At 50.5% G+C, this 70,023-nt stretch overlaps 2 protein-coding genes across 6 annotated transcripts; both read right to left on the reverse strand.

The window, feature by feature from the left end:
- Window positions 1–862: 862 nt before the first annotated feature.
- Window positions 863–20,668, reverse strand: NYNRIN (NYN domain and retroviral integrase containing). Its single transcript, XM_032856249.1, has 8 exons — window positions 20,343–20,668; window positions 10,432–11,099; window positions 8,778–10,310; window positions 7,766–7,896; window positions 7,578–7,674; window positions 5,747–5,848; window positions 5,419–5,520; window positions 863–4,305 (listed from the first exon to the last, which is right to left on the reverse strand). Exons 1-8 carry the CDS (start codon window positions 20,538–20,540, stop codon window positions 1,455–1,457), a joined length of 5,682 nt encoding a protein of 1,893 aa, XP_032712140.1. The 5' UTR covers window positions 20,541–20,668; the 3' UTR covers window positions 863–1,454.
- Window positions 20,669–40,931: 20,263 nt separating this feature from the next.
- On the reverse strand, window positions 40,932–50,857 carry NFATC4 (nuclear factor of activated T cells 4). 5 transcript variants are annotated; one of them, XM_032856251.1, is made up of 11 exons: window positions 50,732–50,857; window positions 49,986–50,114; window positions 47,770–48,865; window positions 46,048–46,210; window positions 45,268–45,467; window positions 44,779–44,951; window positions 44,195–44,335; window positions 43,133–43,188; window positions 42,729–42,855; window positions 41,955–42,533; window positions 40,932–41,230 (listed from the first exon to the last, which is right to left on the reverse strand). In XM_032856251.1, the coding sequence occupies exons 2-11, from the start codon at window positions 50,083–50,085 to the stop codon at window positions 41,163–41,165; spliced, it is 2,703 nt and encodes a 900-aa protein (XP_032712142.1). In that variant the 5' UTR covers window positions 50,086–50,114; window positions 50,732–50,857; the 3' UTR covers window positions 40,932–41,162. The 5 variants fall into 5 exon arrangements, with proteins under 5 accessions (XP_032712142.1, XP_032712144.1, XP_032712141.1 ...); XM_032856254.1 differs by lacking the exon at window positions 50,732–50,857 and adding an exon at window positions 41,385–41,464 and having other exon boundaries at window positions 41,164–41,230; window positions 42,273–42,533; window positions 49,986–50,367; XM_032856253.1 differs by lacking the exon at window positions 50,732–50,857 and having other exon boundaries at window positions 42,273–42,533; window positions 49,986–50,367.
- Window positions 50,858–70,023: the final 19,166 nt, after the last annotated feature.

The following is a 70,023-nucleotide window of genomic DNA, read 5'->3' on the forward strand; positions in this document are numbered from 1 at the left end:
AAGCAGTTTGTCTATAAGAGCTGAGAGATGGGGACTTAGAGAGGATTCTGAGGGATTCCCTCCCTTGAACCTGCCGCCACCACTCTGTTTAAAGCGAACTGAGAGTTGGGAAGCAACTCAGCCACCAACTAGCTGTGTGACTTTGGGCACACGGCTTCCCCCTTTGGGCCTCTTGGTAAAACCAGCAGATTGGACACGACAGTAGGCAATGTCTAGCTCTAGCAGTGCCAAGTGCTTTGGCAATCTGGGCCGGGCCAGGAGACTGGCTCCACTTTGGAGAAATAGAACGACTCAAAGGCCCCGCCAGAGTGACACGGTGCTGGCCTTCACCTGGAACTACTCTGTTGGTGGAACTGGCAGCCACTCAGAGGGGTCAGTGTTAAGCATACACACCTAGGAGAAATTCACTCTCCCTACAAGATATTTCTGCAGAGTGGCTCGGAGGGAGCTGAGGTTTGCTGTACACATAAGGCAGGTGCCGGGGACAGGTGATCCAACCAAAGCAGCCACACACGGTGCAGGGTCTGGGGGACACATGGCACAGTAGACATGGGAGGAGAGGGCTGTGGGCTTTGGGGTGTGGTTGGGAGGGAGAGCCATGCCAGCACGTCACCATGTGCCAGACTGCTCATTTCAGATGCCCTGCCCCCCTTGAAACAGAGGCCTGGGCCCCTAGGTCTAGCTGAAGTAGCTTGTCAGATAGAGATGCCACAGCTGGCATCGAGATCCTTGACTTCTGTATGTTGACACCATTGAAGCAGGGAATGGGGACGTGTCTCCATTGGCTGGAGCCAACTGAGGTAGGCTGACTGTCTCCCCTTAACATTCCCCTGTGACAAGTGGGATGCTCTATGTGGCCAGCCATACTCCTACCCCGGCTCCGAGCCCCGGGCTCAGGACGGCCAGCCCCTCCTTGACAGCTGGGCAGACCTAGCCTGGCCTGAGGAAGGTGGCCATGTGACTGGGAATGGGCTGTGACAACCTCATGGATTTGTGTCAGCTGTGATAACTCGAAGGGCAAAGGGTCCCCAAATGAACAGTTCAGGGGAAGTCCACATTACAGGAGGGAATGTAGTTCCGATTCTGAGGCCCAGAATCACACCAGAAGTAAAACTCTGGGGGGCATGTATATATACATGCCCGCGTGTGACAGGATGATGGAAATACTCAGGGAAAGACATTGAGCCTGGCCTACCCTTCCCCCAGGGTGAAATCGCCAGAGGCCCATATCTCACAGCCTTTGACACATTCTCCCAATACCCCAAACTGGGGATGTTTCCATAGGGACACCTGTCCCCAGTTCAAGGCAATTCAGCAAAGCTTTGTGAATTAACTTCTCCATAAAAGGCACAACCGAGGCCCCCAGGGGGCTGTGAGACCACTCCCCGGGGCTGGGGGAGGCCTAGCAGCAAAAGCCCAGGACCTTGGAGTGGGGGGCTCTCCCACCACCCCGGTCATTGCTCCAAGACCTTGAAGGATAGGGGTGTGCCGCTCTTGGCAAAGGCCTTCATCAGACTGCTAGGATAGATGCAGCCAAGCTTCTCTGGAGTTGGGAAGCCCCAGACCCTGTAGAGGGACAGGCTCAGGCGATCCCCAATATAGAAGGGGCCCACCCATTTGGCACTGCTGCCATTCCTGGGGAGGGACAGCAAAAGGACTTGGTCACCCACATTCCACTCCTTCTCCTGACTCTCCCGCTTGAAACGCCTGTTCTCTGCCTTTTCACTAGCCTTGTCAGCCACCCGCCAGTGCAGCTCCAGCAGCTCCCCAATGAGCTGCAGCAGGAAGACATCCATCTTGAGGCCTTCAATATTGGCACTGCTCATCTCCCACCACAGGGGCTTGCTGAGCCTCACTTCGTCTCCCGTCAGGATCTGGACAGGCGTGGCCTGGGTGGAGGAGGCCCTGAAGGCCAGGTGTAGCAAGGGCAGGGAGGCTGCCCACTTCTTGCCATGCAGGAAGATGAACTCCTTGAGGGCCCTCTTGAATTCCCAGTAGGCGTCGGAGCTGGTCAGGCAGGGGAACTGGAGGTCCCGGCTAAGGGAGGCTGCCTGGGCTCCCAGCGCCAGCCCACAGCTCACCAGGACGTGTCGAGCGAACTGGGGGCCCTGGGCAGCCTCCAGCTTCACAGGGACGCCCCACCTGGCAAACACATGCTGCAGCAGCACCTGGGCCACCGCTGTGTGTGTGTAGGGCTTCAGCGGGAAGGCCTCCACCCACCTGGTGTTGGGGTCGGCCACGATCAGCACATGCTTGTGGCCCTCCTCACTGATGGTGATGGGGCCCACCACCTCGATCTGCAAGGTGGACCAGGGGGCAGTGGACCTGAGAGGCCACGGGGACTCAATGACCTTCAAGTCACTGCCGGTGAGGTTCCGTGGGATACAGAACAGGCAGCTCCGGCAGTAGTCCCTCACATGCTCCTGCATCCCGGGCCACCACCCCAGCAACCGCAACTTCTTGTGGGTCTCCTCGGGCCGCTGGTGGCCACCCAGGGGCAGGTCATGCACAGAGAAAATCAGGTCCCTCCGGAGTTGCCTCGGGACCACCCAGACTCTGGGCCTCTTATCCCCCTTGAACATGAGCAGGCCGCTCTCCTGGTCGAGGCTGAGGGAGTTAAAGACAGAACTGAAGGGGGAGGAGCCGGGCAGTTTCTGCCCGACCCGGAGTTTGGCAATGACCTCAGCCAAGGTGCTGTCACTCTGCTGCAATGCAAGCAAGTCAGGCCTCTTGCCCATGGTGTGGGGGGACAGGACGGGGACCGGCACGTCCTTGGGCGGGTCCCACCACTGCCCACCCCCCTGTGCGCCCTGTTTGGCCAGGGTGTCCACTGTCACGGCAAACAGGGAGCCCCTGTAGGAGGTTCGGTAGATAAATGGGAGGGAGGAGAGGCCAGAGGTGAGCGAGATGATGTATGAGAGCAGGCTTGGGTGAGGTAGCGGGGCCCCGTCTGAGGAGAGGAAGCCTCGAGCCCTCCACAGGGGCAGGAGCTCCCAGAGGAGGCTGAAAATCCAGTTGCAGTGCGTGAGGAAAACCACGGGGAGGCGGGACTGGCCGAAGCGCTCCAGGCCACAGGCCACGGCTGCCAGGTGGGCATAGGTTGGTGTGTAAGGGGAGCAAGAGAAGGAAAGGGAGACTGGGGCGCTGGTGGGAGACAGGACGTAGAGACCAAAGCCGGCACACCACTCGTCCTCACGGTAAAAGCAATAGCCCGACATGTGGATGCAGACGAAAGTAGACAGGTCGGAAAAAGGAGGCAGGACCTGGAAAAAGCGAGGCATCGAGGATGCGGGCGTCAGCAGCCGGTTTTCTCCCAGCAGGCCTTGGAGAAGGGTCAATTCCAGGGCCCTCTTGCCTTTGTCCTGTACCAGGAGGGACCATCGGATCAACCACGCTTTGGAAACCCTGCGGCCCTCCCGTGCCTCGGGGCCCACGGTGGTCCGGGAGGCGTAGGAAAGGTCCAGGACCACTGGGGTGTCTCCAATGCAGCGGGAAAAATGTTTGAGGGCCCAGGCAACAGCATAGGGGCTGTCTCCCCCTGACTGGGGGCCCTCACTCTCCTCGTCAGGGAGGAGAGGTTTTGAGGTATAGGCTATGGGGTGCTTCCTCCCTGAGTGCTCCTGATAGACGACGGCCGTCAGGGCCACCTGGCTCACTGTCACCTCCAGACGGAAGGGCAGCTGGGCATTGGGGGCCGTCAGACAGAGGGCAGACACCAGGGCTCGCTTCAGAGCCAGGAAGGCCTTCTCGTGCTCCCAGTCCCACTGCCAGTCTGGCTTCTGCTTGAGGAGGCTGTGCAGGGGACCCACGAGAGCTTCATAGTCGGGGATGACATCACGGTGGGAGTCCATGAACCCCATGAAGAAGGACAGGGCAGTGAAGTTGCTAGGGATGGTCAGCTGAGCCAGCTGGGCCAGGACCTGCTGGCAGGGCGCCTTCCCGTCCCAGGGGATGCCCAGGTAAGGAGAAGCTGGCGCAGGCAGAAGATCAACGTCTAGCGCCCCGTCTGGGGGGTCGTGGAGGCTGAGGCACCGGAGGATTTCCTCAGAAAGAGAAGAGCACTCAGCCCTGAACACTGAAGCCAGGGAGGAGTCTGGGGCGTCTTCTTCAGGCAGCTCCTGCGCCCCCTGCCCCTCCCTCTGCTCCTCGTCTTGCCCCTCCTCCTTCTCCTCCTGGACGTCCTCTATATTCGGCAGACTCTCGGGAGGTGCAAGGTCGACACCATTGCTAGGCTCAGAGGTGCTGGCCGAGCTGGGAGGAAGGGTCTTCCACACCTTCAAGAAGTTGCCCACATCAGTGTCCAGCCTACACCAGAAGAGCAGAGCGGAGGCACTAAAGGGCCTTGTGGAGGACAGAGGGGCCCCGCAGCGGAAAACCACATCTGCAGAGCCTTGCCTCATGGCCAAGTGTCCCTGAGGCCAGGCCAAGTGCCAGCCAGGGACATGGCAGAGCCTCTGTCAGGACCCCACCCACCGCCACCCCCTCCACCTCCAGTGTGGGCTGGGCCTCCATGTCAGAGATGCAGTTGCCCCCTGAAGCCTCATCCAACCAAATCCTCATTAACCAAGCAACGTTTTCAACCAGATCTAAGCTGATGACTTGGTAAGAGTGAGGCGACTGGCACTTCCAACTGGCCCCAAGGACGAGCAAGCCAGGGGAAGATCAAGAGAGGGAACGGGGCCCGATGAGGGATCGGGAGGGGACAGCAGACAAACGCAGGGAGATGAAACTGAGCTCGCGTGCCCTGGGAACAATCACTGTCCATAAGGTCCTGACCAGAGTTCCCTGTGGAGCCCCGGCAACTGGGAGGTGGGCAGTAAGGTAGCTCAGAGGGAGCGGATACCAGGGCATCTGAGTTACTGCAAACCTGGCCCGGGATGACGGTCATCTATGTCTAACCCCAGCTGTGAGAATCAAAGACAATACATAGGGGGGAAAATCCACCAGAATGGACTCTAGCACAGCTGGCCTCGTTCACCAGGAAACAAGAATGAGGCTGTCCATGGCAGCACCAGTGTGATAGCATAACATGGAAAATGTCAAATGAGCCTCAAGGAAAGATTCGCTACATCTGCTGGGTACTTGTGGAATGGAATGCCACACAGCCATTAAAATGAATCACGTGAATTCACGTGGCGTGGATCTGGGGAAAAAAACAATAAGACGTTGAGTACAAATGCCAGCTGTGGCAGGGTGCGTGCAGTATGAAAGCACGTGGGCAAAACTGGAAAACTGAAAACCACTCTACGGTTGGTTTATGGAGGCATCAATGCGGGAGAAGCGTGAAGACCTGAAAAATCTAACTACTCTGCTCATCGTTAAGCACTAGACAAACGTTGGCTAACACTGAGGCGTTTCTGGTCGGTCCCGGGGTGGGGGAGGTAGGGGCTGGGAAGCAGCAGAGGCCCAGCCCATTACCTGTTTGGCTTCTTCAGAAACTCGTCCAGGGTGGGACCATCACGGCCCAGGGGGTCATCTGGCACCATGAAGAGATTCCCCGCAAAGGTAAATGGTAGCAGGCTGGACCCGGAAGAGAGGAGACGCGGTCATAGGGGAGGCCTTGACCCACCCATAGCCCCATTGCCCTCCCGGGTGTCCGTACAGGGGTTGAGACCCCCATCTCCTCTCACAGGCAGGTGCTGGTGGGCACAGCGCCAAGGCCCCTCTCCCGGGCCCAGCACCCACTGCCACGGGCTGCCTGACATCCCCAGGCAAGGAATGGCTCCACCCCGGGGAATGACCTCACCGATCTTTGACCATCAGTTTCTTGGAATTATTCATCAGGATGTGGAGCTGCTCATTGGTAACGATGATGCCGTCTGTCTCCTCTGCCAGCTTCACCATGAACCTGCAGGGAGAGGGGCTGCTGCTCACCACCCGGAAAACCTCCCTTGCCAGGCCTTCTGGGAAAATGAACTCACAGTGCACGTGGAGGTGTGCTGACCAAAGAGGTTGCCCTGGTGGTCGGGGAGCCAGGGCTCGGGAGCCCATGCCCTTGTCTATGCGGCCATCCGGGGTCACCACTAGCCCCTGAGAGGGGGAGGTTGGATGCACACCCCAACCATATAGGGGTCTGTGCTTGTATGTACAGACCCCTACTGAAGAGACACACATTCACAAACACATGCACAGACACGCACACGGGAACCCGCACACTCACCCGCATTCACACATGCGTTTTTTACCGCTACCGTTTCCACATAGACAAAATGGACGAAAAATACCTACCCTGTATGGCTGTGAGGATTAAACTAAGTGAGACAGGACACTGAAGTGCCTGCCTCAGTGCCTCCCACACAGCATGCACACAAATATTCCTTTATTCCTCTTCACCAGTGCACAACATTCCCATACGTGCCAAGATAGACATACATACGTCTCTATGTACGTATACACGCTACATATACACACCTGTGTGTATGTATGTATATACATATAACCATATATAAAAACACATACCTGAATAAACAAATCCACTTTTCCAAGGATCACCTCTCCTTGAAAGAGGGCTGTGACCAGGAAAGAAAGCAAAGGCCACCTACTTCTCGGCATTCCCCGGAAGTGGCCATTCTGGTGGCCGCAAGCATGCTATTCCACAAGTGCCCAGCAGAGGGGCCTCTGCGGAAAAAGCCACCTTCCCTCAAAGCCAGCCCGGAAATTGGAGGCACTTCAAGAGCTTACCAAAGGGCCTAGCCCTTGAAGGAGGGATGCCTGGGCTATCATGCCCAGCCCTTCCCAGGCTGGGTAGAGGCCAGGTCTTGGGAAAAGTGGGCAGAAGCCGAACTTCTCAGTGCCCAGCACAGGAGGTGCCTAAGGGCAGCCAAGACCTGCGTGTGCCCGGCATCGGCTCCAGCCTAGGACCAGTGACCAGGGCAGGACAGTCCCTACCCCGACAGAGGCAGCATCACAACCCTCCCCCGCACCACCCCGCACCCCCGCCCGGTGCATACTGGTCCTTCAGCCACGCTGGGGACTAGGTGTTTAGGACTGACAAGTAGGGAGGCCCTAGGGCTTTATCGAGGAGACAGGGCCAGTCAAACCCCATTTTCAGAGCCCAGCCAGGGCTCCAAGCACATACAGTCACACACATGCCTCCTCCAGGTGCCAGGGCTGGAGGGAGGAAAAGACTAAGGCAGTGCCTTGAGACATGAACTTTAGCCCAAACTGGGGCCCTGAATCAGTCACTTGGGGAAGCAGCTCACTGGAAACACCGGAAGTCCCCTGGGCTAATCCTACCCAAAGTGGTGGGTCTCAACTGATAGGTCACAGAAGAAGAAAGCCTGTTGACTAAGGGAATGCAGCTGCAGAGTCCCAAAATCGGACTCACCCTTGGCCTTGGGGAGGGCCAATCTTGGAGCCCTCTCCTCATGGTGTCCCTCCCTCTGCCTCCAGAGGGCCCCACACCCCAGGCCATCCTCTCCAACGTGCCCCTTGTGCCCCTCGGAAATGCCGGCCTCCATCTCCCCAGAGCAGGGGAGGCAGGACCCCGCCTGACACAACTGCCCAGCTCCCCCCCACCGCCATGCCCCCAGCCCGCCCCCTGAGCCCTACAGAAGGCAGGCCTGGGACTGGCACACCTGTAGTCGTAGGTGGTGATCTTCTTGCCGTTCTCAAGCTGGGAGGGGGTGATTGAAAGCATCTTGAGGGAGTGCAGCTTCGTCAGGAAGTGGCTCTCTGGAGGCGAAAGGCAAAAGACAGAGATGCTCAGAGGACAGGCCACCAGGCAGAGGCCATGGTCGAGACGGAGAGGCAGCGGGCAGCTCACCTCTCACCCTCCGGTTCTTCTTCAACTGCCAGGTGGGTACGAACACAGTGACCTCTCGGTGGCCCCGGTTCCAGAAATACTGCACCGCCATGGCAATGCCACGGCAGGAGAAGAAATGCTGGAGGCCATGCCTGGAGGGGCGGGAGGGCGGGCAGGAGGTGAACAAGTTCCTCCTGAGGAACATGGCCCTGCCCCTCCGCCCTCCCTCAGAGCCAGGCAATGCCACGCACCCGCATCTGTGCCAGCAATGCCCTTGTCCCATTCCTCCATCACCGAACATTCTGGAAAGACCCACTCTGTAAGTGTGTGTTCGCATGCTTGGTTGGGGGGTACGTTGCGCACCTGTGTATGTGTGTGCGTGCACGCGCGTGCACATGTGCATGCGCATGAATAGGGCCCTCCAGGGCAAGAGGAAAAAGAAGGCAACCTCTACACCCAAAGAACTCAATTCAGGGCTAGAAGCAAATGAGCAGCCATTGCCACTAAGTGTCTGCTGGGAGCACGATCAGCACAGTAACTCCCATCCTCTGTTGGGAACGACCACAGGTCTCCGACACACCTGGGCGAACACGTGTACAGCAGTAAGTGCTGGGCAGGCAGGATGGTCTCTAAGGGTTGGTTAGCGGAGGCAGGAAAGGCCACATAAAGGACACCTGGGCTGGGCCGCCAGGCTCCGGCTCAACACTGACCGCTGGCCTGGGGTTGACAAACACCGTACCACGTGGGGCAGGCTGCAGTGGGAGCACAGGCCTTGGCAAGGGACAGATGGGAAGCCAAGGCCAGCCAGGCCCCCTACTAGGCTCTGGAGTCTGGGGCAAGATTCGTCACCTCTTTGGGCCTGGCTCTGCTTCCATCAAAGAGGAAGAAGAGAAATCTCCCTTCGCGGGGCTGTCTTAACCTTTCCGTGCACACTGTCGTTTCCCCATTTGAACCCTGTAGCCCCACCCGCAGAGGTCAAGAGGGGATGCCAAACTCTGTCCCCCTGGGCCACCCCATGCCCATGGGTACTCACACCATGGCCACACTGCTCCCATCGATGACCACTCGCCGCAGGCCCTGGTTCCCGGGTTCCCCCGACAGGTTCAGCTCAAAAGGTGTGTTCAGGGCCTCGTGGTACCTCTGGAAGCTGGTCACCGTGCTGTTTGCCTGCGGGTGGCGAGGTGGCTGCCTCGGGGCCCCCTCCCGCGCCCCCAGGAGCCCCCCCGTCTGAGCTTGGTGCTTACGACCGGGAGCCGAGGTGCTGCCAGACTGGGGGCCCTGCCTTTCGGCCTCCCCCTGGCCCTTTGGGAAGGAGGCGTCACCCCTTGACGAAGACTGACCCTCGCTCGGGAGTTTGGCTGCACCCGAGACCGGCCCCGGATCTGCGAGTGTCTTCTGAGCCACAGGAGTTTTAGGAGCTCTGGAGGCTTTGGAGCCAGCAGACCCTATTTTGGCTACAGGCCCAGTTTGGGCTTTGGGAGTTTTGGGCCCTGCAGGTGACGATTTCGCTGAAGGCGTTTTCTGAGCTGCGGGAGCTTTTGGATTTGCAGGTGCCCCTGGAGCTGCTGATGCCGGCGGAGCCACGGCTGTCTTCTGAGCCGAGGGCACCCCTGGAGCTGCTGGCTTCGTGGGGGCCGAAGGCACTTCAAGAGCTGCAGGTTCCGCAGGGACTGCCAGCGTCGTCTGGGCTGTAGGCACTTTGGGGACTGCAGGCAGCCCCTGATCCGCAGGTGGGGTTTGAGCTGTGGCCACTGCTGCAGCCATGGGCACTTCAAGAGTTTCAGGCACTGTTTGAGCATCAGGTACTGATGGCACGGTCGGCCCCCCTTGAGCCACGGGCCCCCCCTGAGCTGTAGACACTCCTTGCCCTGGCAGCAGCGCCGGAAAGGGCCCCTCTTCTGGCCCCTTACTGTCCCACTGCCCACTTCCTTGATCCCCCGGCTCACTTCCAGTTTGCAGCGGCGGTACAGAGGTCAAGGGGGGCCCTATCTGGGGAAGTCCAGGGCTAGTCTTGTCCTTTACACCTGAGCCCCCTGAGACCACCAATAAACTCATGACTTTCGGGGGGGTCTCCGGCCTCGGGCAGTTCTGTAGGGCTGCCTCTCCTCCTGGTCCCGCGTCTGGTCTGCACTCGGGGCTTTCCATGCTGGGCAAAGGAACCAGCTCCTTCTGCTTCCACTCGAGATTCAAGGGCAAAGGATTCTGCCCTGGTAGCTTGAACTGAATGGGGCCCAGGGGCCTCTGCCAGAAGGGGAAACTGAAGCATGCCTGGGACAGGAGCCAGGCCAGGTGGAGGGAGTGCAGCTCATTGATCCTCCAGAAGGTGGCGGCGATAGCCCCTGGCCACAAGGGCCCAAAGGCTGGCCCCGGGGTCCAGGCCTTCCAGGGCGGGCACACGCCCAGGGCTGACACCGGAGGCTGGAAGGGGAGTTTGTCTTCCACTCTGTGGCCTGGCTTCTGCTGGGACAGTGCCTGTGCATGGGACGCAGAGTCCTGGCTGCTGGTGGCTCGCGCTGGCCCTTCCTCTCGACCACTGTCTGCACCACTGTGGCTGTTGGAATCGACCCTGGAAAAAGCCCAGGTTTATTGGAAGGGTGGTTAGACCATGAAAGTCCCCCACAACTTCCTTGGGGTGGGGGAGCAGGGAGAGGATCAGAGAAGCAGAGAGCTTCTTCAGCAGAACTTACCGTACCAGCTGGTTCGCCGTTTCCTGTTGTGTGTTCTGGCCTGGGGCACCCAAGACCAGGGCCCTGGTGGCTCCCAGGCTGGTTAACCTCTTGGAATGTTCTAGACTCCTGTTCTGGAGGGTCCCCACCTCCAGGAAGGGCCCAGGACCGTCTCCCACAGACACCATGGCCGGGCCTTCCTTCTGCTGGTGGGGAGGGCAGATCAGGACCTCGGGGTCAGAGCGTGACTCGGAAGTGCCGATGCGGCCGAGCCACTCGATGATGTCCTCCTTGCCCGCAGCGTCCCGCACCAGGCTCAGCAGCAGCTCTTGGACCGCTGGGGGCAGCTGCAGCAGATCCCCTGCATACTGGTCACCGCGGATCCAGACCAGGGCCCCAAAGGCCCTGGTCACCTCGGCCTCCCAGATCCCCCGGGGGGTGAGCAGAGCGGCAGGGCCCCAGCGCAGCCGCCCCACCAGCTCCTCCAGCCAGTTCTGGGTCATGATGAAAGACTCAGTCAGCCCCCCCACCATCAGGGAGCCAGGGGGGCCAGGCACCAGGTAGGCCAGAGTGCTCCAGCAGAGACAGTCGAGAAAGAGGCCCTGGGCCCCAAGGAAGGCGCAGTGCAGGGCCTGCGGGTAGCGAACCTCCTTCCACAGCTCCGGGCTGCACAGGCCCTTCAGATACTCCTGAAGCCACAGTGGAGAGAGGAAGCACAAAGGAAGTCATCCTTTTATGGGCTTGCACTCACTGGCTTGCACTCTCCCCTGCAAGGCCTGCCCCTCCCCAGGGACTTGTCCTACCATAATCCAATGCTGCCCCCATGGCCAGCCCCTCTCTCCTGGTCCTGCCCCCTCACACACTCATTTCTTCCCAGGGAACTCTCTGAAGAGATGAGGGAGGCACCCAGGGGAAGGGGAAAGCACCTAGGCTTGGAGTCGGGGCCCTTGCTCTAGTTCCATCTCGGCTGCACCAGGTGAGGCAGGCTAACTATGGAACTTTACCTATTTCCTGAGACCTCTGTCCTGTAAGATGGCAGGTTAAGTGAGATACCCCAGTCCTACCCTGCAATTCTAGAAAGAGGAGCCAGCTAGAAGGGGAATTGTACACTACTGAGTATCCTCCCCTTGCCAGGAACCTATGTGACCTGGGGCAAGTGATCTACCCTCCCTGTGCCTGCGATTTCTCATCTGTAAAATGGGGATAACAGTCCCCCCTCATTAGGCTAACATGAAGCTTCGATGCCTTAATACAAAGGAAGTGCTTAACCTAGAGTCTGGCTCAACCTATTCCCATTCTGCATGCTCAGAAGGGACACCTCGCTTGCCCGATGACACACAGCTACAGGCTGACGGGCCAGGAGCACAATCCACATCTGTCTGACTCTTAAACCAGGGCTCTTTCTACCTCCTCAGACTACACAGTAACCACAGGGTAATCCTGTGGGATTCTGGCTTAATCCCCCTACAGAAGGTCTCTAGCACAACCCATATCTATAACCATGGTAACTCTGTTGCCCAGAGGGAAGAGGAGAAGGAGGTAAGTCACTGGGCCAGCATCTAGGGGAGCCCCACAGATATGCATGATGGCTGAACCAGAACGAAGGCCTCTGGCTCTCTGGGCAGACCATCTCCTCATGTTTACAGGCCTCACACACTCAGGCTTCAGCAGCCGCTGGGAGGGGACAGGTTGGAGCTCTCCCCTGCACGACTAAGCTATACCAGCATGGCCCCATGAGTTCCAAGGGAGCATGGACATTCCCACTTCATCAGCCAACCTATGTCGATTACACTCGCCCTCATATCCCTCCTGTCCCTCCACATCCCCATCTCCCTGACTGTCATCCCTCTTCCTCTTTTCCCCTAACAGTTCCATTAGGGAGCAAAGGCTCCATTTTAGATCTCCAGCAGCTGTTCTGAAGACCACTCCAGCCCCTTGCTCAGAACCGTGCTTACCTCTTCCACCTGCGCTGGGCCACAGGCCTCCAACCCCTTCCCCAAAGGGCCTAAAATACACCTAGGCACTTAGGCCCAGGTCTAACCCCTTCGAGATCAGTCCAAAACCAGCTCAAAACCTGATAGACATCCCCAGCCATCCCCTCCCACCCAGAACCTCAGCCGGTCCCACTGCCCAGCAGGGTGAATCTGACCAGGAGCAGGATAACTGTCACAGACCTTAACCAATCCCCACCCCAGCACCCTACATTCCAATTACTTGAAAAACAATATGTAAAAATGAAGAAACATGCTAGAGAAGAAGACTGTGGGTGGTTTCTTCTCTTTGTGCAAAGAGCTTAAAATAGTTATTGTTCCATTAACTGTTCAATATTTTTTAAAAGATAGATTAAAAACTAAGACCATTTCCAAATAATAAATGTGAACTAATATTCACTGAATACTTACTGTGTATCAGGCTTATATACACATGATCTCATTTATTCCTCTCTCAGCCCTAGAAGGAAATGGCTACCATCCCCATTTTAGATGAGCAAAGAAGGGCACAAGTCCAAGGTTACACAGATAGTGGGCTGGGATACTCAGGCACTCTGACTCCAAAGTCTGGGGCCTTAGCCACGGGGCTGTCTATACCATTCAGCAAAAAAAGGTAAAGAAACAACAGAGTTGTAAGTTCGAGCCCCATGTTGGGTATAGAGATTACTTAAAAATAAAATAAATAATAAATAAAATGTAAAAGTAAAAACAAATAAATAAAAAGGCAGACTGAGGCAAAGTTGTTTGAGGAGTAGTTAGAGCCGGGAGATCAACCAGCCCCTCACACGAAGGCTGGGCAAGTACCTCCACACACTGGGAGGTTTGCTCTCTAGACAAACTAGCAGGCGAGAAACAAGGTCCCGGGATTAGAGGTTCATCACCATACTTGAGGGTATGCCAGCAGCCAGACCGTGACCCTCCAGAACAGAGAACAGAGAAATACATTCTGAAAATCAGGCCAGCCAGAGAGACCTGAAGATCACCAAACAGGCTCCCTGATAGACAGCGCCCTCAGGTCTCTGCACAAACAAGTTCAAAACCAACAAGAGTCAGCCTCGTGCAAGGATTACCATGACACATGGGAAAAGCTTCTAATGTGAAATAAACACACAGGGGCGCCTGGGTGGCCCAGTCCATTAAGCATCCGACTCTTGATCTCAGCTCAGGTCTTGATCTCAGGGTCAAAAAAAAGGAAAGATGGAAGGAAAAAAAAAAAAAAAGAGAGAGAAGAAAACATACAGAAGGGGGCAGGGGAAATTTTGAAGGAAGAGAAACAAGGCAGAGAGAAGAAAACTTCAAAACATTTACTATCATTGCTCTCAGGGAGATAATATACAACACTGGCACATTAAACAAGAATAGGATACTATTTTTTTTTCAAGATTTATTTTTTTGAGAGAGAGTGTGTGTGCAAGCTGGGAGGGCTGGCAGAAGGAGAATCCTCGGGCAGACCCTGGTGAGTGTGGAGCCCGAGGCAGGGCTTAATCCCAGGACCCTGAAACCACAACCTGAGCCATAACCAAGAGCCAGCCGCTTAACTGATTGAACCACCCAGTCACCCCTTTGAAAAGAGAATTCAGAGAAACATAAGTGACATTTTTTTTAAAGATTTTATTTTTAAGTAATCTCTATATCCAATATGGGGCTCAAACCTACAACCCGAGATCAAGAGTCACATGCTCCACCAACTGAGCCACTCGGGCACCCCCATAAATGACTTTAAGATATTAAAAAATATGATGGCAGTGGAGCACCCAACTCTTGATTTCAGCTCAGATCATGATCTCGGGGTCATGGGACGGAGCCCAGGTCAGGCTCCATACCCAGTGAGGCGTCTGCTTGAGATTCTCTCCCTCTCACTCTGCCCCTACCCCCTCCCAAATAAATATATAAGATCTTTTAGAAAATTAAAAAATAAAAAGGTTGGAAGATAAACTTCAGGAAATATCCAGAAAACAGAGCAAAAAGTCAGAATTGGAGAACAGGAGAAAAAATAAGAATAAGTACACCAGGCCAGAAAGCTCAATGTCTGAAGAGGAGTTCCAGAAAGAGAGGATAGAGAAAACACAGAGGGGAGAATCATCAACAAAATAGTTTCTGAAAATTTTCTAGATCTGAAGAACATGAGTGTCCAGACAGGCCCACAGAGCACCACAGTAGTAACTGAAGATGGATGAGACAGACCCAAACAAAGGGTTCCTACTGAGAAACCTCAAAACAGCGGGGACTATACAAACTTCCAGAGGGAAGACATTTCACACACAAAGGACCTGGGTCCTGAAGAGCTTCGGATGTCCCAAAAGCAAGAAGTCAATGGTGTAAGGCCTCTGCATTTCTGAAGGAAAATAATTTTCCATTTATAATTCAACAGCAACCAAACTATCAATATCAAGTGGTCTTCAGACCGCCTATGTAGATATGCAAATATGCATACCATTTTACCTCCTATAAAACCTTTGGGTTAGTTGGGGCGCCTGGGTGGCTCAGTGGGTTAAAGCCTCTGCCTTCAGCTCAGGTCATTATCCCAGGCTCTCTGCTCAGCAGGGAGCCTGCTTCCTCCTCTCTCTCTGCCTACTTGTGATCTCTGTCTGTTAAATAAATTAAAAAACAAAACAAAACAAAAAAACACCTTTGGGTTGGGGGAGGGGGCTTTCTCGGGAAGCTACTGGGGAATATCTTCCAGCTAATCAACTAAGGCAACCAAGAAAGGACCTCGGAAGAAAGCAAAGAATCTCCAGGACGACGACAGACAAAGACAGATCTTAGAATGGATCCACCCATTCAACAAATCGTCACTGAGCACCTACTAGGTGCCGGCCACTGTTCTAAGAGCACAAGCATCCGTAGGCAAGGGGGACAGCTAGTTTGGTCTAGAGGGTCAGACTCAAGAGACAAGCTTGTTGAGAGCAGTCACCAGCATACCCTTCAGCACTGTACCATCTTTCTCACTTGATGACACCACTGATGGATGTGCTCCACCAACCCAAGAAAGAAAAAGACACGCAGTCCAGGAAACAAGGCATTTAACAAAGAAAAAAGGCAAATGATGCCAGGGACAGCAAACTGAAGTCTCGGATGCCAGCTGTGCAGTCCTGGCTAGACAGAAAGATATCTTCAAGAAAAAAGCTACACCCTGAGCGCATAGATTGACCTTCTAGAAAACTGTAGTGAGAGGCTACTGAAATTGTAAGAATTGGCTACAGGTACAAAGGAAAACCAGCAAATTGAAAAATAAGGGGTTCCTGCCTTAGTGAAGCACAAAAGTCAGAAAGAAAACATAAGCAGAATACAGGGCAATGCCCAGATGTGAGTGACGCAGGTTTGACCAGAAAACTGAAATATATAATTCTATTGGGAAAAAAGAAAGGATGGCGATGTAAGGGACTAAAAAAACTAATAGTACACTATCTGTTATTTAATTGAACTTAAATTTTAAAAAGAGAAAAATACATGAAAAAAATTAAACCAATTAATCAAAAGATAATATACATACATACATATGTGTGTATATGTGTGTGTGTGCATATATATATATATATATATATATACACTATTTTTTTTTAGGAATGTGGAGATGAGGAAATGCCAAAGGGAGTACTGTCTAGGAGGAAGAGCACAGAAGAGGCAGTTGGGAGGGACATAGCAGGGAATCACAGTGTCCTATTGTCTGCTTTCTGAAAAGTACTGGACTTTTTAATTGTGCATTACCTTTATAGAAGAAAAATTAAGTTTAAAAAAAGAGAGAGAGATTAGTTGCCCAAAACACAATTAGGGGTGCTGGTAAGAGATTGACAATCAGCCCCTGGGGGCGGTGGGGTGGGGGGGTGGCGCGATGATAGCCCCGATTTGTAGCATTTGACAATTTCTATGGCATAAATACTCCCACAATGGCTGATTTCAAACTACCAGTGGGGTGACACTGGTTTGCAAACTTCCTGAAACGTTAGTAGGGATTAGTAGCACCCAGCTCCAGCATATCCCTGGCCACCAACTTCCATGTGATTTGCTTACGGGAGTGGATCAAGGGACCTATCAGCTTCCATCTGACAATCCAAGCCCAAAGTCAGCAAACCACACCCTGCCCCACAGCTCTCTGAACCCAGTCTCTGGTTCCTCCTCCCCTCCCTCCACCATCTCCAGAAAGGAGGCATCTCCAGAAAGGAGGAAAGTGAAATGTCACCTCTCCTCTCTGTGCTCAGTGCTTCCTTGCCATTGTCAAGGACAGAGCGCTGAGCAGGGCTTGTCCGTGGGAAACTCATATCACTATTAAAACTCTCCTTTCAGGGACGCCTGGGTGCCTCAGTCAGTGAAGTATCTGCCTTTGGCTCAGGTCATGATCCCAGGGTCCTGGGACCCAGTCCCGCATCGGACTCCCTGCTTGGTGGGAAGCCTGCTTCTCCCCCTGCCTGCCGCTTCCCCTGCTTGTGCGTGCTCTCTTGCTCTCTTTCTCTAACAAATAAATAAATAAAATCTAAATAAATAAATAAATAAAACCCTCCTTTCCACTTGCAGATCTCACCTCAGAGAGGCCAGGCTCCCCCAGTGTTTGTTTTTTGCCACTGGGAAGGTGATTTCTGGCAAATGACTTCATTATTTCTTAAATCCCACCACAAGATAACAATTTAAAGATACTCGAGTTCTACAGACATTTTCCTGGAAAGTCAGTGAGTATAATTCAGAAACATACCCAGGCCCTCCTCCAGATGAGCCTGTCTCCTTCACCCCTCCTCCCCTCCCCATCCAGCCACCCCCATGCTCACCCCTCTCCCATCCGTCAGCCTCTGGTCTCACTAGGTCCTCCCTGCCCATTGGCCTGAGTATCACAGCACGTTATCAAAGTACAGGCTTCGGTGTCCCCACAGCTGGGATTAGAGTCAGCCCCAGCACCTCCACATGGAAGCCACAAGACATCATTAGACTTGAGAAATTGTCACGGATCATATTGCTTGACCCTGGGGAGCATTTCGTCTTACTTTAATTTCAGCTTTTCATTTTACAAACAAGGAGACTGAGAATAAGAGACAAAAGCACTCGTTCAAAGTTGTACAGTAATAACTGACATCTGTGGGTGACTGGGTGGGTCGGTTCGGCGCCCGGCTCTTGGTTTCAGCTCAGGCCACCAGCTCAGGGTCCTAGGATGGAGGCACCTCCCCCACCCCCATGGAGCCCTCGATGGGGAGTCTGCTTGAGGATTCTCTTCCTCTTCCTCTGCCCCTCCCCCCCAAATAAATAAATCTTTAAAAAAGAGTAAAAATAACTGACATCTATATCACATAGCTCTCCACGTTTGCGAACATTCTTTTTTTTTTTAAGATTTTATTTATTTATTTGACAGAGAGAGATCACAAGTAGGCAGAGAGGCAGGCAGAGAGAGAGAGAGAGAGAGAGAGAGAGAGAAGCAGGCTCCCCGCTGAGCAGAGAGCCCGATGCGGGACTCGATCCCAAGATGCTGGTATCATGACCTGAGCTGAAGGCAGAGGCTTAACCCACTGAGCCACCCAGGTGTCCCCACATTTGCAAACATTCTTAAGCCTGCATTATTTCAGCAGACTCACAACCCCTCCATGATATGGGTGTTATATTATTATTTTATAGATGAAGAAATAGGCTCCAGAGAGAGTCAATTATTTGACCCAGGTCACCCAGTTAGAGGCTAGAAAACCCTGATCTCAAATTCTCTCTGCCACATTCCTCAGTCCCAGACACAGCTTGGTGACAACAGGTTGAGCCCAGATCTCCTGAGTCCTGGGACAAAGCCTTATCCTCCCTCCCACCCTCCCTGCTCTCCTGCTCCAAACCTCCAACCGTCTCTTCTCTCTGCTCATTTTGTGCAATAAGAGAGGGACTAACCTAGAAGACCCTCATGTTCTATTTCCATCTTAAACAGGGCCTTTCCCTGAGGGAAGACAAAGGGGAAGGAGGTAACAGGTAGGGGAATCAAGAAAGCCACTGGTTACATTAGCAGGGCCTGGGGTGTGAGGGAGGGAGTGGCCCACGGAACCCTGAGACAGTAGTAGGAGCAGGAGCAGACAGGTCTAGAGAAGCTGATCCAGGATTTAAAGCAAGGGGCAGGAGCGCTAGGCACCTCTGAAAATACAAATCAAAAGGGTGAGTTGTTCTATTTCAAATTAATAAAAAGATTAAGAATTGGGGTGCCTGAGTAGCTCAGTTGGTTAAGCATCTGCTTTTGGCTCAGGTCATTTTCCCCTGAGTCCTGGGATCGCGCCCCGAGAGCCCCTAGCCCCGAGTGGGGCTTCCTGCTCTGCGGGAGCCTGCTTCTCCCTCTCCCTGCCATTCCCCCTGCTTGTACTCTCTCTCTCTCTGTCAAATAAATAAATACAATCTTTAAAACAAAAAATAAAATAAAATAATAAAAAGATTAAGAACCCAAAACAACCCTAAAGGCTCCTCTTGTTAGCCCACCCCATTCTAGCTACGGAAAAGTCTGAATCTCAGGGGCTCCAGCCCATCCATTCTCTGGGCAGGCACCCCTCCCATCCCCCTGCACCTCTGTCAGAACTGGAAAAACTGCTGACCAAGCAGCTCAGTGGAGGGGCTGAGGGAGGAACTTTCCAGCCTGCCTGCCTGCCACTGGCCAGTGTATTCTGGGCTCCCCCACCCATGGCCTTGACCAATTAGGATATTGGCATGGACCCAGCTGGAGAAGGGGTGTGTGTTGAGGGGATGGGGGGTGAGAGGTGCAAAGGAAGTGGGTGACCTGGGACCCAGGGAAGCTGCAGCATTCCTACCAGGAAAAGATAAAGGAATCTAGAGGAAGAGGGAGACCTTGGCCATGACTGGGAGTTAGAGGGAACCTGAGAGGCCCAAGTGGAGAAGCTTGAGAGAGAAGCCAGAGAGAATGCAAGAGAGGTTCACTGTGACCTACCCTGTCCAGCACCCAGCCCCACACAGCAACCCCTTTCATCTGAAAGCCCATAGCCCTCCTCCAAGATTCCCACCCATCCCCAAGGACTGCTGTCTTCCAGAGCATCTGCATGCACACACACACACACACACACACACACACCAGCCCCTGCAAGAGGCTGCCTAGGGCATCAAGAGTGTGGGGCAGGGAACCCAGAGCCCTGGGTTCTGATTCCAGCACTTGCCACCCTCCCCCCATCCCCACTTGACACTGTGAGGTCATGCAAGCCCCTTACCCTCTCCAATCCCCAATACCACATCTGTAAAATGCCAGCATTGCTCTAGAAGGGTCTCTAAGGGCCCCTCCTGTCCAGCACTCTGAGGGGCTCCAAGGGGGCAGCCCAGGATTTAAGGAGACTTAAAAGGAAACAGAAGGACCTGCGCCTTCCAGCTTCTTGGTAGAGAACAAAGAGGTACTGCAGAGGCCATAGAAATGCTAGACCTGGGCGCCTGGGTGGCTCAGTGGGTTAAAGCCTATGCCTTCGGCTCAGGTCATGATGACACAGTCCTGGGATCGATCCCCGCATCAGGCTCTCTGCTCAGGGGGGTGCCTGCTTTTCCCCCCCCCCCCCCCCCCCCGCCTCCTCTGCCTGCCTCTCTGCCTACTTGTGATCTGTCAAATAAATAAATAAAATCTTTAAAAAAAAAAAAAAAGAAAGAAAGAAAGAAAGAAATGCTGGACCTTAAGTTGTTCCCCAGATGAGGGAGCAGGCTATGGATGCTGGGGTCCTGGCCATGTAAGGCTCATGGGGGAACACACACCATGGAGGCTCTCTCAGCGCACTTGAGAGACAGAAGTGACATGCAGGAGAGGGGTGAGGCCGAAAAGAAAAAGGGAACCAGAGGAAGGAACCAAGGCTGCAGACCTGGAAAGACAGGAGACTGGCCCACTACCTGCCCGCGATAGTGCCTAATCCAGGTCGAGGGACCTCTGGGGACCCCTGCCTCCCCTGGGCAGGGGAGCGTGAGAGGAGTCTGGCTGGAAGGGGCGGGTGGGGGTAGGAACGAGCTGTTTACCTTGGCTTTGCTCATGTTCTCCTTGGGCCCCTCGAGCTGCAGCCAGAAGTAGGGGGTGTCTGGGCGGCTCTGGAAGGCGTTCAGCTTGACCCTGAAGATGCGCTGCACTTGCAGCCGCTGCCGCTGAACTCGGGGCTTTGATTTGGTCTGCACCATGAACCATTCCTGCGCCGGAGGGTCGCCCCCTGACAGGAGCATGGCTGCCCCGCCCGTCGCTGGAAGGAGGGCGCCGACAGTGTCACCGGGCTCCCAGCGCGGGAGGCACCCCAGCCGAGTGCCCGAGGAGTCCAGGCCACGCCCCCTCCTGCGAGGGGCGCGCCCCCCCGCCGGGGCCGCGGTCCTCCCGGCTAGCTTACCCTACCGCCACCGCCCGGGTGCCGGTCCGCCCGAGCTGCGTCCCTTTTGGCGGCGTCTCCCGCGACAATCTCTTCCTGCCAGGGGCTGCAGCTGGGGGTGGGACCGCTGGGGCTCCCGCCGCCCTTCCCTCCGCCCCCAGCCTTTCCCCTTCACCACTGCGCCAGCCCCCGCAAGATGAACCCTCTCTCCGCCCCCCGGGTGGCTAGAAGGGGCGCGGAAGGCCGGGGGAGGGGGCGACGAGGTGGGGGGAAGGGACGGGAGGGTCCTCGAAACCTCCGCCTTCCACCCAAGATTTAGGCCGCGAGCCAGAATCAGGGGTCAAAGTTAATTTCCTTCCACGTTCCCCTTTCCTGGGTGGAAGGAAGAGGAAGGGGAAGGAGGGGCGTTCGGTGCGGGAGAGGGGGCTTGGTTTCTGGGACTTTCTCCCAGCTCCTCCCACCGCGCCCCTCCCAGCCCTCGCAGGAGTAGCGGACCGGTGCCACTCCTCCCCCTGCACCACCCTACCCAAGGAAAGGGTTAAGGGAGAGCAGGGTGGGGAGCGGGGGAGGCCGGGGCCTGAGGAAACTCCGGGCTGGAAACCTAGCAGGAAGCTGAGAGAAACGGCACCGCCTCCCCACCCCACCCCACCCCCAAGTCTGGGGACAGCCAGCCGCGGCTGGCCGACAGCCCAGACCCTCCTGAAGCCCCCAGGGCTGGAGGGGCGGGAGAGCCGCCCGAGTTTTCAGACTCGCGTTGTTTATGAAAGCCCCTTTTAGCGAATTTCAGTAATGCCGGGAGGGGAGGCTCCAGGATTGGAGTGAGGGTCTGGCCTGGAACGCCGCCTTTGAGGGTTCCCTCAACCCTTGACCCACAGCCAACCATTTGGCATCAGCGGTCAGGGAGCAGCTCTGGGCTGGGGGAGGCCAGCCTCCAGCACCCCGCGCCAGAGGCATCACTGGCACAAAGAACACCTTATGCAGCCCTGCAGCCTGAACAACCTAGCTCTGTGGAAGGGCACAGTCTGGGTCCTGGGCTTCGGTGACTTTTATTTTACAAACCCCAAATGAGACCAGTATTCCAACAGGCACAAGTGTACCTATGGGGAAGGGCAGTGGACTTTAATTTTAGGCCGGCCCTGGAACATCTGGACTGCCTGGGCCATGACATAACTGTGTGCATGAAGATGAGGGGCGGAGAGCACCCCACTGCAAGGAAAGGGCCCAGCTGGGGAGAGGACGGGGCTCATACCACTCTTAGTCTGGACTGGACACAGCCCATCCTGTCCCAGACCACCCCGACTCCTGCTGCTTCTCCCTAGACTGGAATCCAGAAAAGGAGGAGGTGATGAGCCGCCTCTGGCTCCACAGCCTTCTGCTCAGGCCCCATCTGATGTCCCTGTCCTGCCCTTCTAGAGCACCTGGAAGCAGACCCCCAGGGTGAACGTCAGGTCCTCTCTGCTCTCTTCCTACCTCTGTCTGCTCTCCGTTGATCAGAAGAGGCTCCTGCCTCTTCTCCTCGGAAGCAAGGTGAGAGCCACCTACCCCTGGTCCTCACTAATCCCTGAATAAATACAAAACTCTTGTTGACCTTTTCCAGCTGACTGTGGACCCCACGCACAGTGGCATCTTCAGGTTCAAGGGGCCATGTGGAGGATGGAAAGAGGTCAGGTTTAAGAGTCAGGTACTTGATAAATGGATCAAAGAGGGTAATTTATGTAAATTCTTGTGATTGAATTTCTTCAGCTCATAAAAATGGGGATAATAATCCCTACAGCACAGGCTGTAGATCTGACCGTACAGGGACCACACCTAACACATTTTCTGGCACAGAATAGATACCTGATACATTTTAATTTTCCCTCCCTAGATCTTGTCTCTTGTCCCCACCTCACCTCTGGCCCATATGTCACCAGAGCTTCCCAGAGATCCCCTCTTTCCCACTGTCAGCAGCCTGGCTCCTGGATGGGGCTTTCCTCACCCTTCCTGCTAACCCATCCCCTCCTTCTGCTTCTCCTCCTGGATATAGTCAATTTAATTAAATAGCCTGGCTCCAGTCCTGACTTCACCAGTGATGAGTTGTGCACGATTAAGCAGGTAGCTGAGTCCTTGACCTCTCTGGCCTTCCTCATCTAAATTCATTCACTGGGCCAAATCCATTCACTCCTTCAACAAATTCAGTACATCTTTATTGTTTACTCTAAGCCAGGTCCTGGGAGTATAGCATTGACTAAATTAACTCCTGGCACTCATGGACCAGGAGAAGAAAGAAGAAGAAAACAGCTGTGATGTCAGGGGATGGTAAGTATTCTAGAGGAAAGAAAGTAAGTTGTGCTGATGAAGTGCCAGATGGGGCCTCGCTGGTGAAGAGGAGAGTTCAGCTAGAGGGAGAGCAGGAATGGGCACTGAGATGATAATGTACAAAGCTCTTAACAATTTTTGATCCAAGCCTCCCCCAGCATGAATCTTTAGTGATTCCTTGCCTCCAACATAGGTTAAGACTTGCTCGATTGTGTTAAGAGGCTTTCCTTGCCCTGGCCCAAGTCTACCTTCCCAACCTTGCATGGAAGGCTCCCAGCTCAAGTTAAGGAGAATTTGATCTGTCTGGGCATGTCTGGCAACAGGAAAGCTCACCCTGCCAGGAGCCTGTTTGAAAAGGAATGAGAAGCCTCCAGAAAAAGATAGAGATTAAAGGAGGGGCCTCCCCGGGAGCCTGACAGATAGGCCTTTTCCAGTTGCTGGAGGTGGGGGTGGGGAGCCTTGGGATCCAGGCAGCCTGCTTGGGACCTTGATGTGGGAGTAACCCAGAGCAGAGACAGGCTTCTCCCTGACTTTGCCAGAATCCTGAGCAGCTTGCCCTCTCCCACTGGAACAGAAGTGGCTTCCCAGAGGCACAAAGAATGGTCAGGACGTAAGGTTGTTCCAAATAACCACGCAGAGGCAAGAGCCAAAGAAATGGGATTTACTCAAGGAGAGAGCGATGGCTCCCCATATTGGTCATGAAACACATGGTCCCGTCAAAAGGAATGGCTAAAGGAAGTTTACAGAATGGATCTTTATGGGGATATGGGCAGGGTGAGGGAAAACCAGTAAAAGGTTCTAGGGCTAGTGTGGGGGAAGCTGTTACCACCATAGGCCTGAAAGGGAAAGGGGAAGAAGTGGTTACTGGCACCAACTAATGGACCAGAGCTGGAGCTGTAGAGGGCCACAAGACAGGAGCTGTGGCCTTAGGTAAAGACGAACAGCCACTGACAAGCTGTGACCCAGCGTGGAGGGAGCAGACTTCCAACTTGCTGCCAGTGACTGGCATTGGCCAAACTCGGATGGAAGCCAAAGGGCAAAGAAGTAGGGTGGCGGCAAGGCCATTGAGGTCAGCCTGCTGGACACTGGGCAGGACGTTGGAGAGCAAAGAGGAGAAATAGAAGGGACACAGAATGGCCAGCATACCCCTTTGTCTGTAACACCGTAGAATGATGAGGCCCAAGGAAATTGGGGACGCATTAATTTCTCCTGCTTTTCCCCTCACACACCCTCTCAGCAATAGGATGAATGTCCCCGCACTCCCGCTCAAAACAGGGGGCTCAGGCTCACACTCAGACTCGCCTTCAAATCCCAGCTCTGTCTCTCTATGAGCATTGCAAGCTGCCACAAACCAGGGGGGTGGCTTAAAACAATGAAAACGTATTCTCTCGCAGTTCAGGAAGCTAAAAGTCTGAAATCAAAACACAACACGTAAAGCCACCATTAGCAACCGAGTGCATGAATAGACAAACTGTTGAGTGGAATAGACCAACAATGTAGAAAAGAAGAGCAACTGCGCACTGAAATTTAGTGTGTGACAAGGATAGCCTTTCGGTCCGTGAAGATAAGATGAATTTTCCATAAAGATCTTGGGACAATGGGGTAGCCTTCTGAGCTAAAATAAAATATCCACACCTCACCTCGTCCACCAAAACAAGTTCCTGAAAAATCACCTATTTAAATATTGAAAAAGAAATCAGGGCGCCTGGGTGGTTCAGTGGGTTAAAGCCTCTGCTTTCGGCTCAGGTCTTGATCCCAGGACCCTGGGATCAAGCCCCACATCATGCTCTCTGCTCAGTGGAGAGCCTGCTTCCACCTCTGTCTCTGCCTGCCTCTCTGCCTACTTGTGATCTCTATCTGTCAAATAAATAAATAAAATCTTTAAAAAAAAAATCATAAAAATACTGTAACCATGGGAGAATGTTTTTATTATTATATTTGGGAGAAGCATGCTTTTCTAAGAATGACACCAGATCAGAAGTCATCAAAAACGTGTTTAATACATTCGGTTACGTAGGGGCGCCTGGCTGGCTCAGTCCGCAGGGCAAGTGACTCTTGAACTCTAGGTTGTGAGTTTGAGTCCCAAGCTGGATGTAGAGATTACCTGAAAATAAAATCTTAAAAAAAAAAAAAGAAAGAAAGAAAATACATGGGCTCCTGGGTGGCTGAGTCGGTTAAGCGTCTACCTTCTGCTCAAGTCATGATCTCAGGGTGCTGGGATTGAGCCCTGCATGGGGCTCCCTGCTCAGCAGGGAATCTGCTTCTCCCTCTCCCTCTTCTGCTTCCCCTGCTTGTACTCTTTCTCTGTCTGTCTCTCTCTCTGTCAAATAAATAATCCTTTAAAAAAATACATTCAGTTACATAAATGTATTTTTTTTCCCACGGGAAAATAAACCCCATAAGCAGAGTCAACAGACAAATGAAAGCCAAGAAAACTGATTTGCCAATTATATCCAGACCAAGAGCTGATTTCCTTGATATTTCAACAGCTCCTACAAATCAATAAGAAACAGACTAACTCAATAGAAAAATGGACAAAGGATATAAACAGTCCACAAAGGAGGAGATATAAATGGTTCTTAAACATATGAAAAGATGCTCCCTTTCATTCTTGATAAGAGAAATCCAGATCAAAACTATGGCAAGATTTTTCACCTACAGAGTGGCAAAAATCAGCAATGTTTGCTATTAAAGCGTTGGCCACACTCAGACCCTGCTGGCAGGTCCTCACAACCTCCAAGGACAGCAGTTAGCAGAGCCCAGCGATCACACTCTAAGAATGTATTTTACAAATATATTCTCACACACGCTTAAAAAAATAGAAGCAAGGGTATTCTTTGCAGCATTGTTTGCCATGGCAAAATGTGGATGTCCATTCATGCGATGGGATACTATCATTCAAAAAAGGTAGGGGGTAGGGGCCCCTGGGTGGCCCAGTTGGTTGGGCAGCTGCCTTCAGCTCTGGTCATGGTCCTGGGGTCCTAAGATCAAGCCCCACATGGGACTCCCTGATCGGAGGGTAGCCTGCTTCTCCCTCTCCCTCTGCCTGTTGCTCTGCCTACTTGTGCTCTCTTCCTCTGTGTCAAATAAGAAAATAAAATCTTTAAAAAAAAATTTTTTTTTTAAGTAGTCACCTGGGGTGCCTGGGTGGCTCAGTGGGTTAAGCCTCTGCCTTCGGCTCAGGTCATGATCTCAGGGTCCTGGAATCGAGCCCCGCATCGGGGTCTCTGCTCAGCAGGGAGCCTGCTTCCCTCCTCTCTCTCTCTGCCTGCCTCTCTGCCTACTCGTCATCTCTGTCAAATAAATACATAAAATCTTTAAAAAAAAAAAAAAGTAGGCACCTAATATGTCCTAGTATGGAACTAGGCCCAAGACCTATACAAGTGAATTTTATAAAGCCCAGTGCAAGAGAAGGAGGGCTGGGGAGGAACCACCCAATTGCTGATTGCCCCAGCGCACCCACCAGTACTGTGTGCTAAGAAGCTGAGGCTGAAGGGCGCCCCCCCCGCCCGAGCACAGGCCCCTGTCATGTGTTCACACAGTCTTATGTTTTTGTGAGATGTGCAAAAGATATTTTAACCCCATTGTATAAGACTACTGTGTCTTTCCCTTCAGACTTCCTTCTGCCACACTTCCCCAAGGACAGTTTTGGGATCTGGCAAAAGGGAAGGTGAGATGCGATACATTAATTGTTAAGTTTAGTGAGATAGACTTATGTGACTTGTGGTAACTTCCACACAAAGTTAAGTTATTGCTCGCCAGCCCTGTGCTGAAATGGCTTTCAGAAATATGCCTTTTGCCTCACCTGGGATGGCCACACAAAGATTGAAGTCACACAAACTCACATCAGGCAGTTGTTTTTTTTTTTTAATTTTATCCATTTATTTGAGAAAGAGAGAGAACATGAGCAGGGTGGAGAGGCAGAGGGAGAAGGAAAAGCAGACTCCTGGTTGAACAGGGAACCCAATGTATTGCTTGATCCCAAGACCCCAGGATCATGACCTGAGTCAAAAGCAGACGTTCAACTGACTGAGCCACCCAGGAGCCCAGTTAATAATTTTTTAATACCATGCTATTTTTCCGGATCTGGGAGTGTTTGTGGTATTTATCAGCTTTTTAAAATGTGTGATTTAGGGGCACCTAGGTGTCTCAGTGGGTTGAGCCTCTGCCTTTGGCTCGGGTCATGATCTCAGGGTCCTGGGATTGAGCCCCACATTGGGCTTTCTGCTCGGCGGGGAGGCTGCTCCCCCACCCCCCACCTGCCTCTATGCCTATTTGTGATCTCTCTCTCTGTCAAATAAATAAATAAAAATCTTAAAAATAAAATAAAATTTGTGATTTAGGGGTGCCTGGGTGACTCAGTTGGTTAAGCAACTGCCTTCAGCTCAGGTCATGATCCTGGAGTCATGGTATCGACTCATGGGGCTCCATGCTCAGCAGGGAATCTGCTTCTCCCTCTGACCCTCTCCCCTCTCATGCTCTCTCTCTCACTCTTTCTCTCCCTCTCAAGTAAATAAGTAAAATCTTTAAAAAATAAAATACAATTTGTAATTTAGTTTGAGTTTTCTAAGTTTTGTACCAAAAATTAAAAATAAATGCAAAATATCTTGCTAACCTCTGTCTTTAATTAAAAAAAAAAAAAAAAGCCATTGTCAAGAATACCCCTCCTGTTGGCCTGGACCTCATGAGTCCCAGTAGCCTATTTGTCTCTCCTGTTTGTCTCCCCAAAAGGGAAGCTTGTTGGTGGAAGACCTGCTGGGTGAGTTGAGCCTCGGAAAAGCAATAGGGAGTGGTGGGGACTGCAAAGATTGGAGATGGAATGTGCAGTGTAAAATGGACAAGTCGTTGCTCAGCTCCAGCAGCTTGTTGCCAAATCTCCTCATTTTTCTAGAAAAAATAGTAAATCCGATCTTTATGTAAAGTCTCATTTTGTTTTTACATCACCAGCTGTGGTAGACTGCCAACCATGGCCACAAATTCCTCCCATCCCTATAGGCGCACCCTTGGCAATGGGACCTTGCTGTTCTACCCAATAGCAGTGGAGTCTGCTTCTCTGCTCCCCACTAATTCTGGCCTGGCCTGTGTCTGTTGTTGACCGAAAGGATGCAGTGGGAGTGACACAGGCAACACTGAGCCAAAACCTCAAGAGGCCTTGTGACTTTGTCTTTTGCCCTTTTAAATTGCTAAGTAGCCCAGGATCACCTAAAGGAGGATGAGACCCCACAGGGAGAGAGGCCCTAGGGCCAGAGAGAAGCAAATTAATCCCAGCTATTCTAGCTGTCCCATCCAGGGAGACGTGAGAGTGAGGCCATCTAGGACCCACTAGCTAAACTGTCCCCTGAATGCAGCCACCTGTGTGTGCCCAGGTGAGACCAGCAGAAGAACCACCAGAGTAAACAACAGAATGGTGAGGGAAAGTAAATCATTATAGTTAAAAGCTACTAAATTGGGCTGGTTTGTTACACAGCAAAAGAAAAGAGGCAGAAATTATTAAAACACCACAATAACCAAACTCTTCAAGTCACCATTAGTGATCTCTTCAATGTGAATCCTTGGAGGACAGGAACCAAATCTTACTGATCATAGCATCCCCAGTGCATACCGTTGTCTGATACTTCCTACTTAATAATTCCTTTGTGAAGAGGGTGCCTGGGTGGCTCAGTCGTTAAGTGTCCACCTTCAGCTCAGGTCATGATCCCACGGTGCTGGGATCAAGCCCCACATTGGGTTCCCTGCTCAGCGGGGAGTTGGCTTCTCTCTTTCCCTCTGCCACTCCCCCTGCTTGTGCTCTCTCTCTCTCTCTCTCAAATAAATAAATAAGTAAATAGAAAGAAATGATGGATTAGTAGTGTAAACTGCACACTAGAATGGAATTCCGGATCACTAATGAACAGTTAAGTCAACAAGAATTTTGGTGACAGTGTGTTACATCTTGGGAGAGCTAGAGAAGGTCACTCTGACCAACTACAACCTCGAAGAAACCACAGGGAGTCTTGATGGAGGCAGGAAACAGAGTGGAGCCAGGCCACCTGAACCTGGGAAGCTCCAAAACCAGGCACAGTGACAGTCAGTGGCCAATGAGGTGGTAAATTAGGAAGCGTTGGGATTTTCAGGATGGAGAAAATAATCCAAAAACAATCCAAAATGGAACTGAAATGTAATCTTCTCTGCCTTGGAGAAAGCTTTAATGCTCTGCAGCATCATTCCTGTTAGGGGTCATAAAGCATTCCAACATTTGGTTGAATTTAAGGACTATGGCTTTGTCTGCACAGCCAGGGTGTGGCAGCTGGCCAGGTACCAAGGCAGGCCAAGGTGTTGGCCCACTTTCTTTCTTTTTTTTTTTTTTTTTAAAGATTCTATTCACTTACTTGACAGAGAGAGAGATCACAAGTAAGCCAAGAGGCAGGCAGAGAGAGAGGGGGAAGCAGGCTCCCTGCGGAGCAGAGAGCCCAATGCGGGGCTCTATCCCAGGACCCTGATCCAGGACCCTGAGACCACAACCTGACCGAAGGTAGAGGCCCAACCTACCGAGCCACCCAGGCGCCCCAGCCCACTTTCTTCTTCTGCCCTTTGCCACCAGGGGGACAAAGAATGAAAAAGACCTCTCTCTGAGGCTGAGCAACGTCCTTAAAGGACTTAAAAGAATGGAGGGAAAAGGGCTTAGTGGGGGCTCAAAACAAGATCTTCCCTTCATCTCTACATACACCAAGCCTGTGTACCCCTTCCCCACCCCACACCCTCAGAGGCGATGAGGACATCCTATTGTTTATTTATTGAGGGACCCTGAGTGGGCAGTCTCTTTCTGCAGGTTCCTCTGTCCACTGCCATTTGCGACATAAATTCCTGGAGTGTTAGAGTTGGAAGAGATTTCAGGCACTGTTTGAACCAGCCCGACTTCTGTATTTTTTTCCTTAAGAAGTGAATGATAGCCAGACAAGTGCATGAATCCTAAAAACTTTGATTAAAAGTCTGAAGTTCAGGGGCGACTGGGTGGCTCAGTCAGTTAGGTGTCTGCCACCGGCACAGGTCCTCAGGTCAAAACTCAGGGTCCTGGGATCCAGCCCTACGTTGGTCTCCCTGCTCGGTGGAGTCTGCTTCTCCCTTTCCCTCTGCCGCTCCCCTGCTTGTGCGCTTTGCCACACTGTGTCAAATAAATAAAGTCTTTAAAAAAAAAGTCTGAAGTTCAATCTCTGGGCTGTCTGGTTACCTCATTCAAAGGGAACCCTTGATGTTTGTGTTTTTGTTTTTTGTTTTTTTTTTTTAAGATTTTATTTGAGAGATGGGGAGAGAGAGTACGGGGCGGGGGGAGCAGAAAGGGACAAGCAAACTCCCCCTTGAATGGGGAGCCCAACGCAGGGCTAGATCCCAGGACCCTGACAGCCACCCAGGCACCCCTTTGGATGTTTACTTTGAATCTGATTTCAACCATGTATAAGGAATCAGTTAGGATGGTGGGAAAGATCACTGGACCTAGAGTTGGGAGCTAGCCTTCCAATCCCAGCACTGTCCCTGGGGAGCTGTGACTCTAGACATTTCTTAAGTCTTCTGCGCCTCCGTTTCCTCATCCACAAAACAGGGATAATTATAGGAACGTGCCAGGATTGTTGGGAGAGGATTAAATGGGATGAGCTACGTAAGGGGTTTGATGAGGTCCTGGGAACAGAGTGAGCACCCCTGTTACCTACTTTTGTCGTTGCTATCCTCAGTGAGTATCTCCGAGCGTTAATTTGGGATTACAGCAAATTTGGAGTTAAAACACAGAAAGCACTCCCTAATATGCACACAAAATGGCAGCTTTTATTATTCACTGTAGAAGGAGGCACAAAGAATTATAAATGTAAACACTGGCTCTGCTCTTTAGGACCTCACAGTCTGGCAGGGGAAACAGGGGAAGCTCCCTAGAAGTACAGTTAATGAGGCAATTTATGATTGCCAAGCGCCAAACGACCGGTGATTCTGAGAAGTGGGAGCCGGCCTGTGAAGGGCGGTCGGAGAAAACGCGCCAGAGAATGCGATGTGAAGTTCACGTAGGCACAGGGGCGTTGTTTTTCGGACCTTTCTCCTCCTCTCGCCTGCCCACCCCACCTTCCCCTTGGTTACTGCTGCCCCCTGGTGTCAGTCACCTTCCCAGCACTCCTGGGTGTTAATCCGGACATTGTTCACCCCGGGGCAGTCTGGAAGGGGAGGGGGCCGCTTACCCACCGCACATCCGGGCAGGACTTGAAGCTGAGCCGGGTCCCCCGCCCCGGGAAGAAAGGAGGTCTCTCTGCTTCAGTTCTCCAGCCTGGACAAGGACACAAACAGCAACTGCCTAGGTGAAGGGAAAGGGGATGGAGACAGGGTCCAAGAGTATCACATACGCGGGCTGCATCTTCCAAGGTTACAGAATCACAAAGCTTTGGACGGCGCGGCCCCTCCCTCTACAAGAACTTCAGCTTTCCTCCCTTCCGGCATCGGTATATAAATTTGCGTGTGATTTTCCTCGAAATGAGAAAATTGAAACCTCAACCTCTTTCAGGATTTGTGGGTAGATCTTTTGTAGGATGTTGCCCAATTTAGGTTAGACTGAGGTTATGGGATTTGGGAAAGAATTTCACAGAGGTGATGTGTGCTTCTCAATGCATCACATCAGGGGTGTCTGATATCAACCTGAATTATTGCTGATGATGTTAACCTTGATTGCTCGGTTAAGGTGGTGTTTGCTTGGTTTCTGTGCTGTAAAGTTGCTCTTTTTCCCTTTCCATACTCAATGTGTTAGAACAAGTTGCTAAGTCCATACCATGTTCAAACGAAGAGGAATTAAGTAAGCCCTGCCTCTTAAAGCAAGGCATATTAAAGAATCTGGGATTGTATTTTTTTTAAGATTTTTATTTATTGACAGACAGAGATCACAAGTAGGCAGAGAGAGAGAGAGAGAGGGAAGCAGGCTCCATCTGAGCAGAATGCCCGATGCGGGGCTCCATCTCAGAACCCCGGGATCACGACCCTAGCAGAAGGCAGAGGCCCAACCCACTGAGCCACCCAGGCGCCCCTCTGGGATTGTATTTTAAAACCATCACAGTAATTAGTGTATTTTGGAAAAGATATGTTGCGGCCTGCAAATATCTTGTTCTTCCTTAAAGTTATACCTACTGATTTTAGTTAGCATCCATCGATGGATCTTGCCTGTAGAATTATTAATGTGATGATCTAATGATGATTTTTTTTAAAGATTTATTTATATGACAAAGAGAGAGAGCACAGAAGGGGGGAGGAGCAGAGGGAGAGGGAGAAGCAGGCCTCCTGGATGAGCTGGGGACCCCAATGTGGGGCTCAAACCCAGGAACCTGGGATCATGAGCTGAGCCGAAGGCAGACCCCTAACCGACTGAGCCACCCAGCCGCCTCTAATGGTGATTTTCTATTTCACCTATTCCTTCTACATTTATTAAATGGAATTCTTTAAAGGAAACTTGTCCCTTCTCCACCAGTGAGTTATTTATTCAGCCATTTATTTGTGTCTGTACAGACTTACATAGATTTATTTTATAATTTGTGTTATAATCTAATATCATTGTTATTTATTACATTGCTCAAATTGTTTCAGCCTTGGCTATTAGGATATCTTTGAGTTGGTTCCTGCATCCTTTTGCTATCCACCCCACAGCTTGATTTTTAGCCCTAATTTTCTAGAAATTCAAGTTGCTCCAGGTTTATCTTGCATTAGATAGTCCAGCCCTAGAATTAGTCATTTTCCCAAGGAACCCTTGTTCTTTTTATTGAAGAATGGTATTCAGAAACCAACATCTGGATGTTAGGTGTGCTCCTTATTAACGTGGTGCCCCTTCTTTTGGGACTTCTTAGCAGGCAAAACTAGCAAATATATGTATGTATATTTGCTCACATATACACACCATTTATCTCTATATTATTTGTATGTCTATATATAATACAGATATATAATATATAATTATTTATAATATAATTATAAATATATTACATTTTATATATTAACAAGGTTTTATATGTTATATAAACTATTATACAGATATATAATATATATCATAAGTATGTATATATTATACAGATATCTGTGGTTTATGGATCTATATAGAGTGACATCTATCTATATAAATCTATCACATATAGTCTCTAATACTATGTGTATATGTATATAAAACAAGCATGAGGGGCGCCTGGGTGGCTCAGTGGGTTAAGCCTCTGCCTTCGGCTCAGGTCATGATCTCAGGGTCCTGGGATGGAGCCCCGCATCGGGCTCTCTGCTCAGCAGGGAGCCTGCTTCCCTTCCTCTCTCTCTGCCTGCCTCTCTGCCTACTTGTGATCTCTCTCTGTCAAATAAATAAAATAAACAAAATCTTTAAAAAAAAAAAAAAAGAAAACAACCATGAGCTCTTACTGATATATCCAACTCAAATCCAGTCCCACAAGGCTTATTCTAGCCTTTCTCCCCAGCCACCACCTCTTTCTCTGACTGTAAGAAACTTATGTCCCATTAGCTATTGTTTATCTACTTATTTATTCAAAACTAATACATATGTTAAATCATTTCAGAATTGTTAACCTGTAACAAATTTACCAACTCTAATGTCTATATATGATTCCTTTTTAAAAAAAAATGTATGGTTCCTTTTGTCTATAGCCTTACTGTATCCAGTCAAAAGATTGTTTTCCAAATTTATTTATTTTAGCTTTTCCCCCACCCCCACTACCTTTTTCATATATATTTGTAATACAGTTACATTCATATGTAACATCCTGGGACTGACGATATTTTTTGTTTGGACACAATGAAGTTTAGTCTCCGTAGAGGTCTATGGATTTTGATAATGGCATAGTCATGTACTCACCAACCTATCATACAGAACAGTTCCATGGCACTAAAAATCCCTGTGTGCTGTCCCTTTATAGTCAACCATTCCTTGTTTTCTAATCATTCCTCCCGACAATCGCGGGTGTTTCCTTTCCCTATCATTTTGCCTCTTCCAAAATGTCAAGCCTAGGTCAGGAGCCCCAGTTTCCACAGTATTATGAGTTTCCCCTGTATTGGCATTAAACTTTCTGTATTCACACTTCTCTGCCTTCTATGTCCTTGTGAAGCAGTATATCCCAAATTGTCTCAAGCAGATGTTGAGTGAGTAATGTCACTAGAATGTGAGCCCCAGAAGGATAGGGATGTCTCTGTTGTGTTTGAAGTTGTGTCATTGGTGTCTAGAGCAGTGCTTGGCATATAGCCGACACCAGTAAATATTTGCTGAATGAATGAATGTGTGAAGATTCATGTTTGTGATACCAGCCTCCCAGATGGTTCATATGACCCTCACTTCCTGCTGTTCCCTGAGTAAATCAGGGCTACGCTCTGTAACTAACAAAGTATAATGGAGATGACCAAAGGTAGCTTGTAAAGTTTCCACCTTGGCTTCTCGGATGGCTAATGCTAGGGAAAGCCAGCTGCCATGTCATGAGAACTCTCAAGCAGCCCAGTGGAGAGGCCCACGAAATGAAGAACTGAGACCTTCTACCAATAGCCACCATCAACTTTCCAGCCTAACTGAACAATCTCAAAAATGCATTCTCTGATTCCAGCAAAGCTTTGAGATGACTGCAGCCTCAGGAAAGACTCCAAGCCAAATTGCTCAGCCAAATCTCTGACCCTTGGAAACGGTAAAAGATAACTTTTTATTGTTGTTTTAGACCACTAAGTTTTGGAATAATATGGTATCTCAGAACAGATAACTAATCGTGTGTTGTCCTAAATAAAAGAACTTCCTGACAAACTGCATTTAGAAAACATTGGATTATGTAGCTAAAAGGATTTATTTACTGATGGAATCTTCAGAGCTTTTAATATGCTAACTGCTCATTGAGAATGCCCATTCTCATTTAACTGTTTACTCCTTGTTCATCTTGTTACCTTTCCAGTTTGGAGATGTCAGTTGTAAATAAATCTACAATCTCCCAGCATCCCAAGTAAAATGGAGATTGTCCAAAAACAGCAGGAAAAGGAGACTCTCCTGAGGATTGAGAAAGTTGGCCTTAAAATTCCTATCCGTCACTACTTCAAGTAGCTACTTCAAAATCACCTTTCATTTGGGAATTTTATGCCTCATGGCTGCATCCACCCAGCCAGCATCAAAAGCCACTGCTCTCCCATGCACTGCTTGGGTCCCTTGCTTAACTTGCCATCATAACACAACTGAGATCAGAAAGATGGACAAAACTTTATGTGAAATTCAGTGTGGTAGATTGAATTGGGTCACCAAAAGAGATATGTTCCAGTCCCAACCTCTGGTACTTTTGAATGTGACCTTTTTTGGAAATAGGGTCTTTGCAGATGTATTCAAGTTAAGATATAGTCATACTGGATGAGGGTGGGCTCTAAATTCAGTGACTGGTGTCTTTATAAGAGAAATTTGGACATAGAGACACAGAGGAGACACAAGGAAGAATTACATGTAATAATAGAGGCAGAGATTGGAATGATGTTTCTGCAAGCCAAGGAACACCAGAGATTGCCAACAACCAGGAGAAGTTGGAGAAGAGACTAGAACAGATCCTCCCTCAGAGCCTCCAGAAGGAACCAACTCTGCCAATAACTTGATTTCAGACTTCTGGCTTCCTGAATTATGAGAGAAAAATGTCTATTGTTTTAAGCCACCTAGTTCGTGGTGCTTTGTTATGGCAGCCCAAGGAAACTAAGACATTTGAAAAGGGCTAAAAAGGAAGAGCACCCGGCAGGCTCAGTAGGAAGAGGATGTGACTCTTGATCTCGGGGTTAAAAGTTCGAGCCCCATGTTGGGTATAGAGATTTACTTACATATATACATACATACATACATACATATTAGAAAGAAAGAGAAAGAATAAAAGAGAAAGAAAGAAAGAAAGAAAGAAAGAAAGAAAGAAAGAAAGAAAGAAAGAAAGAAAGAAAGAGAGAGAAAGGAAGAAAGAAAGGGAGAAAGTTGAAAAAGAAGAGCTGGGACACCTGGGTGGCTCAGTCGTTAAGTGTCTGCCTTTGGCTCAGGTCATGATCCCAGGGTCCTGGGATAGAGCCCTACATGGGGCTCCCTCCTCATCAAGAAGCCTGCTTCTCCATCTCCCAATCCCCCTGCTTGTGTTTCCTCTCTCTCTGTGTCTCTCTCTGTCAAATAAATGAATAAAATCTTAAAAAAAAAAAAAAGAGCTAAAAAGAATTCCTCAGAGGAATATAAAATGTCGTGTTACCTACCCATGGAACTATCATCTTGCCCAACCTGGGCCCCCTGACTTACTGCCCTGCCAGGATCCTGACCCACTGTGGTAGAGGACGCTTGGACGCACTCAGGTCTAACTAGACCCCTCAGGGTTCAGGCCTAAGAGAGAAAAACAGAACAATGCTCCTTCCAATGCTACACAAGGTCTGATGATAAATCCACATGTCCTGACCCTGGACTCTCTTCATCCAGGATAACTGACATTGTGAATATCCATTTCTTTCAGGGAATGTCTTGTCCACACCCCTCCCCCACCCCTCAAAGGGATGGGTTCAATAGATTCTTTCAAAACATAGTCATCTACTGTTACTAGAAGAGATACACAAATAGTGGGAAGAGAAGTTTCAGTGAGCTTTCTGAAAGATCCAGAAGCCCCCAGTACTTCCCCACCATTACACATTGTTCTGTAACTGCCTACTATAAACTCTTGAGTTCCATGAGAGAAGGGACCATGTTTGTCTCACTTAGAGTTCTGTCCCCCCAGTAGCTCTCCCAGAGGCTGCTGCATAGTAGGATGGTGATAAACATTTACAGATGAGGCAGCTAGTGCCCAGTTAGGTCTGGAACATGCTAGAAATCACACAAAAAGTTGATGGTTGAGTTGGTGTCCAAGCCCAGGACCTTTTTTATTCCCCGACCTCCCACCTTATTTGAACCTATTTAGCGAAGCTGATCAGTAGGTAAAGCCCAAACTTCTCTTGCCTAAACTACTGCAAAACTGTTTCTGATCTCCCTACCACTATTTCTCCTTACAGTTTCTAAATCTTAAATCACGCATGTGCACGTCCACACCTGTAGACCCTCTAACCAAATCTCTGGTCCTTTGCATGACTGATTAAAGCAGCTCAAGTCTGATTCCTTCCCAGGGTGTGGGACCCCGTGTTTTATCTTGACCTCATGTTTTAACCCTCAGGCATGACCCCCTCTCATATCTCTTTTGTTTGTCCAGAAAATCCCCCTTTCTCCTTGAAGACTAAGCTCAAAATCACCTGCCTTTGTAAAATGTTCTTTAACCCTCCTTCTCAAGCTTAGCTCCCAGTGTTTCCATAGTAACAGACCATTTCTGCCTCTTGGGCAGCTCACATAAAATCACCTCACCCTTGTCTCCAGGGAGGAATGTCTCCCCTACTAGTGACTGGTTTATCTGGTTTATCAACGGCAAGGCCCCAGTGTGATGCCCATGGCCCTTTTGCCTAGCACGGGGCTTGGCACACAGTAGAGGCCCTGGGGGGCTTTGTGGGGAGTTGGCCAAGTGAACAATGAGACACTGTGGCCACTAAAACTAGCTTCCAAAAAAGCAGCCATACCTCTTCGCCCTTCCCACATCTGGAATTTCCAGGAAGTGCCATTTTTTCTGCAACCTTCTTCAAGACAACCGAGATTATCCAAGCAGCAAGACAGAGCCAGGTGAGGGGAAAGATGGGTTGCAATGTCAAGAATGTGTGTGCCCTTCCCCTCTCCTAAGAACACCTTTCTGGATGAGTCTCACCCAGGACAGCCCAGGCAAGAGCTATGAGAAGGGGGCAGGGAGCCATTTTATTAGAGTCTGGAGTGGGAAGGAGAACACAAATGACTCTAGCCCTCAAGCATTCTTGTGTTGAATGATTACCTAGAGCACTCTTTTTTTTGTTGTTGTTGTTGAAGATTTTATTTATTTATTTGACAGAGAGAGAGAGAGAGATCACAGTTAGGCAGAGAGGCAGGCAGAGAGAGAGGAAGAAGCAGGCTCCCTGCAGAGCAGAGAGATGCAGGGCTGATCCCAGGACCCTGAGATCATGACCTGAGCCGACAGCAGAGGCTTAACCCACTGAGACACCCAAGTGCCCCTAGGGCACTCTTTAAAATGCAGGTACCAGTGCACCAGAGTGGCTCAATCCCTTAAGCATCTGACTTGATTTCAGCTCAGGCCATGGTCTCCGCATCATGGAGTCAGCCCAGAGTCAGGCTCTATGCTCAGCGTAGAATCTGTGTGTACCTATCCCTCTGCTTCTCTATCTCTCTCTCTCAAATAAATAAATATATAAATAAAATGTTTTTTAAAAATGCAGATACCTGTGTCCTGCCCCCAGAGACTATAATTGAGTAGGTCAAGGGTTGCCTAACAATTTACATTAAAAACTAAAACAGAGGCATCTGGTTGGCTCAGTCATAGCTTGCAACTCTTGATCTCAGGGTTGTGGGTTTGAGCCCCACCTTAGGTGTAGAGATTACTTAAAAATAAAGTCTTTAGGGGCTCCTGGGTGGCACAGTAGTTAAGTATCGGCCTTGGGCTTGGGTCGTAATCTCAGGGTCCTAGGATCAGAGCCCTGCGTTGGACTCCCTGCTCAGTGGGGAGTCTGCTTCTTCCTCTCCCTCTGCTGCTCCCCCTGTTGTGCTCTCTCACGAATGCTCTCTCTCTCTCTCAAATAAATAAAAATAAAATCTTTAAAAATAAAATAAAATCTTTAAAAAACAAAACAAAACCAAAAAACTCTCCCCAGTGATTCAAATGCAAGAAATCTCAGACCACACTTTGAGAAATCATGGCCAAGAAAGTCTTTTCCGGCAACAGCTGAAGATCTGGCCTCCTCCTCCTCTCTCTCTCTCTCTCTCTCTCTCTCTCTCTTTCTCAAATCCAGCCTCAGGGACCTAGATGCCTGTAGGGATCCTGGGAAGAACAATGATCTTGAGAGACTGACCCACATCAGGATTCCAATAGGAAAAGGGGTTAAGCCTATAAAGTGTGGGCCCAGAAGGCAGAACAGGCCTGGCATAGCAAGTCACAGGGAGGCGGATGTCAGCCACCCCTCTTAGGAAGACTCGTGGCCTATCTATTGGATCCCATCTTAAGGCCTGCCCTCTAGAGGGAATTCTCCCACCATCCCTGGATTAACTCTAAATTCCCTGGCATGGCGACAAGGCCCCTCAGAATCCAGCCCCTGCTCACTTCTCCAGTCCTTCAGAGTCCCCCCATTTCCAGAACTGAGCCTGCACCGCACCCCTACCAGACAGAACCTCTCTGCTCCTCCAGGAATGCCAAGCCTTCAACCTATTAGTCCTCCCTCCTCCAGGATTGGGCCCATTCTGCTAGCTCCGCCTAACCTGCCCATCCCTTAATTCCATCATCCTGAAATTAGCACCTTAAACCCACAGCTGGATGACGTGTTCCCGATCTCTGCTCCTTTTATACCCCCTATTAAAATTATTCGCAGCCCACCTCCGCCCTCAAGACCTGACACACTATCTGTACAAGAAATATTTACTGGGGGGCGCCTGGGGGGCTCAGTGGGTTAAAGCCTCTACCTTCGGCTTGGGTCATGATCCCGGGGTCCTGGGATGGAGCCCTGCATCGGGCTCTCTGCTCTGCGGGGAGCCTGGTTCCCCTTCTCTCTCTCCACCTGCCTCTCTGCCTACTTGTGATCTCTGTCTGTCAAATAAATGAATAAAACCTTAAAAAAAAATTAAAAAATAAATAAATAAATAAAAGCTCCCAAAGCCCAGTGAGCTGATCATTTGATGTCAGTTTGGTTCACAGAAATTTGTATTCATGAAGACAAAGGAAATTCATATCAGTGCAGCAACCCAGATGGAAGGGGTTGGGGAGAAGGTATCACCCTGGTTTTCCAATCCTCCAATCCAGCTTCTGCCACACCTGCCCCTGAAAAAATAGGTATTTGACCTCCTGGGCATAGAGAGGCCCCAGCAGCCTTAGGTGCAGCAGATTCCTCAAGTACTAATTCCCTGAATATCTTTTGAGTATGGCCCCCGGCAGCCAGTCCTCCCCAACTCAGCCTGGTAGTACTCAGTGCCTACTGTGTACCAGGCTCCAAGTGAGCAGGGCAGACAAGTTTTGAGCCTCCCCAGCCCACTGGTTGGTCCTAGAGCCTGTGAACTAGGGTAAACCAGGTTTCCAAGCCTGGCCTGTCAGTGGTGACATGTGGGTTTACCCTCAAGGTAGGCCAGAAGGTCATACAATGGAGTGGTGGCCAGAGACATTAGGGAGCTATTTGGCTTCCTAATCCACCTCTGAATCACAGATCTTTCCAGAACGTCTTCAAGATCCCCAGCAGTGGGAGAATCCAGTGTAGATGGATCCATGCCAGCCCTCCCTCACCCCTAACCCTACTCTAGGGAGATAAGCCTTCGGTGGGGCTTGAGCCCCACGGGTGAGGGTATCTGAAGAGGGGCTGGGAGCAGGAGCCCAGGAGTGTTTTCAACTTGCTAGTTGATTAGCTGTGTAACCTTCGACAAGCCCCTTTCCCTCTCTGAGTCAAGATTCCTCCTTTATAAATAGGGGAAAGGGACTAGACTGCTGTTTTGTGACCTTGACTATGAATCAGAATGATCTGAGCAGCGGCAAGAGAAAGGAACTTGAAAACACACAAATCCCTGGGCCCCATCCCAAAGCTCCCAAAGAATCTGAATTCCCATGGAGGAGAGGCCTCCTCCAGCCCTGGCCCCCAACCTCACCCCAGCTGGAGAGCCTCTGGAGTCCCTCCAAACCTTCCCCAGCAACCCTCCACTGAGACACTCTTTGGGATACAACCTGTAAGCCTCCTTGGAGGTCTTCCTTGGACCAGGGCTAAAGTAAGCTGCCCCATCTCTCTTTCTCCAAAGACTTCTGGAGCCTGAAGCACTAGTCAGTGAGCAGTTTATTATCCATCAATCTGTCCCCAGCCTCCCAGCACCGTGGCTTGTACACAACGAGACACAGCCTTCACTCGAGACACAGCCTTCACTCCGGTCTGTCCTCACTCCTGGTCTCGGGCCCCACTCCCATTTTAGCCCTCCAAGGCAGCACCAGGCCCAAGGGCCACACCTCAGCGAGGGGTAGAGGAGAGGAGGCATATCAAGCTGGAGAAAGAGGAGCCAGGTCGGCCCAAGCTTCTGAAACCACCAACCCAGGATGAAGGGAAAGTGGGCGAGGCTGGGCAGGGCTGGGGTTTGCCAGGCGACGCTTCAGGCAGGAGGCTCTTCTCCGGGAGGTGCAGGGAAGCCACTCAGGTCTCGGCCAATGATTTCACTCACTGTAAAGGAGGGGCAGTTGAAAGACTGGGCTAGGGACTAGTCCCCTCCTTCTCCAGAGACCCCCAATCCATTCCAGGCAGGCCTCAGTCTACGATGCTTCTAGGCTCCTCCTCCACTGGCTTCTCTTCCACTTTCCCCAGTGTGTCTGGATACCTCGTCCCAATCCAATCTCGCTCAGTTCCATCCATGTGGGCTCCCAGGCCCCCATCCCAGCCCTGTCCTGCTGGCTTGGCCTGCAATGTCAGGGCAAGTGCAGTCAGCAGTGCTGCGGGTGGGGGTAGCCAGTGGGAGGAAGGAGATGCAAAATACCAAGGCTTGTCACCACCAACCCTGACCACAGTCACCATGTGGAGTGGAAAGCTGAGGCAATATGCTCCGGGGGGACCTCTGAGAGCCCCTACCCCTCTCTGAAATACAGTGCCTGAGTCCGCAGATGGAGGGAGCTAGGCTGCATGACTTTTAAAGTGCTTCTAGCCCTGAGACTGATCTGGGGCAGAGAGCCAAGGCAGAAGGGCTGGGGCCGGTACTCTGTGCACCCTTTGGAACTAAGTGGAACTGGATTCAGGTGGCTGCATGCACCAAGCATGTGCCTCCTGAGATCCTCTGACTGGCCCCAAGGGACCAAGGATGCCCAATCATAGAAGCCAAACTCCAGCCCTCAGCAAACATGCAGAGCAACCTCTTACACACACTCACACTCACAGCCCCCAGGCGCACACCCACCTTCCTCCAGCGTGATACCCTGGATAGGGACACTGTCTCGGAAGCCGCTGCCGTAGCCACCCCTGGATTTCTCCTGCTCCGGAGCCCCCTCCCCAGGGCCATAGCTCGGCCCTACCTCATTGTATCCCTCCGTTGGTGTGGGGGGAATGCCACTCTGGGGAGGGAAGGGGCCTTCAAGTGGTGGGGATGAAGGCAGTGGAGGCCGAAAGGGGGCTGGAGGAGGGAATGGCAGCCCCAAGGGAAATGGGGAGCCCCGTCCTCCATAGGGGTCGGGGAAGGGCCGGGGAAGGAAGGAGACTGGAGGGGGGCGGCCACAACCTGTGGCACCCCCAGTCTCAGGGAACATCCGCAGGCCAGGTCTGTAGGATGGCGGGGGCCCCGTCTGGGGATATAGAGGGGGTGTGCCATAGCTGAAGCCTTCTGATAGGTAAGGAGTTTCATAAGCAGGGTCTTCGTGGGGATAGGAGGGGTAAGGGGGCCTGGGTGGTGAGAAGTCCATGTCAGTGCCAAAGGGGGGACCAGGTGCTGAAGGGAAGCCACGGAGAGATGAGTCCGGTAAGGGCTCCTCCTTGAAGATCACTGGGTAGAAGGGACAGCAGGAGGACACACTGGTGAGAGGGCGGGCTGTCTCCCCACCGCACAGCCTCCAACCTCCTCTCCATCCCCAGGCTTCAGCCACCCCTTGGCCCCTAACCATGGGGGCACTGCAGCCCTCTGCCCCACCCCCACTCCCCGTATTCCCACACCCCCACCATGGGCTGTCCTCAAGCGTACCAGGCAGAAACTTGAAAGTCTGGGTAGGACTGCGCTTCCTCCGTCCATTGGAGACATAAAAGTAGACCTGGACTGGCCGGGACACCCGCTTGTTGCTGTACTCAGGGACAGTCAGGGTCAGCGTCACCTGGAGAAGAGCACAGGATGAGGCAGTCAGCCCTCAGGGATCTAGACTCAGCCCATCCCTCTCAGGGACCCAAGCTCCACCTCCTGGTTTGTTCATTTGCTTAACAGCAAAGTTCATTCTCTAGAGATGAACCTGCTTCCATGGTAGGCAGGCCGCCTCCTCCAGAAAAGAAAAGGTAGCTTCTGGACTCCATTCCCATGGGCAAGAGACAAGAGCTGTGAATTTCCTGACTTCTCCCACCACCCACCCAGGGCACGTGCCCGAGTGACACTGGTACCTCGTTGCTCTGCAGCCGGTTCACTGTGGCCTCCTCCTCCCACTGCAGCTTTCCATCTGTGCAGGAGGAACAGAGAGCTCCAGCCCAACTCCAGGGGCCCTGCCCCCTGCCCCCTGCCATTTCCCCTCCTGCTAGAGCTGAGGTCAGACTCAGAAGTCCCCCATGGGGCCTGGCTCACAGAAGAGCCCACTGAGTGTTTATTCAATTGTGTGGAAGAGGCAGCAAACTGAAACCAAGAGAAATGGCAGGGCCAGCCCAGGAATCAGACACAGTTCATGACAGAGGCATGAACCCTCCCATCCAGCTCCAAACATCCCCTCCTGTCATAGTGCTGGGAGGAAGTTCAAGGGTAGGAAAGGTCCTCGCTTGCAGGAAGTCAATGAAACTCCAATCTCAAGACTCAGAACCTCTGCACCTGCTTTGACATGGTCTCAGGGTGCTATATTTGAGTATAGGAGCTGGGGCTCTCGATAGGCAGGGTCAGGGGAGGTGGTGGTTTTATCTGGACCCCTCGGTCTCCCCTTCTCCAGCCCCGCAGCTGACCTGAGGCCCCTCACAAGCTTTGCAATCCCAGTTGTGCTACCAAGCCCATAACTCAGGGTGTTCCAGGAGCTGTGACGGTCTAAATCCCCTCTCCCCTTCTCCTCTATAGCCTATCCACATGGGAGTAAAGTATGTCAAAGCTGACTCCTCTTTAATAAAATGAATGTGGATTTCCTACATTTGTTCATCATCTTGAGCATTTTATTTTATTTTTTTAGATTTTAAGTAATCTCCACTCCCAATATGGGGCTAGAACTCATAACCCCGACACCAAGAGTCTCATGCTTTACTGACTGAGCCGGCCAGGGACCACCCCCACCTCCTTTGAGCATTTGAGATTGCTGTCACACCGATCTCCCCTCGGGAAGCAGACAGGACAATAGGAAGGGCAAGGTAACTGTTCCCTTTTACAGAGAGGGAAACGGAGGCTCAACTTGCTAGTTTAGTGAAAGCGCCCGAGATCATTCACCTGCCGGTTCCAAACTCTTCCTGCCTGCCCCCGCCCCCATGGGTGCTCACCAGGGCCCCTCTCGATGAACACCACCTTGGAGTCTGGCAGGAAGTTGGAGCCAGTGAGCACTAGTTCCTCTCCTCCTCTCACGGAGCAGGCACTGGGGCTGTAGGCCTCTACCTGGGGCAGCTCCTGGGCTGAGCGCTGGGCTGCAGAGCAGGGCAGGAGAGAAGCTGGCAGGGCTGCACACAAGAGGATGGCCTCCTTGCCCCCACCCTCCTTGGAATCACTGCCACAGGACTCTGGAGGAGTCCTCCTCAGCAGCAGACACACAGTAAACCAACAGTATCCCTGGGGTCATACAGACCAGGTAAGGAGCCTGGGCAGAGAGAGAGATGAACAAGGTCACCAAAGGCCAGAAAGTTACCCAGACAAGGACACAGAGCGACCCAGGGATACTCTAGTCCAGCCCAGACAGTCTGAGAACACTGCCCCCACCCCCTCCATAAAAGAAATAAGTGATAAGTCCTTTTCAGGGCTACCTGGGACAGACAGGACACAGGACACGATGCAGAAGAGATGGGAAGCCAGACAGACATACAGAGAGGGAGCGGCAAGAGACAAAGAGCTGGCACAGGGCCTCTTTGCTCACAGCACTCAATGGGCACTGATGCTGTCTGCACTGAGACGACCTTCCCACTGCCCTGGGGCACGTGCACGCGGAATACGAGCCGCACTCGCGTGTTCTTGCGCCCGATGTCCGTCTCCCCCTTCCGTAGTTCGATGTCTGAATTCCGGAGCTTCAGGATTCCAGCACAGTCAATGCTGAAGGCAGAGAATGGAAGGCAAGCCCCCCCACCACCAGCCCAGGTGAACAGTGATGCCCCCACAAGAAGGAAACCCCCACCCTTCATCCAAAGCCCTGAATGATTTCCTCTGGGAGCCTGGGAAGGGGTTGATTTTCTAATCAAAGGTGGTCTCTCCAAGGTGCTCCCTAACCCCCAAAGTCCTCTTCTAGTTCATGAGAAGCCTGAAACCTGCTCCTAGGGGTGATGTCTAGCTCTTCTGGGAAGAGGAAGACCTCATGGAAAAGGTCAGTCCTAAAGCCTGAAGACTGAGGGGAAGTGAAACGGGGACCTACTTGGCTGCCATGTTGTTCTCAGGAAGCAGGGTCATCTCCAACACTTTGGTACCACTGACGACAGCTTCATAGCTAGCTGTGGCCACCATCTTGCCCGTGATACGGTGCACCTGATAGAAGGCATGAGGCCGCAGGTTCCGTTCATCTGCAGTGCCAATGAACATCTGTAGGGTCAGTGGCTTTTCACTGTAGCCCAGGAGCTGGCAGGAGAGAGCGGCCACCCAGTTGAAATCCCCAAGTCTCATCCTTCATCCATCCCTGGGTTTTCAGTCGACCAGGGGATGAGGATGGTGAAAGATAAAGGATATCCTGGAAGGGACTCCCAGGGGGAATTGGGCATCAGCTGTGGAGAAAACGTGGCCTGGAGTTCACAGTGCTATTCTTGGAATAAGGCCCAAACTGGGTTGGGCAAAGGGGAAAATCTTCCAAGAGAGACTGGCCCAACTCAAGAGACAACCTAACTCCCAGTGAACTTTGGCCTCAGCCTCACCCCATCCCCCACATCTGGCATGCCACCATTTTCCAGAGTAGACATGAGACTGGTATCCCATGGGAAGAGTGGAGCGGGGGTGGAGGGACAGAGAAGTAGAAAGTATATCCGGGTCCTTGAAGTGCACCCTTCCTCCTCTAACTCCTGCCCTTCCCCCAGGCTGCCTGCAGGGTCACTGCTGAGGGAGTGTGGGAAAGGGCAGTGCCATGGGTCGGCACAGCTGGAGCCCATCTGCAGGGATCTGGGACTGGAGAAGAGAAAGTCTATCAGGCCTGCCCTCTGCCCCTTACCTTGACTACAGGGTGACCACCAGGGGCAGCTTTGACAGCTCCTCGGCTGCCCTCAGTCTCATAGTGGGCCCGGTGGTGGGCTCTGGGCTGAACCTCGATCCTCAGTTCCAGCTGCTCATACTGGCTGGGCAGCGGCCAGTCCAGCGGGGGTAGGGCAGAGGTCCTGGAGAGGAGAGAAGAGCACTGACCATCTATAGCCTCAGACCCGTCAGGGAAGCAGTAGGCCCAGCTCCCTTCGATGTGAGGGAGGAGGGGGTGTTGGGTGAGGGAGAAAGGAAATCACAGCAGAAATAAAACAGTCCGAAAGCCCAGAAGCAGGGGGAGATAGGAGACAACCCTCTCAGAACCCCTTGAGACGAGGGTGTGAAAGATGGTACCAGGCCTGAGACTCCTTTCTTTCCAGCTCTGGGCACAGGGTTTGGGGTGGCGAGGGTTCATTCACCAGGATACAGAGGTCAACCTAGACCTAATCCTAATCCCCAGACCTGGACAGGAAGAGTTAAGTAAAGAAATACCACTTCAAGGGGCACCTGGGTGGCTAGGTGGGTTAAAGCCTCTGCCTTCGGCTCAGGTCATGATCCCAGGGTCCTGGGATGGAGCCCCGCATGGGGCTCTCTGCTCAGCAGGAAGCCTGCTTCTCCCTCTCTCTGTCTGCCTGCCTCTCTGCCTACTTGTGATCTCTATCTGTCAAATAAATAAATAAATAAATAAATCTTTAAAAAAAGAAAGAAAGAAAGACCACTTCGGACCAGAAAAGTCCTCAGAGGTTCACCCTTTGTTTTTCAAATAAAGAAATTGAGGCTCCAGGGAGTAGAATCCAGCAGGCCAAGCAAGACAGTGACTGACAGAAGCCAGGACTGTTTCAAGCACCTTTTCCACTAGCTGGGGCTGGAAGGTCAGTTCCAAAAAGCCAGGGGTTACAGATGGGCAATTTTCCTGTATTGAGCGGGAAGATATCCTCCAGGTGGTGGCTGGCAATGTCTGTAGACACTTTGAGTAGAACCAACTAGGGGACAGGGTGCCACTAGTACCCAGAAGATAGAGGCCACGGATGCCGTTAAGTCACCCTACAGTGCCCGCCACAGCCCCATACAACCCTGCTCTACAGAAGCCCAAGGCAACAGACGTTAAGATTTATTTCCCCAGGAAACTTTTCTGGATGGAGCCAGCTCAATGTGACATCCCAAGATTCAGGATGATTGAAGTGGGCAGGGTTCTTTGAGAGTGAAAGGGGTGGAAGAACTCTAAGCACCGCTTGTTTTAATAGGAATTCTTTGACTTGCAAGCTGTTTTATTCAAATTAGCAGCTACGCTTTTAATCAGTAAGTCATGGCCCTAGAAATTGAGAGAAGAGAGACTTCCTACTACCCAGCACAGGGCTTAAATCCAGCCAGGCTCACACCCAGTGCAGAGCTGGGGGCTGGGATGTGCTAGAGGCCAGGCACTCTCTCTTTACCTAAGTGGTCTTCCTGGGAGGTAGGGAGGTTTTTCCTTATTGGTCCACAGGGAGGGATTGTCCTTTTGCAAATTATGTTTGGAGGGGGTGGGGTTTGGGTTTGGTTTGGCTTGGTTTAATTCTCCCAAAAACTGAGTAAGGTCGAAGATTCTCTTTTGAAATGCCAAGGGCACAGAACCAGGACCGTCCTTCTAACCCATTCCTTGACCTTCTGCTCCCTCCATGGGATGGCCGGAGACACAGGTGGGGCTAGCCGCAATCCTCACCTGAAGATGGGGCTGTGTCCCCCAATCCGGGCCTTGGACCAAGCCAGCGGGGAAGGCACTGCCAGATAGTCCATGCCGGCCACCTCCTTTCGAGGCCCCCCAGGGGGCACCGCAGTCTCCTCAGCCCCTGACTGCAGCTTCCCATTGCATGGGGCAGGCTCCTCAGACCGAGGCAGGGCCACTGCCTGCTCGCTGGAAGTCCGCCGGGTCTTCTGTGGGATGCTCTCCGCTGGCGGGGCTCCCACGTAGTCAAAAGGGCCAGGGGAGCCAGGGTCCCGGGCCAGAGGCAATGGTGGTGGTGGAGGTGGCTCGGGGCCCTCCTCCCCCAGGCTGCCACGGCGGGACAGAGCTGGGGAGGCCGAAGATGGGGTTCCCGAGCTGGAATAGCGCCGCTTGCCACATGGAGAGGCCGGCCGTGGGGAGGCTGGGGTGGGCCCAGGAGCGCTGAGGAGTAGCCAGCTATCCTCTGGCCCCCGGCCTCCAGGGCTCGGACCATACAGGTTCCAGGGATCGTCGGGGGTCCATGGCCTGGGGGAGGCCCGGGGCGAGGGCAGGGGGGAGCCCAGGCCAAAGCGCGAGGCTGCCTCATTCAGCTCAGACTCCACCTCATCGCAGGCTGCGTACAGGGCTGCCTCGTCTGAAGCGTCGGAGAAGAAGCTCCACGAGGACAGGCTGCTGCTGCCAGGGCTGGGGCTGAAGAAAGGGCCCCCGCCCTGGCCCCCCGTCTCTCGGTAGCCCCCAAAGCCTTCCGGTGGTGGGTAATCCCTGGGGGAGCCATCCCCCCAGGCATCGGGGTTGTCCTCCAGCGTGGCCGGCGGGTCAGGGGTGGGAGAGATGGAAGTGATGCGGATGCTGGGGCATTCAAGAACACGGCCTCCTCCAGCCCCCCCGGAAGCCCCTCCCGGGGCCCCCAGCCTCACTGACCGGGCAGGCTGGCTCTCCCAAGTGCCAGGTGAGGGGGCTGGGCGGGGTGGTGGTGAATGCATGCCAGGCCGAGGGGGTGGAGGCCTGGGAATGCCAATAGGGGCAGCGCCATAGGGAGGGGGCTCCCCCAGGGCCAGACGGCAGCATGGCGGGGCGTCCTCTGAGTCCAGTTCTGTCAAAATGGGAAGGGAGGGGGACAGAGAGAGGGATGCCACAGGAGATGGGGACAAAGAGAAGCAGGTGAGATGTCTGGGTTCCTTGAGCGGCCAGCCCTCCAAATCCTGTATGCCACCCCCTCCTCAGCATAAGGGGGGGATCCCTGAGATGCCCTTAAGAGCCACAAAGACAAAAGCAAAGTTGGACCTCAGAAGGTGGAGTACATAGATCCAGAGGTCCCAGGCCTTTTCTCACTCGGAGAACCTGACACTCTTGAGCCCCTGGCCCTGGGACCTGGGGTACCAGACGGGGCGGGTCTTAAGGTGAGGGAGGCGACTGGAAAGGGGCTGGAGCTGGGCCTGGAGGCGTGTTTAGGGAGGCGCTGGGCTGGGCTGGGGGCGACTCACACATGAACCCAATTAGCAGCGGTTCCCAAACCCCCAAACGGTGCTGGCAGGAGCCCCAGTTGCCATCGCAACGGTGGCCAAGGGGTGGAGGGGCGCCGGGGCTGTGGCGACAAGGGGAGGTGGCTCCTCCTCCACTCCCTCCATCTGTGGGCGGGGGTGCAGCGAAGGGGATGCTGCGTGCGGGCCCCGGGCCGGGCTCCGGGGAGGGGGGCGCGGGCAGCGCCGATTCCGTGAGAGCGGCGGCCGCCGCCCCCGGCTCAGTCCCCGCCATCTGTCTCTCATTGCAGCCGGCGGGGGAGGGGGAGGGGCGCCCTGGCGGGGCCCGAGAGCTCCCCCAGCCCCCGGCGTCGGGTCCGCGGGCCCAAGGCCGGGTCAGGCAGCCGCACGCTCCAGAGACCCACCCCTACCCCGTTCCCCTTCCCTGGCGGCGCCCGGGGCTCTCGGGGCCGCTCTTCCCGCCCGCCCCCCATCCCAGTGACAGACGGCCCAGCCGAGAGGCGGCGCGCAGCCAACGGCACCCCCACCCCCACCCCAGTCACGACCTAAAAAGGAGAAAGTGGTGCCGGGCCCCCAGCCTCACCTCCGCAGACCCGCGTGCCCCGCGACTCCCCGCCACCTCTAAGCCCCTCATCCTCCACCCCAGGCTCCCCGCCCTAAAATTCCCAGACTCGGGATCTCCCGGCCCTTTCCCTCACTGACCCCGAGACCCCTTCCCAGCCCCGCACTAACCTTCCCCCGACCCCCCCGCGCCCAGCGGGGGGGTCTCCTTTTCCTCCCCGAACACCAGCTTAAATTCCAGCTCCTCATCCTCGCAGCTTGCGGCCCCCATGGAGCCGGCCAGAGCCCCCAGGTCCCGATCTGGGTGGGAGGGGGGAGCTCAGGAGGCTGCCGTATCCTCACCCGTGGCTCCCTCCCTCCCCTTCTTTGAGACGCCCCCTCCTCCGCAGCTGCCTCCTCCCTCCGGACGCCCCCTCGTTATTATAGAAACTTTTCCAAACTTTTTTCCCCCAAACTTCTTCAAAGCGCCCCCCCCAGCCTGTCCCTGATTGGCTGCCCGGGATGCTCCAGCCCCTCCTCCAGGGATGAGATGAGAAAACCACGCGCCCCTCGTCCTCCCCCACCCTCCCTCCCTCTGTCCTCTATCCAGTCCCTCCCCCTCAAAAAAAAAAAAAAAAAAAAAGAAAGAAAGAAAAAGAACAAAACTGAATTGGAAAACTGTCCTTCAAGCGTGGTGCGACCTTACTAAAGCTTATTGGCCCTCACTCATGACAATCATACCCCGCAGGGAGCACTACCACCACACACACACCCCCAACTTAGTCTAAGCTGAGGGCTCCGGGTCCGAGCGCCTTAGGGCGGTTACATCCTGGGCCTATAGTGTGGAGAGCCCAGGGAGATCCTTTCCTAAGTTCTGAAGAGTTGTGAGGTCAGCAACTCTCAAGAAAGGACACCTCTCCTCCCCTTTCCCTCCAAGCCTTGAGGCCCAGGAGGCTCTGGGGTTCAGAGTAGCTACAGGCTGCTCTGAAAAGGAAAAGGTCATCGTTCTCTTGAAGCCGCCCTGCCTGGGCCTTCTGGAAGCCCTGCCGAGTCAGCCCTCTCAGGCACCGTCTCTCCCAAACCCTCAAAGATGAAGAACATTTAGGCGTTTGGGGGGACTGTTCAGAGGTCCATAGCCCCTGATTGGGCGGTGATCCAGGCCGGGCTTTACCGCTGCCCGAGTCCCAGCCACCCAGAGGGGCCATTAATTAGCCTCCACGGGAAGTCGGCTCCCCCCTCCCAGAACTGTAGTCTGGAATGACTCTCAGATCCGATAGCATCCCGCTCCGACTAGCCTGACAAATCCTAGCCAGGTTTTCTAGGAACCCGAAGCCCGACGACCTTGTGGGCCCCAGGGTTGGACACCTGTCACCTGGGCGGGGGGAGGAAGGAAGACTCGGGCTGGAGTTCCAGGAAGGGCAGGCATGGTGGGGCCTGTTGGGGTAAGAGGGAATTAGAATGGAGATTCTTGACTCGAAAGGCGGACCGGGGTGTGGGAGGTACCATCCCCCACCCCCGACCAACACCGAAGGTGTACTCTAAACCTCTTTAACAGGCCGCAGAGACCTTTAACCTGTATCCTTCTAGCTCAGGGCTGCGCCCCATGAGGCGCCCCAGCCCCGCACCTAAAGGGTTAAGTTAGGGCCCTCGGGTCAGACGTTTACAAACACTCGGGAGCCGGGCGGGGACCGCGCCCGTTACTCTAATGAGAAACAGGCTCTGCTGGGCAGAAGGGAAGAGGGGAGGGCTGGCTCCGCGGGCCGGAGCTCCGCAGCGGCAGAGGCGGCTCCCCTCCCTTCCCTCCCGTCCTCGCGTCCTCCCGCTGGCCCGCCCTGGGGACCCCCCCAGCCCCCGGGGACCCCAGTGACGTGCGGAGAGGCTCCGGCTCCGAGCCCAGGACCGCGACGCTGGAGGGGCGGGGATAAGAGGCCAGGCCGGCTGGGAGAGAAGAATGTTCCGAGGCCGAGCGGGGAGGCGGCTTGGTTTGATTTTTCCTTCCTTTTTTTTCCCCCCTTTGGTTGGTCTCCTCAGGTTACATTTCCCTTCCAGCTTCATCTCGGAAATAAAGGAAGGAGAGACCCACGGGGAGGGAGAGCGAGGAACACCCTGAGACCCGCGACAATCCTCCACCTAAGGCGGGAGGGGGGGGGGGTCTGCAGAGGGAGGAGGGAAGCGGAGGCTAGACGGGCACGGGTAGAGACCCCAATCCAGCCTCTGCTTCTCTACACGCCACCCACACGCCCCCCTCCGCTGCACAAGCAGACGCGCACATTCTTTTCAAATGTCATATTTCCTTTGATCCTGGGCAGCGTTTCTCCATGTGTCTGGCTCAGCTCCTGCCCAGCCAGCCACCTCCCCCTCTCACCCCACTTTGTATATTTTCCTGGAGAACCCTCCCCTCCTCCAAGCATCTGGAAGGCCCTGAGGGCTGGCGTCGGTGCACATTCCCCCGGCGACTCGGGCCTCGCCTCCCAGTGACTCAATTTCCCCTCTGCGGGTTTCAGAGGGAGGGTGGGGAACAGAGGGGAGAGTTGTTGAGTGCCCAAGTGGTACGAACGAGCCTGAAGACTGCTCAGAGAGCCAAGCTTCTCTCCGGGAAAGTGGTGGGGGGTGTCCCCTGGAGTCTGAAAATCCTCGATCCGTCTGGGGTGCGGCAGAGGGACGGAATTTATTACTTCTACAATGTCCTGCCTGTGGAAGAGCGGGTATTTGTAGGTTTAGGTTGCCCTACACTTCCGCTCCCTGGCGACCACAAAGACCCAGCCGCCCTCCCTTCGGGTCTCAGGTTTCTCGCCTGCCTAGCCTTTGTTTTCGCTCCGTTGCCCCCTAGCGGGCAAACCTGATCACAGCTCGGCTGTCTTACCTTGTGCTGCTGGAGGGCTTTACCTTTGGCTCTGCACTTCCAGGGGCTTGATTCAACGACCTTGGAGATGGACAATATTGGGTTTTTCTTTTTTTTTTTTTTTATAATTACACAGATACATTCACCTTGTAAACGATTCAGCCATATAAAGCTATAGAGCAAACCGTGGTAGTCCAATATTTTGTATACATTTATTAGCATATATGTACACACTTGCTCTTTTTCAGGAACATGAAACCCTTGCTACAAGCATTTTTCTTGACCTTGGTTTTTATTTTGTTTTTTCCGTTAACAAATGGCTTGGAGATCTTTTCTTGTCAGTACACGTGCATCTCAAAATGGTAATAAAAGTATCCATCTCTTCAAGGGAGGTTAGTGAACAGCTAGGTCTCTGGGTCTTTTACCAGTGCTAACTCCTCCATGCCACATTTTACACAGGAATCAGTCTTGGCCTGAGCACCCCCAGAAAGGTGAGCCTGAGACAAGAGTGACATGTGGGCAGTTTATTGTGGAAAACAATCCCAAGAGACAAGCCTGGTGGGGAATGGGAAGAGGGAAGCTAGGAAGGCAGGCCCAAGGATGTGATACTGAGTTGGTTGCTGTCTGGACAACTGGAACATTGCCCAACTGGAACCTTCTGTAGAACCATATAGACTGTGATTAAAGAAACATAGGAGGGACCCCTGGGTGGCTCAGTCAGTTAAGTATCTGCCTTCGCCTCAGGTCATGATCCTGGGGTCCCCTGATTGAGCCCCACATTGTCGTTGTCATCATCTTGTCTTCTCATTGCTGTCACAGATGTCAGGCTCCCTGCTCCTCCGGGAGTCTGCTTCCCCTCTCCCTCTGCCCCTCCCCCTGCTCCTCCTTTCTCTCTCACTCTCTCAAATAAATGATTTTTTAAAAATTTTAAAAATATTTATATAAAGAGACAAGTATATTTATCCACTCACTCTTACCCCCAATGGCCAAAAGGTGCCCCTTGAGTCTTAATTCCCTCACTCTTCAAGATTTACACAAGTGTCAGGAATGGTAGATGCCCCCACAAGGCTGCAGCAAAGGAGTCCCTGGGGAAAGGCAAAGATAGGAGCTGTAGTTGGGAGCAGATACTGTCAGGTGACACCTGCAAGCAGTTGGTTGCCAAGGTAACAGCTATAGTAAAAAGATGGATGGAGAGTGCATGAGGCGAATAGGATGTATCCTGTACAAGATCATTCATCATTCAGACAAAAAATATGTACTGAAGCACCTCTATGTTCTGAGGCAGTTCTAGGCACGGGGTACCTATACTTACAAACCAAGCCCCCAAGAATTGCCAGTTATTACCAAGCTGGAAATACATTTCTTACTTGACATCTCCCTCTTCTTTGCCCCTGTAACTGTAGAAAAGTATCAGTTTTATTCATGCAGTATCTACTTCCTTTCTATTCCCTTCATTGCCATCCCAATTTAGACCCTGATTCTTTTTCTTAGACTTGCAATAACAACATCTAAGGTCAACCTTACACATTTGACAACTGAAGTTTATATATCATTTTTAAAGCCCATCTCTTCTGTAACAAAAAATTATTTTCAGGGGTGCCTGAGTGTCTCAGTGGGTTGAGCCTTTGCTTCGGCTCGGGTCCTGGTCCCAGGTCCTGGGATTGAGTCCAGCATCAGGCTCCCTGCTCAGCAGGGAGCCTGCTCCCCCCCCCCGCCCCCGCCTGCCTCTCTGCCTACTTGTGATCTGTCTGTCAAATAAATAAATAAAATCTTTTTTAAAAAATTATTTTCAGTATTAGTCATAATCTGAAACATAATCATGACCAGAAAAGAAATACAGAGAGTACAAATTTTCTTTCATTGACCTAATTTGTTCATAGTAATGTCAGTACTATATATCAGTAATGCATATATATGTATATATCTAACACACATGCATATATATCACACACACATATGTATGTATATATACATATATGTGTGTTACAGTATAAGAAAGGAAAAAAGGAATGGGTTAATTGTAATTATATATGTATATTTTATAAATAAAAAGGAGAAACATATTTACATATTGGTTTGTCATAGGAATATATTATAACATTACAATTTATTTTCCAGATCTTAATTTCTGTAAATTTGTCAATGATTTTGTAAAAACTGACCTTCCCATATAGACAATAGAGCCAGATTTATTCATCTATCTCACTCAATGGTTGATCAAAGGAAACTTTTTAAAAATATATTTATTTATTTGACAGAGAGAGAGATGCCAAGAGAGAGAACACAAGCAGGGGGAGTGGGAGAGAGAGAAGCAGGCTTCCCACCGAGCAGGAAGCCCAATGCAATGGGATATGGGGCTCCATCCCAGGAACCCGGGATCATGACCTGAGCTGAAGGCAGATGCTTAACGACTGAGCCACCCAGGTGCCCCCAAAGTAAACTTTTTAATAATTTTAAGTGTTGGGGAGCCTGGGTGGATCAGTCAGTTAAGCCTCTGCCTCAGGCTTAGGTCATGATGGCTCCTTGCTCAGCAGGGAGCCTGGGGAGAGGAGGCCGGGAAGGAAGCCTCCTTTTCCTCTACTTCTCCCCCCTACTGCGTGCGCCCTCTATCTCTCAAATAAATAAAAATAAAATCTTAAAAAATTTTTAGTAATAATTTTAAATGTTTTTAAGATATAACCCATATACTATAAAATTCATCCTTTGAAGGCATACAATTCAGTAGATTTTAGTATATTCACAAAGTTGAACAACCCTCACCATACATATCTAATTCGGGATATTTTCATCACCCCAAAAAGGGTGATTAGTAATCATTCTCCATTCTCCTGTTCTGCTGGAAACCACTAATCAACTTTCTGTCTCCATAGATTTGCCTATTCTGAACATTTATTTTTTAAGATTTTATTTATTTATTTGTCAGAGAGAGAGAAAGAGACCATAAGCAGAGGGAGAAGCAGATTCCCCCACTGAACTAGGAGCCTGATGCAGGCCTTGACCCCAGGACCCTAGGATCATGACCTGAACTGAAGGCAGATGCTTAACTGAGCCACCCAGATGTCCCTGGACATTTCATATAAACATACAACTTTTGTGCCTGTCTTCTTTCACTTATCATAATGTTTTCAAGGTTTGCCCATGCTGTAGGTATCAGTATGTCATCATTCCTTTTTAAGGCTATCAATTTTAATTTTGAAATTTTTCTTTACACAAAGCAACAGATATAAATAGTTAGAAAAAACTGTTGCATTGGTTAATATTAAATTCTTCTATTAGTATATAACTTTTCACATGTTTACATCTTATCTCCCAATTAGATAATATATACCTGGAAGGAGCTACTAAGTTTTGGGGTGATTTGTTACACAGTGTTTTCTCAAGCTTGAGGTCCAGGAGCTAGGTGATGAGATCTGGGCCTTTCCACCTGAGCTTGGTGCCATGATGGATTAGACTTTAAGATTTTAAGGGGAGGGATGACTATGAGAGGGATGTGAATTGCTATGACCAACAGGCAGAATGTGACAGACTTTATTTTCCGGAGATGTATGTGTTTTTCCCATTCAACATGCCCTTCTTACAGTGTAACTCCTAGTCCTTCCACCTGGAGATGAGAGGTCTATGTTCTCCCCCTTGATTCTGACCAGGAGCTTGTAACTGCCTTGACCAATGGCAGACAATAACTTTCAAGACTAGGTCATAAAAAGGATATGTCTGGAACTTGATGGCTCGCTTGTACTCTCTCTCTCACTCTTTCTCCCTCTCTCTCTCTCTCTCAAAGCTTGCCATGTTGCAAAGAAGCTTGATTCAGATGGAGAAGTCACATGTATGTGGTACCGTCAATTGTCCTAGTTATAGTCTCAGCCAACCATCAACATCAACTGCTATGCATGTGATGATTCTAGCTTCCAGCCTTCAAGCCCCTCACCAGGCATTGTGGAGCAGATAGATAGGAGCCTTTATCAACATCTGTTACATGCTAGGCTCTGGGATACAGGGATTCATAGAAGATAGTTGACCAATTAAAGAGTCAGTAAGAGATGATATTTAAATAACTAGGTGCATCCATTAGAATTAGGTTTCCTATGTATATATAAAAACCTGACCTATTAGCAGCTTAAGCAAGATAGAAGTTTTATTTTTCTCTCATATAAAAGCTCTACATGTAGGAACTCATATAAAAGCACTACATATATGACAGCTCCACAACTCTCCGGCTTCCAAGCTCCTTCTACTTTGCTGTTCCACCATTCCTAGCATTCCACTTCATGGAAGACCCATAAAGGATCCAGCTCAAGGTCCAGCCATCATGACCATATCTAAACCAAGAAGAACAAAGAAGGGCAGAAGAATACACACCCTCTCCTTCCCTGCACCATTTATATTTACCTCCAATTGGCCAGAATTTAGTCATATGACCACACATAGCTGTAAGGGAGGCTGGGAAATGTGTTTATTCCAAGTGGACATACAACTAGCTAAAAATGTCATGTTCTATTATTAAGGAAAATGGGGAGAAAGACTCCGGGAGCCAATTAGCAGCCTCTGCAAACTAGAGAAATGGGATTTGGGGATTATCCATAAATTCCAATTACATATATAGTGTCTTTCCTCTAATACAGGATATTTTCTCGACTTACTACATAATTATCCTCATTATGTATTATACAGAACAAATCAAGTTTATTTTATAGCCAAGAAGAAACAGCTTTATGAGATTTATGGCTCTCCTATTTTAGGGATTCAGTCCATGATGTTGTCTAAAGCAAGAGTCCCCGCTCTGTAACCAGGGACACTATTCTCTCAGGTCTCAGCGAGACCTACACTTCTCCTGAATTATCATGCAAAAGGCAAAACCATAGAGACATTTAAAATGGTATATGCTGGGGTGCCTGGGTGGCTCAGTGGGTTAAACAGCTGCCTTCAGTGGCTGGAGTCATGATCTCAGGGTCCTAGGATCGAGCCCCACATTGGGATCCCTGCTCAGCAGAGCTTGCTTCTCCCTCTGCTGCCTGCTGCTGTGCCTACTTGTGCTCTCTATCTCTCTGTTGAATAAATAAATAAGGGGCACCTGGGTGGCTCAGTGGGTTAAGCCTCTGCCTTCGGCTCAGGTCATGATCTCAGGGTCCTGGGATCGAGCCCCGCATCGGGTTCTCTGCTCGGCAGTGAGCCTGCTTCCCCCTCTCTCTGCCTGCCTCTCTGTCTACTTGTGCTCTCTCTCTCTCTGTCAAATAAATAAATAAATAAAATCTTTAAAAAAAAAAAGAATAAATAAATAAAATCTTTAAAAAAAAAAAAAACCTCACTCTCGAGAGCTTTTTCTATATCTTCACTTAATAAACTTCTTTTGCTTTACTCACAAAAATCAATCAATCAATCAAGTCTTGGAGACTAAATAAATAAGTAAATAAATGCAAAAATCTTGTTACCATAAAAAGTTTAATAAAATTATGTTCTGCCATTTTTTTTTTTTTTTATTTGACAGACAGATCACAAGTAGGCAGAGAGGCAGGCAGAGAGAGAGAGGAGGAGGAGGCAGGCTCCCTGATGAGCAGAGAGCCCGATGCGGGACTCGATCCCAGGACCCTGGGATCATGACCTGAGCCGAAGGCAGAGGCTTCAACCACTGAGCCACCCAGGCGCCCTGTTCTGCCATTTTTAATAAATTCATGATAACACACGTTAAATTTCATGATCACATAGAATTCCCCTTAGAAATTTCCTGCAGCTCCTTCTGAGTATTTTTTTCATTTACTTTGACATGTTATTGTTTCTCACCCTCTGGGTCATCCTGATCACAGGAAAGGAAGTGAGATATGGGGTACAAAATTGTAAAGCACTCTCCCTTCTGCAAGAGGGACACAATGAAAAAACATTTCAAAGAAGACTATGGGACTGGGTTTTCCCAAAATAACTAGTTCTTTTCTTATGTCCATATTTGTGGGGTTTTTAAAATTTTTTTTTCTAAAGATTTTATTTATTTATTAGAGAGAGAGAGAGAGAGAATGCATGAGAGGAGAGAGGTCAGCAGGAGAAGCAGACTCCCTGCTGAGCAGAGACCCAATGTGGGACTCAACCCCCTGGACTCCAGGATCATGACCCGAGCCGAAGGCAGTTGCTCAACCAACTGAGCCACGCAGGCGCTCCTAGTTTTTTTATTTTTAGGTAATCTCTACACCCAACGTGAGGCTCCAACTCACAACCATGAGATCAAGATCTGAGCAGAGATCAAGAGTTGGACCCTCGACTGACTGACACCCCAATCACTGCAGAGTCTTGATCGGTTTGCAAATTTATCTGCAATTCAACAACGTGTGAGATCAGTTTCAGCATTCATTTTCTATCTGACATCTACAGAGAAAGATGCTCGCAACTGTGCCATACTTTCTTCTGCACTTGCAGATTGATATTCTGTGTTCTAAGATTTTTATTCTCCTAGCTTTAGCTATCCAATACAATTGGAAGAAAAATCAAACCCTAAAATTCCACATCCCTCACCATTTTTAACTTATTCTATAGGAACTGATACCTGGTCCCTTAGAATCTCATCTAGCTTGCTTTGCTAGAATATGGAAGGAGTCTCATTTCCTTTTGCTCAATCTTTACTCCATATCCAAGTCCATATGTCCTGCATATTCATAGATTAGTGGAAAGGCTTATTGAGCAATCATTTAATTCACCATCACGGAGAGAACATATTGAGGTTAAGTGCTCTTTGTACTTTGACCTAAGTCAAATACTTAGTGACTTGTGCGCGCTCTCTCTCTCTCTCTCTCAATGCTTGCTGTGCTGCAAAGAAGCTTGATTCAGATGGAGAAGTCACATGTATGTGGTACAGCCAATTGTCTTGTGACTAATAAAATGTATTGTTTATTCAATACTGGAATAGATAGATGGTTCATGAGAAACAAGATGTGGTGGACAGAATAATGGTCCCCAAGGGTGCCTGAGTGGCTCAGTGTGTTAAGCCTCCACCTTTGGCTCAGGTCATGATCTCAAGGTCCTGGGATCCAGCTCAGTGGGGAGCCTGCTTCCCCCTCTATCTCTGCCTGCTGCTCTGCCTACTTATGATCTCTTACTCTCTGTCAAATAAATAAATAAAATCTTAAAAAAAAAAAACGGTCCTCAAATATTAGGTAAGAGTCTGAGGAAAAAATTTCAGCAGTCTTACAGTACTGAGAAAACAAAAACTGGAGTTCAAGACCTGTCAAGAAGGAGGACCCTGGTTAACACCCCAGGATTTCAGTTAGGGCCCCTGGAGAACTTATACCCTCAGACAAAAGTTGTATCAGTAGGGTTCTATAAATCACACAAGAATTTGAACCAGGGAAATTTAATATAAAATTTCAACTCTAAAAGGGTATTAGAGTACTGAGAAATTGGCTAGTAAGAAGAAAAGAAATTCTAAAGAAGACAGGGGTAACAGATACAAGAAAGAGCCACTACCTCTAAGGCTGGAATAAAATGTCTAGGAAGGGGGCACCTGGGTGGCTCAGTGGTTAAGCCTCTGCCTTCGGCTCATGTCATGATCCCAGGGTCCTGCGATCGAGCCCCACATCGGGCTCTCTGCTCAGCGGGGAGCCTATTTCCCCCTCTCTCTGCCTGCCTCTCTGCCTACTTGTGATCTCTCTCTCTGTCAAATAAATAAGTAAAATCTTAAAAAAAAAAAAAAAGTCTAGGAAGACCACCCACCCTGCCCCAAACTCCCAGGGCTGACATCCAGACCTAACTTAGAGAACTTAAGAGGACTGTGACTCACTAGGGGGCAGAGGCATCACTGAGATGCCGAGATGCTGCCCCTCAGAACTCACAGCAAACCAGTCCAGTCATTTAGGGGAAGGCGCTTCATCAGCTGCAGTTCACTGGGAAGCCACCCAAGGAGGTTCCAGGTAAAGCTGTTGGTCCTTGGGCACTGCCGATTGCCTTGTTCTGCAGGAGTCAGCATTGAACGAGTTGTACATGCCACTGGAGACTGGCCAAAGGGACACCAGAACTAAGAAGAGAACTCCTCCTCCTCCAGTGTTCCTCCAGCACCCTCTACTGACAATGCTTCACCTTGTGCCAGCTGGCAAAAGAGAAATAGAGAATCCAGCTCCAATATTGCAAAGCAGGAAGCAGAGGGTGGGTTCAGAGCAGAGAGTTAATTGATAATTGGCACAAAGGACAATTCAGAAACAGAAGAGCCCAGACTAAGACTGAAATGCAGCTTCAAATCAGCTTGACCCCATACTGGAGGAAAGTGATTTTCTTCTATTCTAATTGCCTACCAGAAATAGAAGAATTATCTCTGAAGAAACCTAATATTACCCAGAGACACAACTATCTCTATGATTTTTCATACAAAAAATCTGTCATTCAATCAAAAATTACCAGGCATACCAGAAGAAATCATTAAATGGCTGAAAACCAAGCAGAAAAAAAAAAAAAAAAAAACTCCATAGAAACAGACCCACAGCTGAGCCAATTATTAGAATTATAAGACATGGATTTTGAAATAACTACAATCAACAAGTTTGAGAAAGCAAATCATAAGATGGAAATTTTTCAGCAAAGAAATAAAATCTATTAACCAAATGTAAAACCTAGAATTGAAAAAATCGAATTGTCTTTATTTCTCACTTCTCATAGGAGTTGATCCATGCCCAAGTCCCACTTAATCTTTCCCATTCAGAAAATTACTTTATTTAATAATAATTATCTTTGACCACCCATTATACATCAGGTACAGTAATATATGCATCATATACTTCTATCCACCTGTTGACCTTACGCAAATACTAGTTTCCCCATTTAATACATAAGAACACTGACACAGATTAAGGAGTTTTCCCAAAGACAAACAACTCTGAAATGGTGGGGCTTAAATCCCCGCCCAGGTCTACCAGTCTGACTCCAGATCTGTGTTCTTCCCACTGCTCTACACTAGATCTCTCCTCCCTACTTGTCTGAGCAGATGGAAACTACTTTTCTTCCTATCTCTTTAGCACAATGTAGTATCTTCACTTATTCCCCCCCGCCCCGCTTTTTTTTTTTAAAGATTTTATTTATTTATTTGACAGACAGAGATCACAAGTAGGCAGAAAGGCAGGCAGAGAGAGAGAGAGAGAGAGAGAGAGAGAGAGGAAGCAGGCTCCCCGCTGAGCAGAGATGCGGGGCTTGATCCCAGGACCCTGGGATCATGACCTGAGCCGAAGGGAGAGGCTTTAACCCACTGAGCCACCCAGGCGCCCCTTTTTTTAAAATTTTTATAAAATTATATCCTTATTTTCGTGCAAGCCTATTCCTTCTACAGGTGCCCCTGAAACCCACCCTTAGCCACTATTCAGGGTCCTTACTCCCTCCCTCAGGCCTGTGACTCTTCCTTCTACACTGCCACTCCCCCTTCCTCTCCACCGCCCCAAGTCATCCCCCTTTAAAAAAAAGAATCCCTTGATCCTTCTTCTTGCTTCATCTAACATCTGTTCCTCTTTTCCTTCCTTTACTACCAAACTCTCAAGAGTAATCTCTGCTCTCTGCTTCTACTTCTTCAGATCTTACGCACTTCAAACCCCACAGGCTGTCTTCACCTTGTTCATCATTCTAGCAGATGCCTGTGGTGTGCTCATCCCATCTCTGGGTTCAGCCATAGTTATGGTGCCCCATGTGCCCTCTGCATGAGGCCATACTCACCTTGCACGGCTAGGACCCCCAAGGCTGCTCCTTGACCTACATTCTGCTTCACAGCTGTATGAGTCAGGGTTCTCCAGAGAAACAGAGCCAATAGGGTGTGTGTGTGTGTGTGTGTGTGTGTGTGTGTGTGTGTGTGTATTTTATTTATTATTATTATTTTTTAAACTTATTTGACAGAGAGAAATACAGTGAGAGAAGGTACACAAGCAGGGGGAGTGGGAGAGGGAGAATTAGGCTTCCTGCTGAGCAGGAAGCCTGATGCGGGGCTCGATCTCAGGACCTCATGATAATGACCTGAGTCCAAGGCAGATGCTTAACGACTGAGCCACACAGGTGTCCTCAAACATATATTTTAGAGATGTATTACAAAGAAGTTGTTCACACAAATGTGGAGGCTGCCAAGTCCAAAGTCTGCAGGGTTAGCCTGCAGGCTTAAAACTGGGGAGAGCTGAGATCCTAACTCCAGGCCAAAAGCAGGCAGACTGGAGATCCAAGAGCACTGATGGTACAGGTGGAGTCTGAACGTCTTCCGCTGGGTAATTCTTTCAACTGATTAGATGACCTCTACCCCTATTATGAAGGCTGCCTTACCCGGAAGTTCACTGATTTAAATGTTAATCTCATCCAAAAATACCCTCCAAGTTGACACATAAAATTAACCATCACGGGTCATTTTTCCACACAGTGGGAGCTTGCTCCCTACCCTTCTCTTTGCCCATTCTGATGCAAACACAGCCAGGAAACACAGCCAGGGAAGTAGTGCCCCAGGTGCGATCCTTGAGCAAGGTCTACAGACCTGGGGAAAGAATAGTCCAACCTCCCATCTTTCCTGTGGACAATCTTGGGAGGCAGTCTCTAAATTTGGAGGTTCTGCTGGAAGAGAGCTTCTCTTGCAGAGCACTGCAATCTCGATAAAACACCCTTCTATTGGCTTTTCCTCCTTCCATATCCTCCTTCCCTCCTTCTCCTGCTTCCTGCAATCTCTCTCCAAAAGTCTTCCTTGCACCTAAAACTATGCTGAGGTTCCTCTTTGGGGGAACCCCGAACTTAGATGCCTTCTCAGTAGCGGTTGACTCTGATGATTGTCTCCTGATTGTGCTCCTGCCTTGCTGACCTGTTTCTCTCACTGGTTTCCCTTCTGTTGGCCTGACCTTGATTACGCTGGGTTCTCTTCGTTATTAACCCAAGAGAAGTGAAAGTATATGCCCATATAAAGACTTGTATATGAATATTCATAGGGGCTTTATTTGTCATAGCCAGAAATTCTGTCCAGGAACACGTAAAAGTATAAAGAAATTGTGGTATAATGGAATACTACAAAGCAATAAAAAAGAACAAATCATTGGTAGACCCAATAATATGGGTGGATCTCAAAATAAGCACATTGAGTGACAGGCCAGACAAAAAAGAATACAAATTATGTGATCCATTTATATAAAATAGAAAACGCTCTGGGGCACCTGGGTGGTGCGGTTGGCCAAGCATCCAACTCTTGGTTTCAGCTCAGGTTGTGATCTCTGGGTTGTGAGATCATGCCCCACATAAGGCTCTGGGATTAGTGCAGAGTCTGGTTGAGTTTCTCTCTGCCTCTGCCCCTCCCCATCGTGCTCTCTCCCTCTCTCTAAAATGAATAAGATCTTTTAAAGAGAAAATGTGGGGGCGCTTGGGTGGCTCAGTGGGTTGGGCCTCTGCCTTCGGCTTGGGTCATGGTCTTGGGGTACTGGAATCGAGCCCCACATCAGGCTCTCTGCTCAGCAGGGAGCCTGCTTCTCCCTCTCTCTGCCTGCCTTTCTGCCTACTTCTGCCTGCTTGTGATTTCTCTCTCTGTCAAATAAATAAATAAATAATCTTAAAGAAAAAGAGAGCAAGAGAAAAAATGTGGGGCACCTGGCTGGCTCAACTGGTAGAGCATGCGGCTCTTGATCTTTGGATCATGAGTTCAAGCCCCACATTGGCCTAGAGCTGATTTTAATTAATAAATAAATACATGAATTTAATTAAATGAATGGATAAATGAACAAATAAATAGAACCAATGTAAAGGGACAGAAAGGAGATGAGTGGTTGCCAGGAAATGGGGCATGGCATAGAGGGCGGAAGGGGAAAATTGAAAAGGAAGCTTTGTGGTGTGATAAATACATTCCCCATCATAATCGTGGTGATGGTTTTATGGGCATAAACATATGTCAAAATTCATCACGTTGTACACCTTAAATACATGCACTTTATTGAATACCAATTCTACATCGATAAAGCTGTTAAAATATCTTTAAAAACCCAATAGTCTCACGTGATTCAAAGCCCTGCTTCCAGATTCTATCAAAGGACCTCACTCATAAAGGCAAGTAGCTAAAAGGGCAGAGATCTGGGTTTAAAACCTGCTCTGCCATAAAGCCGTTGTATGACCTTGAGCTGGTTACTTAAATTCTCACAACCTCCAAATAGCTTCCTCATCCATAAGATGGGGCTAAAAGTAATATGCCTCATAGGTTTGTTGCTAAAATTTGAGGGCAATAACAGAGAATCCCTAGCACATCCTAGACTCCAGAATACAATTAGGTCCCATCTCTGAGGCAGTTAGATTCCTTTCTGTTCCCTTCCTCTCCCCTCTCCTTCCAGACAGGGAGGGATCCTAGTCACAAAGACAATCAGAGGAGAAACAATGAGGAGGAAACAGGGCAAAGGGCTTGGATTGTGTTCCCCTGAAAATATGCCTGAGACCAGAACTCGAGACTTCCTGGAGGGTGGTCCCAGGGACGGGGCGGTGGGGGGATGTGTGTGTGCAGAGGGCAGAAAAATGTGAGTCAGGGAAGGAGAAAAGGCCAACTGACAGGTACATCTTGAACTAGCCACTGATACGGAGCTCAGTAGTCAGAGACCCTCTGCGGAATTGTAGAACGCACCTCAGAATGGACCCTTGAAGGACAGGAGGCTGGGGCACTGGCCCGTGTCCTCCACTGCATGAGTGTGGCCCTCAGTATTAGCTCCTCACGTCTCACCACACTTCTGTTAACTGAGGCAGAGACAGGCCTGCTGCATGAGGCACTGGCAGGGTTATGGGACCGTCCACGCAACCTCAGCTCAAATCAAAGGTGGCCAGAGGACATGTGGTGTGGGGCCCCAAAAGGAGCTGCCTCAGGCCCAAAGTCCATGCTGCAGTCAACAACATGGAGTACCTCCATGCCAGGCACACAACTCAAGTACCTTTTAGCTGAGAAGCTAGAAACCCGGGATTAAAGTCCTCTCTCCCCAAGACTGCAGGCAGGGACACAAGTGACTTCCTCAATCCCTCCCTCAGGACATTTGTCTGGGAGAGAGATGAGAGAATACAAGAGGCATGAGTCACTGAAGGAGCCCTGGGAGGAAAGGGTGGGGCTGGGAATTTACCAGAAGAAGGAAGAGCTATTTCACTGAGCAGTAGTTCAATCACTGGTCTCTCCTCTACAGATAGCTCTGTGAACTAGAAATGTTCGTCAGGTTGAAAACACAACAGTGTTTATTGCATGAGTGCCTATCACTAATGAAGCACATAATTTGTGCCTGGAAATGCCCCGCGTTCTTCCACGCCTTCTTTCACGTCAGCCCCACAACAAAACAATCCAGTAAGGACTGTAATTAACTGAAGCTCAGAGAGGAAATGTCAAACAGCTAGTAACTTGCAAAGCCACAATTCAATCCCACCTAGTCTGACCTCAGAGCCTGGACCTTTGACCATCAGGCTGCACTCAACTCCCTTTGTACCTACCTACCTACCTACCTACCTACATACATACATACATACTCCAGCTGGAAAATCAATTAGAAACAGTGACCTGCCCTCCACCTCACCCCCACCAAGGATGAGAGGGATGAGATCCTGGGATGAGAGGGCCTGGGAGATTATCAAAATTAGATCTTCAGCATTAACTAGACATAGTGAGCAAAGAGAGGAGGACTCCATATAGATAGAAAGTACATTCTGACTGTCATATGTGTGCGGACACTTATCATTGATGGCTGTTCAAAATCGTTTTAGTCCCATCTCACTAAGGTAGAGTTTAAAAAAAAAAAAAATTACCCTTTTCGCCTCCTCTGCCTTGAGGATGCCTGATGGTCAATTTACAAACTGCCCACGGGACATCATGCCCACATTTGCTGTGAGGAAATAGATGACAAATGAGCAGGGATTCCATTTTGCAGGGGCAGATGGCCCTAGGGGCAGCGTGGTTCTTTGTGAAATCATCGTTCTCTCACCTTTGCTAAGGAAAGACAAGTTAAAAAGTGCCTTTGATTTGCTTGGACTGCTAAAGGATCCTAGGCTCCAGAAAGGGCTCCCAAAACATCAACCCCAAGGGCTGAGAGTGGCAGGGAGTGTTATATCCAAGTTTTTGCATCCAAGAGACCACCAAGGAGCCAACACTGATGCAATCACGCAAGGGTTTATTCGACAAGCTTAAGCTTGGGCCTAAGAATACTCAACACAGTGGAGCAGGGACTTGGACCCTGAGCTTAGTTAAGGCAGGGGTATTTATGGGTTCCTGTTACTAAAGCAGGGTGGGGCTTCCTGTTACTAAAGCAGGGTGGGGGTTCTTGTTACTAAAGTAAAGTAGGGGAAAGTTCAGCCCTTGGGCACAGGGGTCTGAGATGGCTGCTAGAGCTAAGATGGCTGTACTTATGCTAAGGCTAAACCTGAGGTGGGATGGCCTTAATTTTTCTCGGCCTCCACAGGATCATGGTAGGTGGGATCCTAAAGTTCCAGACCCAAGTCCAACTTGTGTAGCAAGAGGAGTTTACCACACCACCGAGAAATTCTCAGACAATAGCAGAGTGTCCTACAATTCAACCCAATTCTGACACTATCTACCTGGGGACAGTATCAGATCCCACAGGTGAAGGGCTCTGTGTCACAGGAGTGACACTCACACATCCTGCTAAAGACACCAATTGCAAATTCAGATTGTCATCAGTGCTTCTGACCAAGAAGGCTATCGACTAGAGGTTCCACTGAACCCTGCCTTGGGTTTGATTAATTTGCTAGAGCATCTCACAGAACACGGAAAAAAACATTTTATTTACTAGATTCCTGGTTTATAAAAACACACACACACACACACACATTTTAGATTCCTGTTTTTTTGTTTTTTTTTTAAGATTTATTTATTTATTTGACAGAGAGAGAGATCACAAGTAGGCAGGCAAACAGAGAAGAGGGGGAAGCAAGCTCCCCGCTGAGCAGAGAGCCCAATTTGGGGCTCCGATCCCAGGACCCTGAGATCATGACCTGAGCTGAAGGCAGAAGTTTAACCCATTGAGCCACCCAGGTGCCCCAGATTCCTGGTTTATTATAAAGGATTTAACTCCGGAACAGCCACATGGAAGGGACACATGGAGCACGGTGTGTGGAAAAGGGCACAGAGATTCCCTGCACCATGAGAGCCCACTCTCCCAGCACCTCCTGTTCACCAACCCAGAAGCTCTCCAGAGGTCATCCTTTCGGGGTTTTATGGGGCTTGGTCACACAATCTTGAACGACCAAATCATCAGCCCCTGGGGATGGATTCAACCTCCAGCTCATGTCCCTTCCCACCGAGGTCAGGCTGGAACTGAAAGTTTCAGTCCTCCAGTTGCAGGAGTGGCAACCAACCCCGACAACAGGCCCTCTCCCTTAGGTTATCTCCCCGCTTTCCGAAGGTCACCTCATTAACATAACAGAAAACACCTCTTTCCGCTTTCCTCACAGGAAATTCCAAGTGTTTCGGAGTGCTGTTCCAGGAATGGGGGTCGAATATCTATCTCTTATTGTAAATCGCAATATCGCGGATCCCACTTCGAGTGGAACAAACGCTGGCGTTTGTTTTGTGACTTTTCCAAGTCTTGTGCAGTCCAGTCCCCCAAAGTGACAGCTCATTTGTCTACCATTCGCCCTTGCCCCTCTGATGAGGGATTGTTTTTCAGCAGCTGGGAGCAGAGATAAGGGTGCCCCCCAAGGAGCAGGCGCAGCTTTGCATGAGGGGGAGCAGTCTGCACTGCAGCCCTAAATAGCTTCCTGATCACTTTCTGTTTGTTTTCACATCCAGACAAAAGAAGGAGGCCTTTGTGCTTCCTCATCTACAGAACCTGATGGGAGGTCCAAACCCAAAGAACCGAGGTGACTTGCCCTAAGCGCTTTGAGAACTATCAAGTGTAAAAAAGACCAGCTTTTGTCATCCATGATGACAGAGATGAAGAGAACAGTGCTTGGGGGAGAAAAAAGTCCCTCAGCCAGTCTGAACTCCTGCCTTTTCCAAAGTTCATGTTGTGAACTTTGCACGTTTTGGGTTTTTTTTTTTAAGATTTTATTTATTTATTAGCACTAGTAGGGAGAGGGAGGAGCAGAGGGAGAAGCAGACTCTCCACTGAGCAGGGAGCCAGATGGGGGGGGCTTGATCCCAGGACCCCAGGATCATGACCTGAGCTGAAGGCAGATGCCCAATGACTGAGCCGCCCAGGCAGCCCCATCACCACACTTTTTTTTTTTAAAGATTTTATTTATTTATTTGACAGACAGAGATCACAAGTAGGCAGAGAGGCAAGCAGAGAGAAAGAGGAGGAAGCAGGCTCCCTGCTGAGCAGAGAGGCCGATGCGGGGCTTGATCCCAGGACCCTGAGATCATGACCTGAGCTGAAGGCAGAGGCTTTAACCCACTGAGCCACCCAGGCGCCCCCCCCACACAACTTTTTAAAAAAGACTTTATTTATGTGAACTTTGCACCTTTGTTCACAACATCCTCTCTGACTGTAATCACCTCTCCGGGGTTTGCCCGTCAGAATGCTACTCATCATTGGACTGCCAAGGGCTAAATTCAACTAAGTATCCAAGATGATGCCAGTAGTCCTTTACAGCTGCAGGAAACCAAGAGCCCACATTTCAGGGTTATGGCAGGTGGCAGGCCTTCCCCCCTCCCCGTAAGCAAAGCGTCTACATCTCTGGTAGATGTCTTGAGGGGAAAGAAGAGGCTGAAATGTAGTGTAAGGACCTATTTAGAAACTGTCCCTGCTCCCCTTCCCCCAGGGGATTTACTTGGAGACAAGTCCCGGAAACCAGCTTCAGGTAACAAAGCCCAGATACAAAGGTGGGTCAGGCCAGGTGGAGACAACCGATCAGTGAGAGGGATGCATACTGTCTCCCTGGTTACCAAGGAGTATGGGCCCCGCCCTTTGGGAGCCTTTTGGGTGCCAATCCCAATCGAGGTGTAATAGGCTGGTTCAAATGTCTACTAGGGTAAATTGTAACTCAGTTGGTCACCTAGCATCTCTGGAGTTTCCTGTGTGTGTTACAATCTCATTGGCCACCTGTGCGTGGCCAGGCCCGACCACATGGCCTTTGACCTTAAAAACTAGACTGTGAAACAGAGAAGGGTCGCCCTCTCTTGTAAGAGGTGCGTCCCCAACGTTCGGTTAGATTCTTGATGCTTGGCGCGAAATAAAGCTTTGCTTGACCTTCGCTTTGTATCAGTCTCGCTCCTTTAATCACGGACCCATTATTGGGGCATAACAGTAGTATCTGTGAATTCATTTTAGGAGAGTTAGGAAATGCAAATAAAAAAATACAAATGTAACACATAAAATAAAGATCACCTGTAAACTCACCCACCATAACTTTAAAATTTCTCTATTTGTCCACTTAGATATTTTTCTAAATATGTATTATACATTACAATATACAAAAATATATACATATTATTATATTTTTCAAAATATATAA

The sequence above is a fragment of the Lontra canadensis genome, unplaced genomic scaffold (assembly GCF_010015895.1).
Source record: "Lontra canadensis isolate GAN:19392208 unplaced genomic scaffold, GSC_riverotter_1.0 scaffold12, whole genome shotgun sequence".
NCBI classification, from domain to species: domain Eukaryota; kingdom Metazoa; phylum Chordata; class Mammalia; order Carnivora; family Mustelidae; genus Lontra; species Lontra canadensis.

Bases quoted from the DNA above. Each gene is read 5' to 3' on its own strand.
- NFATC4 (XM_032856251.1), bottom strand. From the start codon at position 50,085: ATGGGGGCCGCAAGCTGCGAGGATGAGGAGCTGGAATTTAAGCTGGTG. The intron at 42,856-43,132 runs GTACCAGTGTCA...GCTCTTCTCCAG, and splicing joins ACCGGCTGCAGAGCAACGAG to GTGACGCTGACCCTGACTGT. The intron at 42,534-42,728 runs GTACGCTTGAGG...CCTTCTACCCAG, and splicing joins GACTTTCAAGTTTCTGCCTG to TGATCTTCAAGGAGGAGCCC.
- NYNRIN (XM_032856249.1), bottom strand. From the start codon at position 20,540: ATGCTCCTGTCAGGGGGCGACCCTCCGGCGCAGGAATGGTTCATGGTG. The intron at 11,100-20,342 runs GTAAACAGCTCG...CTGTGGCTTCAG, and splicing joins AGAACATGAGCAAAGCCAAG to GAGTATCTGAAGGGCCTGTG. The intron at 5,849-7,577 runs GTGTGCCAGTCC...CTCTCCCTGCAG, and splicing joins ATCACCACCTACGACTACAG to GTTCATGGTGAAGCTGGCAG.